Here is a 72,089-nt window from a genome sequence, read left to right as displayed (position 1 = left end):
ATATATATGTCTATCAAAGAAGATATGCTTGAAAGATCCCTTATATGTCGCGAACGGCTGAACTGATTTCGACAGTTCTCATTAATTCAGAATGGCCACTTGGCAGGAAAGAAAAAACGTCTAAAAAAATCGCATAAAAATATCTCTCTAAAGATGAAAATATTGATTTTGTAAAATTGTCTCATATTTTTTCAATTTTGACATATTTTTGGCATATTTTCATTTTGAATTAAACATTTGGTAATATTTCTACAGCTAACAAAACTAAGTAGTTAGGATATCAGGATATCATATACAGATCGCACTTATGGCCCGATCCTTATGAAATTTTGCATAGGGATAACATGAGGGTCAGAATAGAAGCCTACTCTTTTTGGAGATGATCGCTATATATTTAGGGGTTGAAATGGACCAAAAAACTGCAAAATTGTCTGCAGGTCTGAATTATCACCCGATCCTCACGCACATTTGAATGGGGGTTACCGAACATTACAAAAGCCAAGCAGTTTTGGATGGCCATCCAAAAATATTCAATGTGTGAAATAGTTCGCCAACTTTTATAGACAAAATACGAAAATGTCCATTCCAGTGACTTTTTGGAGACTTCACAAATACAGGAAATACGCACTTCTGACTATTTCGTTAACGCTGATTTCGTGGAAGAATATAGTCAAATGTCTGTATCTCATATAGATGCGTTTCAGTCAAAAACCAATAATAAATGTTAATCTTTTGCCACTTCTGAGAGATTATAGGTCTTTGGGAAATATTGGTTCCAGATCTAGGAAGAGCATTTACGTGCAACATCTACCATTAAATTGGAAATTAGCAAATTAGTTTAGGTTGCTATTATTCGAAAATTAGAGAACGAAACCTGATGGTTTTCTTTTATTATTTGTCACAATATCTTGTGGAATTCTTTCGAATATCTCGCCTATATAAACTGTATCGTTTATTATAGTGTTGTAGGGTATTCAACGGTCGGCCCCGCTCGACTGTAGCCTTTGCTTACTTGTTATACCCTACAACACTTTGTGTTGGGGGTATTATAAGTTTGATTGGGCCAAAAATTATGTAACACCTCGAAATATTGATTTCCCACATAGGAAAGTATATATGGATCTTCCTATCTCGCCGAGCTGAGTCGATCTAGCTATGTATGTCCGTCCGTCCGTCTGTCCGTCTGTCCGTCTGTCCATGTTAATTTGTAATCACTCTACAGGTCGCAATTATGGCCCGATCTTCATGAAATTTAGAATGAAGGTGGGGATAAGGTCAGAATAGAACCCTATTTCTTTTGGAGATGATCGCACAATATTTAGGTGTCGAAATGGACCAAAAACTGAAAAATTTCCTGATTTTGCAGTTGCTCTACAGGTCGCAATTATTGACCAATCGACGCGGAAATTAGCATGGGGCTAAAGCTTCGGGCTGGGCAGAATCCTTCCGATTTTGATGGTCATCGGGTAATATTTAGTGGGTGAAAAAGACTATAATATTTGTGTTAAATAAAAGTCAAATTTCCATTATACCGCGAATATTTTTAGTCCCGGCTAAATCATAAATAAACGAACAGGTCAATTCTGACCGTTACGTAGATGCCGATAGTAAATATATCGGATATATATAGCGAAATATATACAATGTGTATAAATAAAGGAAGGGGATGTTAACTAAAATGCTTATATATCAAGAATGGCTGGACCGATTTTGACAAATTTTGTCAATTCAGAATGCCCTCTTGACATAAAAGTATAAAATCTAAAAAAATCGCATAAAAATAAGTCAAAAATGATCCTAATATAGATTTTCTAGCATTTTGTGACATTATTTTATTTTTTCATATTTTTTATCGCATGCGATTTTTTCAATTTGACTTATAATATTAAGGTGCACATTTTGTAATATTTTTCCACCTTACAACACAGGTTTGGGGTATTATATACAGATTGCAATTATCGTCCGATCCTCACGAAATGGGTAGGGATAGGCTCAGAAGGGCTAGGCCTATTGTTTTCAAAGATGTCCGCAATATATTTAGTTGTTGAAATGGACCAACAACTAAAAATGTTCCTGATTTTGCAGCCGTTATAAAGGTCACAAATAGAAACCAAAGGACACGAAACCTCGCATTAAGTTAGAGTTTAGGACAGCGGGTAGAATGGACCACTACTTTTGTCTGAAAAATACCAACATTACTTACAGGCGATAGGCGAAATACACATAATGCGAACTTCTGCCTTTTTTGCTGATTTCGTTGACGAATATAGCCAGTCTAAAGAGTCTAAATTTGGAGATACAGAGGGGCCTCTTGCTTTTGGAGATGATCGCAAAATACGACGGAGTGCGTAAATATTGGGCAAATGTCCCTTGTCAAAATGCTAAGGGTAATATCTGGGCAGTGCTCCGTCACAGAATTTCAAAAGCGAAATCTTCCAAAATAAATTTGGACATAAGGGAGCTTCGAACATATTGTAGTGTTGTAGGGTATCACATGGTCGGCCCCGCACGACTATAGCCTTTGCTTACTTGTTTTTCTTTAAGTTTATATTACCTCACTTGTCTTTTGAAGCCAAAAAAAATATTTCTTTCAATATTTTTATAATTTTTATAATATGTGAATTAAAACCCTAACCTCAACTTGCACCTGAAACTGTTAACACATTGCCATTGTCGCCACATTATGCGGCATTTACAAATCCAACACATGACAAAAACAGCAAAAAATAAATACTCAACTCCCCTTCGAACTGCAAAATAACGTTACTTTTCAAAATTCCTTTTCACCCGCCCAGTTTTTATGTAAAGATGCAATGCAATGAACCCTACAACACTACAAACGAACAAACCAAGCAACAAACAAACCAAAGTATTATAGTCACGCAATAAATGTTAAAATCAATTAGTGTTTTGATTAATTTTCGTTACAACTAAATCTCCTCCCCAATTGTTTTTTGTTTTTCTCTGTCCCGCCAACTGCATGTTTCATTCGACAACATGATACGATAAATTCTTGAAGGGGGAAAAATAAGATTTATTTATTTTCGATTCGAAAAATATATTGGGGAAAGAAGTCGTTATGGCTTTGCGTACTCCAATTATGTCTGCGGTATTTGGGGAAAAAAGGCAACTGAGAAATCATAAATCAAGTCGGCTGTACAATTGAAAATTAATACAATTTGCATTATTAATTGCTCAATATCAACGGAAGCGATACTAAGAGGTGTGTATTTCAACATTGTTGTTGTGTGATTTCTACGATTTATGGCTGACACTTCGTTTTGGTTAACTGTTATTTTTTGTACGTAAAAGTGGGGAAGGATTCTTTGGCAATGAAAATTGAATTGTACTTGCAAAGAAGACATGAGAGGATTAAAATCTGTATAATAATACTGAGAGTGTAATATTTTTTTAAATCTTGAAATGGAGCAAATTGGCCTCGTTGGTATTGAGGTTGTGGTATTAGATGGGGTTTTGGAATTTGCCCTAAATGGTATTAAGTAGCGGACAGATTTTGAAATTTGAAATACCTGTTTTAAGTGAATTTGTAAGGCCAGATTGAAAATGAAAAATGTTGAGCCAATCTTTCTGTCATCTTCCTCAAATAGAAAACCATATCGTTGTTATTGTTGTTGTTATTGTAGCACCTCGAACTGCTGTGTTCGTTCCGATTGTGCTTCGCTAATCTGGCTCTAATTCTTTATCCTTGTTCAAAAATGAAGTGACCAGTATTCTTTGGGTCCATAGCGATATGGGAGTTAGTTGAATAGGTTTGGATAGGCAGTTAAAGAGATGCAGTGTGTCAAGTGGGCATGTGCCACACGCTGAGCAGGTGTTCTGTTCACTACTGTGAATTAGAACCCAATACAATTGAGGCTTTTTCCTGCACCATCCATATCTCACTTGTGGCAAATCTAATCCAGTTTGTCGAGGTAGGTCACGTTCTCCAGTCGCGATGGGACGTGGATGTGCTGGTGTGTAATAAGACTGGGTTTTTGGATATTGGTACAAAAAGGGTGCGAAACGTACTAAAAACTGAATAATTGTATTGGACAAAGGTAATGAGTTAACAATTTTGAATAAGAGTCATTGATGGAGTGCAGGACAGATGCACCAAACGGTTTTTGAAAATTCGAACGTTAAGGTTTTGAATAGTTCTCAAAGGTAATATACTTCTAAAATAGTACCACTTTGAATTATATAAAAGAACAGGGCTAAACACTTGAATTTTATATGAAAATCAAGGTTGGAAGTAAGTTTGGTATGTGAAGCTGGTTTTGGAAATCTGCAATAAGGGTGCGAACTGTACTAAGTTGCACTAAATTTGGAACAGCTGACATTTTTAAATTTAGTATTGAGGTCCCTGTTGATGGTAGGCTTGTGATAATGAGGTGGTTTTGGAAATGTGCGCCACAAGTGCACGAAAAGTACTAAATAGTACTGTCTTTATTACAATTTGGTATTGGGTGAACATATAGTGCTTGTTATCTGAAATTTGGTATTAGTGGGGTTGTTCATGTGTAGCCTGGACATATGAAGGAAGGTGCTTCGGGAATGTGTACTATAATTGTACGAAAAGTACTTAATGGTATAAAATATGGTGCTGGGCAAAGGGACAGAGCTGGAATCCAAAAATTTGATATGGAGGTCTCTGTAAGTATCCGGGATGAAGTTTGTACGTGGATTCGGACATATGTACTATAATCGTACGAAAATACTAAATTGGGTACTGGGTGAAGGGATATAGTTTGAATCCTGAAATTTGATGTTGTGGGTAATGATGTTGTTGTTATCTGGAACCACGTCCATGGTTTTGGAAATGTGTACTATAAATGTACGAGAAGTACAAAATTTGGTATTGGGTAAAAGGATAGAGCAGTAGTCCCGTAATATGATACGTAGGTCTCAGTCTCATCTGAGATTGATGTATGAAGTTGGTTCTGGAAAAGTACTAAATCGTACGAAATTTCGCAGTGGGTAAAGGAATAGAACTAAAATCCCGTAATTTGATATGAATGTTACTGTTGGTGTCTGTGTTACTGTTGAGGGAAGAAGCTGGTTTTGGATATGCGCAAAGTACTTAATAGTACTACATTAGGTAATGGGAGAAATTAGGTTCCTAGAATTCTGAAATTTAATAGTAAGGTCACTGTTGGTATCTGAGGTTGAGATATGGGGGTGGTATTGAAAATGCGTACTATACTTATTCGAAAAGTACTCAATGGTACTAAATTTGATATTGAGTGAATGTATTGAGCTGAAATCCCAAAACTTAATGATAAGGTCTCTGTTGATATCTGCTGGTTGTTTTCCAAAAGCGTACCATAATTTTTCGGAAAGTACTAAATGCTACTAATGTTGGATAACTATTGGGGCCTAGAATGGGGAGATATAGATTGTTTCCGATGTGCGTACCAAATGTTACTAATTTTTGAATTGAGTGACGGGATGTTGCTGAAATTATGAAATTTCATACAGAGGATACTTTTGGTTTCTAGGATTTACATATAGAATCTAAAATTGTAAGGTAAATTTTTTGTTGATGAAGTCGAGGGCAATTCCTAGCTACATCCGTTAGGAAAAACAAATACAAAAGTTTAGACAAATCGGTTAGGAAATGTGACTTAAAACTTCAAAATACCGAATATCCGAATATAATGCCTACCACCAGAGATAGAACCCTTTCAAAATTCTTAATAACAAATTTGTAACAGTTCCGTAAAAAATGTTGCTTAAATTATCAAAATACATAATATTCAAAGGTAACGCTATATGGGGGCTATAACAAAACGTGAACCGATATACTTTATTTTCAATACCAACCATCCTGGACACAATACACATGGTTCTGCCAAATTGTTAAGCTCTACGTCAGATAATGTGGTCTGTATCGTTATTTCCACTGAGAGATGGACATCGTTAAATCGTCTTAGAATTTTAGACTGAATATTTAGAGATTTTTCCCTGACGAATATTTAGAGATTTCCCAAACAAATGATAAATTTAATATAACCTGCTCTCCGAGGTAAAGTTTATTAAAACAGGGTACCTTTTTGAAAAATAATATATTATATGAAGATCCTTGAATCTGGACAATATTGGTTCTTGTGATTTTGTTACTTTGAAACTGACTTTACAAGCAGTCGGCGTTGAAAGCTAAATATCAAAAATAAACAAAATGCATTTTATAGACTAGAGAAGATACGCTTTTTTGCTGAGGGTGCAAACAATATATTCGTCCATTTCTATTGCCAAACTCAATTGTCAGTCCACTTGAGCCCTATGTTATTTATTTCCCGCGTTTGTGTCTTAAGTCTTTCGTTTCGTTAAAACACAATATTTCACAAATTGAAGACACGTAACAATTTGTATGTGTTTATTATACACTTTTGAAACAATTTATCTATCAATCTGTTACGCAGAAAACTAAGACGTTTAAATTAAAACCACAAATCTCTAAACCGCAGACACTGAATTTCAATTTGCCTACCAAAAAAAAACGGACACAGAAACAACCAAAACCCAAAATTCCCTTTGCCATTAAATGAGAGCACACTCAGCCAGATCCCGTGATTAAAATGTGTGAAAACGAAACAACTAACGCGAAACGGATGCGTAACATTTGGTAGCATTAATTTTATAGTACCAATTTGTTTTTACCTTTTTCCCTTGTTGGTAGCAAATCATTTGCCAAAAAATCCATCTTCTTGTATTTTTGCATCTAAAAACCACTAATGACAGCCTTTAAGAGGCCATGAATGAGTGAGTGAATGCCCCGCATCTGATTAGAACGTGTTACTTTTTTCATTCAAATACATTCATCTTTGATCCGAATTTTGACTACGGTTTAAATTTAAGCCAGACCAGATGGACTCAGGGTTTGGCTTAAAAGTGAAAATTTCTATAATTTAGAAAAGCAAATAAAGGGGATGGTCAAATGGCAGTAGCGGCAGCGGTAGCAGCAGCCACAAAAGTGAATTTGTTTATTCTTCCTCTCTCTCTCTCGGCGTACACATAAATGCATGCAAATTATTTATGATCTGTCTGAATGTTGTTTTAAACAACCTAAATAAAACCTAAAATTATCACTGTTCCTGTTAAATTAAAGTATTGTTATACGAGGGCCGGTATTAAATTAATAAGAAATTCATTCTAAATGGAGTACGTGAAATTCAGTAATAAAAATATCTTATATACGATTTTTTCTTATATTTTCCAATTTTCTTTGTTTTCCAAAATATTTTTAGTAACAGTTTTTATGCACTGCAACACTATATGTTGGGGGTATTATAAGTTTGATTGGTCCAAAAATTATGTAACATCTCGAAATATTGGTCCAAGCATAGGAAACTATATACAGGGTGAGATAAAACAAGTTAAAAAGCAGTTAGTTCGGCCGGGCCGAACTTTGAATAAGCTCCACCATTTGCAACGAATTTGGACATTTTCAAAAAATAAAGTCCTTAAAAAATTCTGTTAAAATTTTAAAAATACCAAATATAGCCGTTATATTGGGGTCTATACGACGGGGACCTACATAGGCCTAGTTTGTCATAAGCCAGTACCATATTCAAATTCGAAACTTGAAATAAACGGTGAATAATGTAGCTAAAATCATCAAAATATCGTATATAGGGATGTACCGTTTTATCGGAGCTGTGTGAAGACCTAGCATTCAGACTGTAGACTGTAGTTTCCATTACGAACTCTAAACACGTAATTTGAGATAATTCCGTTAAATAATGACGCTAAAATTATCAAAATACCGAATTTTGGGAGGTACCGTTATATGGGGGCTATACGAAGATGTGGACCTGCACATACAATTTTCTGTCATAGGCTGTAGTATCCATTACGAATCTCAAATACCAAATTTGAAACAATTCCGGTGAATAATGTCGCTAAAATCATCAAAATACCGAATATCGGGAGGTATCGTTGTATGGGGGCTATACGAAGACGTGGACCTGCACAGATAATTTTCTGTCATAGGCTGTAGTGTCCATTTCGAATTTCAAATATCAAAGTTGAAACAATTCTGGTGAATAATGACGCTAAAATCATCAAAATACCGAATATCGGGAGGTACTTATGTATGGGGGCTATATAAAAACGTGAACCTACATGGCCCATTTACGAACTTAACCTGCCTACTGGAAAAATAAACACGTGTGCAAAATCCTTCTATCTCAGTTCGTTCGATAGATAGCGTGATTACAACAGACAGACGGACAGACAGACAGACGGGCAGACAGACAGACGGACATGGCTAAATCGACTTAGAATTTTACGCTGCTCAAGAATATATATACTTTGTTGGGTCTGACATGAGTATTTCGAGGAGTTACAAAGGGTGGAGGGTATAAAAACTGCAACAAAGTCAAACCCCATAATTTTATATATTTTTTTTTTAATTTATTAAATGAAAGCAAGATATGTCGGAATAGCTTTAAATTTTAGAATAAGTTAAGATTTGTTCGAATTGGTCGCCTTTGGCACGAATTATGGCCTTCAAACGGCCAATAAAACCGTCACACGCTGCCCGAATGTTGCTCTACGGTATTTTGGCCCATTCCCGGCGAAGCGCTTGCTTGTGGTGATCAACACTTTGGTATTTTTTAGTGCCAACCCTGCTTTCCAAAATACTCCAGATACAATAGTACAACGGAGTGGTATCCGGAGATTTTGGTGGCTATTGTGCGCTGGAAATGAAGCGAGGAGCCTTATTTTATAACCATTCTTGGGTGGCGCGTGCTAAGTGCGATAGTCCTGAGTCCTGTTGGAATGTCCAATTCTGCGGCTTTAACACACAATGCAGAATATTTTCGCGATAATATTCGACATTTGTTCTGATGTCACGGTCGATTAATAAGAGCGGAGAGGGACCATGGCCCGCGCTTGAGTTGTGGTGGTCAACCGAAGGTACTCATTTTCAGCTGACCTCATCGGAGAAAACCAAATCCGGCAGATCACCACTTTCGGTCAAGCGAAGCAACTCTTTAGCTCTTTTGAAATTTTTTTCTATCTGTTGCGGTGTAAGTTCTTGCACTTTTTGGAATTCTAATGGCTTTACCTCGAGCTCATTTTTCAATATTTGCCGAATGGGCCATTTTTCGTCAACTGTGACTCGGGTTTCGATCAAGTCGCTTCTTTACTTTTCGAACCATTTCTGCTGATGTTGTTGTTTTCTTCCGTCCACTTCCTTGACGTCGGTCTACGCTACTAGTATCAGTGTAACGGCGATGGTACGAGACACAAAAGATTTATTTATATTTAAATGCTGAAGTGCTCTAACGATAGCCACTTGTGGTTTTCCGTTCGAGAGTTATCGTGCGCACCAACCAGCAGGAAGACAGACAGACACACAGAGGACGGACGGAAATGTTCTGCAACCAATTTGGTCTAAAGAGATCTACTGTCTAAAACCGCTTTTTCGATGAGGCAGTATCAAATGATATTTATGAGGGTATAAAAACAGGTAAAAAAGCACCTAACTTCGGCCGAGACGAACTTTTAATACTCTCCACCATTTGGAAGGAACTTGAAAAATTGCAAAAAATTCTGTAAAAAATATTATACGAAGGCGTGGATACACAATTTTTTGCTGTAGACTGTAGTACTCAAATTTTAAATCTAAAATAACGAATAAAGGAAGGTAAGGAGGTATACGGAAACGTGAACCTACATAGTCAACTTTGGCCAAAAAATGAAGGAACCATTACGAACTTCAAATGCGAAATTTGAAAAATTTCGGCCTGTAATATTTCTAAAATCATAAAAATACCGAATAAAGGGATGTACCGTTACATGGGTCCATACTTAGTACGCATCACTAGGTTGTAGTACTCATTACGAACTTCAAATACAAAGTTTGAAACAATTCCGGGAAATAATATCACTGTAATCATGGAAATACCGATAGGTACCATTATTTGAGGGCTATACTAAGACATGGCCCGACATGGCCCTTATACACACATGTGTGCAAAATTTTAGCCTTCTATACCATTTCGTTTCCGTTCAATTAAAACAGATAGACGTCATCGTTAAATCGGCTTAGCATTTTACGCTGATCAAGGAGTTACAAAAGGAATAGTATGTTGGAGGTATAACTAGTCTATATATTTTTCCCTTTCAATAACAATTTCCCAATTCAAGGCAACAACCCAATTCAGCTACACCCACCCTCGTTGATTCTGTTAAACAAATTGGCGCTTACACAAAAGTAAATACCTCACATAATTTTTGTTAAAGAAGGTGAAGTTTTTTTTTTTTTTTGGTTTTTTGTACCGCCCGTCCTTAAAGTACGAACGAAGGCAAAACAATAAAGGATGGTTAGTTATAAAACAAATACTTTAAGCGAGGTAATATTGAATTCCCACTGCTCCGGCATAACAAGGTAGTCGTAGTAACAATTTGCCATTGTGGCGAACTACAAGTTGCATACAGGTCTTAACCGCATTGTGGTGGTAACGACGACGACAATGGCTCTTGCCATGGCCGGTGGGGCTAAGAGCTGTTATTTGTTTTGTTGTTTTTGTTTTTGGTCGGTGAGCTTGAGCACCTTGTTATAGTGTTAATAGTAGCAAGTGTTGTTTTAGCCACTTGTGGCGTCAAGTTTTGCATCTCGTTGCTGTTGCTTGATTATATAGTTTAATATTCATGCGAACGGCCCATAAGCCGCTTATTGTTTGCACGAAGCTCTTCTCCTCTCTCTAGGTAGTATATAGTTAAAGGAACCTGGCAAAAAAAGCCCTTTTAAGTGGGTTGTTACTACCATTTGCAATTGAGCTTGGTCCAAAAACTAGCAGCGCTACCGCTCAGACTGATGATGATGGCCTTAGCCGAACATACATATGTGTGTATGCCTCGCCAGGATCGATGGATGGCTGCATTTAACAGTTCATTAAAATCATCATGTGTGAGTTGGTTTTCGACTGGCTGAATGGTGTCTGTCAGTGGTGTTGCCCGGTCGCCGTGTTAAAACAAACACGTTGTGCATTAACTTTCGCCCTTGTTTGTTTGTTTAACGCGAAAGTTTTGCAACAACAGCCCCGCCCACATGCAGAGGCCGCCAAAAATGTTATTACCGATATAAATCACATTCATTCGGCAGCCAGCATAAAGATTCCGATTCTTGCTTCTGTTGGTTTTTCGTGGTGGTGGTGGTGGTACTGGTAATGGTAGTTCATCATCACCAGCAACAGAAGCAACAGCCACGATCAATCTGTAAATCATCTTAACCTGAACGCCACCGTTAAGGAGTAGTTTTTTGGTAGCAAAATTTACTTATCTCCGGCTGATAAATTCAAAATTTACAACACACATACACGAGCGTGCACACGCACACACATGTAGATATGTGTAATGCCCCCTTTGGCAAATGATCAGCCAGATTCTTTGAATTTGTTAAGATTGCATTATGATATGTTGCATTTATTTAGAGTTGATATTTACCAAGCAACGGCGAAAATCGTGGTGTGACCAACCAACCAGCCAGCCAACCGCCTAACCTTATCGCTTCCGAACAGAAGTTGTTAAATGATAAATTTTGTTTTGTTCATTCACATTTTTGGGGTTTTGCGTGAGGTTATCTTGTTAAAACGTTTCGTTCAATTTACATTGATGGAAGTTTAGATTGTTGCCGTAATTATCTGTAATGGAGGACAAACAAGCTCAAGTAGGATGGCATAAGTGGGTTGTCACTACACTCGAAATAAAAGGGGGGTTATTCGGTTGTAATGGAATGCAGAACGTGAAATATATACGTAAGAAAAGCAGAGATTATTTTGAGATTTTTATGCAGTCTGCAAATTTGGCCAGAAATAGGTCCTGATCGAGACATATCTGATTTTTTTCATCCTTTCGACAAATTCCTTGAAAATGTAAAATATCTACTTTTTAATTATATAGGAAAATATATTGCATAATTTAAGGAGTACGGATTAAACATTCATATTTCAATCGTTGTGGGATACATAGGATACTTTTTTAATTTTAATATTAAAATTCATAACAGCAAATCACACGAACGATATTTCCAAAGACTTTGAACGATATTTCCAATGACGGAAAGAGTGGACCGGCATATCCCATATTTTCATTGAATGTAAGGTTCATAGAAATATTGAGATACACAAAGTTTGAAGAAAATTGCTGACCTGTATCGAATTTAATAAGACATATCATTATTATCAAGTTAAAAAGCAGCTAAGTTCGACCGGACCGAACCTTTTATACCCTCCACTGTTTGGAAGGAACTTGAAAATTTTCACAAAAAAATTTCCGGAAACTACAACTTAAATGAAAACTGTTATATGGAGACTATACAATGACGTGGACCTGATTACGAAATGTCATAGGTTGAAGTACCCATTACGAACTTCAAATACCAAATTTGAAACAATTCCAGTTAATAATGTCTCTAAAATCATAAAAATACCGAATATCGGGAGATTCCGTTTTATGGGGGCTATACGAAGACGTGGACCTGCTCAGACAATTTTCTGTTTTAGGCTGTAGTATCCATTTCGAACTTCAAGTACCCAATTTGAAGCAATTCTGGTGAATAATGTCGCTAAAGTCATCGAAATATCGAATATCGGAAGGTACTGTTATATGAGGGCTATACGAAGACGTGGACCTGCACAGACAATTTTCTGTCTTAGGCTGTAGCATCCATTACGAACATCAAATACGCAATTTTAAACAATTCCGGTGAATACTGTCGCTAAAGTCATCAAAATACCGAATATCGGGAGGATCCGTTATATGGGGGCTATACGAAGACGTGGACCTGCGCAGACAATTTTCTGTCTTAGGCTGTGGTATCCATTACGAACTTCAAATACTAAATTTTAAATAGTTCCGGTGAATAATGTCGCTAAAATTATCAAAATACCGAATATTGGGGGGTACCCTTATATGGGAGCTATACGAAGACGTGGACTTGCGCAGACAATCTCCTGTCATAGGCTGTATCAACAACTACGAACTTCAAATACCAAATTTTAAACAATTCCGGTGAATAATGTAGCTAAAATCATCAAAATACCGAATATTTGGGGGGTACCCTTATATGGGAGCTATACGAAGACGTGGATCTGCACAGACAATTTTCTGTCTTAGGCTGTAATATCCATTACGAACTTCTAATACCAAATTTGAAACAATTCCGGTGAATAAGGTCGCTAAAATCATCAAAATACCGAATATCGGAAAATACCGTTTTATGGGGGCTATACGAAGACGTGAACCTGCACAGACAATTTTCTGTCGTAGGCCCTAGTATCCATTACGAACTTCAAATACCAAATTTGAAACAATTCCGGTGAATAATGTCGCTAAATTCATCAAAATACCGAATATTGGGGTTACCTTTATATGGTGGCTATACGAAGACGTAGACCTGCACAGACAATCTCCTATCATAGGCTGTAAAATCTATTACGAACTTCAAATACCAAATTTGAAAAAAATCCGGTGAAAAATGTCGCTAAAATCATCAAAATACCGAATATCGGGAGGTACCGTTATATGGGGGCTATACGAAGACATGAACCTGCACAGACAATCTCCTTTCATAGGCTGTAGTATCCATTTCGAACTTCAAGTACCCAATTTGAAACAATTCATCACAATACCGAATATCGGGAGGTACCGTTATATGAAGGGCTATACGAAGACGTGGAACTGCGCAGACAATTTCTTATATCCTTGTGAGTGTTTGTAAAAATTTTGTAAAATTTTTGGTTATTCAAAAATTTGACCCTTTTTGGGGAAGGAACCAGAAAAAATGGTCCGATCTCTAACATCTTTATAACATAATTTGTGTTAATAGAGATAGAAGTCTGAATGGAATCGGATGTCAAATTCGCGTTTTATGCACTTCATATATATTAAAAAGTTTGACCATTTGTTGGGGAGGTACCAGAAGGGGCGACCGATATATCCCATCTTCAAAAAAAAAAAAAAAACTGTAATGTGTGTAATTTGAAGAAAATTCGGTTATAATTATTCAAAACGTTGACCCTTTGTGGGGGAGTTACTTGATGGAGTGGACTGATATTGACAATTTTCGCACCTAGTCTATCATTTTTGGAAATATTAGAATTTACAAAGTTGGAGCAAAAATGAATTATCCTTTCTCCTTCTATCCAGTAAAGTATTTTTTTTTTTTTTTTTTTGGGAAATTTCGACCTTTTGTGAGGTAGGTACAATTTTACCCTGTGTAATTCCCTATCTTGCTGATCGCACCAGGTTCATAATCTCTAAATTTTTATTGTGTATCATCTCCCGTTTTTATTTGAGTGTAAAAATTGTTCATTATTTTAAAATATTATTTACAATTTCGACGTCCCTTCATCTACTATTGATGAATGTTGTCCTCATTCATTCTGTACTTCCTTGAGACAATGTGTGACTTTTAACAGCGAACGTGTTGGCAACCAAACGTGTCACAATTATGTGATGAAACTTGTGTTGTTCACTACGTTATCTATACTCGTGGCATCTTCCAAGTGGTGGTTACACACAAGTGGCAGTAGTTGATGAAAAGACATCATTCATGGTCTCTCGCCAAGATGATCGATTTTATCGTCCATCATGTTCTCCTCCAACGGTATATCAGGTTTCTGGCGCATCGACACCCATTACTTTAAATAAATTTCCTTGAAAACTTTCGACATTTCAAAGTCAATAAACGTCTCGCCATATAGTTTTCAATCATTGAAATAAATGTTTATCGTTATTGTTGGCAAAAGCCGTCTCTCATCGTCGCGTAAGATCATTATTTAGATTATCTTTAATCAATTTTGTAATTATTTAGAACATTAAAAGGCGATAAATTTTAAATTTGCGTTCAGTTACTTCCGTGGGTTTTCTTTTCTTTTGTTATGTAGTGTGTGGTTGTATTTAATTTCCTTGTTTTTTGCTCTTATCTGAAATTGGAATATTGAAAATTACATTTTAATTAATGTAAATTGCCTTAAAATATGCTTCATTTGTTAAGATGTTATAAATGAGTTAAGATAGCATCTACATAACGGCATTGCCAGATGTATTGGTGTAGGTTGTAAAAAGGCACTCTTATTGGGTTATTGTTAGCGTCCAATTAGAAACTTCAAAATAATTATGGAAATGTGAAAGACATGTAAAAAAATATATTTAATTTTCGGATTTTTAAGAATAGGTCTAATAATAATCAGTAAAGAAAAATTAAAAGTAGGTGGGGACCGGCTTAGTGATACCTACACCAGTATGGATATTTAGTAGAGCTGCCCGTAAGAAATAGAAAACCAGTAAGGAAATGCCAAAAGTCGGGTGGGGCATACTATGCACCACTATGCGTATTTAGTTGGGCTTCCGTAACAAAACAATTTTATATTAAAACTATATCCAACTCTGAATCGATATTTAAGAAATTTGACGGGGGATTGTGTACCACTAGTACCAAATAACTTGTACCTGTATAGTGGATAATAAGACTTCAATAAGAACTATATTAAAAATACTTATTGGAGCAATAGATATACCGGACCGAGTTTCACCAAATGATAAAACTCTGTTGAATATGAAAAAATCTATTCAATTTGGGCTGATATTACATATATGGTAAGCAATAACCGTAAAATCGGATGAAGATGTATATCAAAGCTATATAAAAAGCCTAAACCGATCTCGACAAAATTTGGCAGAGGTATTTTCGAGCAGTATCTGATGCCCGTTGTCAAATATCATTGTTGTGGAGTTCATATTAAGCATGTGAGGGACTGTAACACCAAATCGAATAAAACATATATATGAGAGCTATAGCTATATCTGAACCGATTTTCACCAAATTTGAAGTACTTGTTACTAATATGAATTCAGTCGGAATTGTTAAAATTCCGTCCATTTGGTCTGATATTAGCCATATGGTGCTATATCCTAATCTGATCCGATCTCGATAAAATCTGACAGAGGTATTTTTGAGCTCCATAAGTTATCTGTTACCAAGTATCATTCTTATGGAGTGCATATTACGCATGTGAGGGACTTAAAACCCCAACAATTGGAAAAAACATATATATGGGAGCTATAGCTATATCTGAACCGATTTACACCAAATTGTATGAACGGGTTTCTAGGATGAATTCAGTCGTAATTGCAAAATTCTATCTGCGCTGATATCAGAGATTTAACCTGATATCGGATACAGATATATATGGGAGCTACATCCTAATCTGAACCAGTCTGGATAAAATTTAAGAGAGGTATTTTCGAGCAGTTTCTGATGTCCGGTACCAAATATCATTCTTTGAGAGTGCATATTACGCATTTGAGGGACTTAAAACCGCAAATCGGATGAATATATATATATATGGGGAATAAAGCTAAATCTGAACCGATTTTCTCCAAATTGCTTGTACATACTTGCTTCAAGACTGAATTCGGTGGAATGTAAAAAAAAATTAAGGTTATTTGGACTTATATTGTTCTGCTAAAAAAATTACTTAAATTTCGGAATAATATAAAAGGAATATTATGAGTTTTCAAAATTGTTCCTATTTATGAAGGAAGTTATATCATAAGCCAACTATGTTTTAGAAGAACTTTTAGAAGTGTATATATATTTTTTTTTTTTGGAAGTCACTAGCGGATTTCACCTTTTATAAATTATTACCACCTGCACCTTAAAATTGAAGATTCTCTCCAACAGTTCGTGTTAGGCCTTTTTATTACACAAAATGCAAAAGTTGTTCAGTTTGAGAAAATCTTATAATCAAAACATCATACATCGGAGTAGATTTTAAGACTTCCAAGATTTTATATATTATTCAAGTTTTTCATATTTCGGAAAGATAATAAAAAAAATGTTTACTTTTAACAACAAAAAGTGTTCGAAATCTTTCATTTTGATTTTTTTCGAAGAGGATATTAGTAAATCTATTGCATAGTGGACGCACATAGAATTTTTCTAAACAAATGATTTCAACTACTCCATATTTAAACCCTAGAAACCAACAGTGATCGCAATATCAAATTTTGGAATTTCAGCTCTCTCCTCTCACCTAATACCAAATATAGTTATATTTAGTTCTTATCGTACAGTTAAAATACGAATTTTCAAAATAATTTCCATTTCACAACTTCAGATACCAACAGTGACCCTATTATCAAATTACAGCTAAATTCCTTCGCCCAATATCAAATTTAGTATAATTTAGTACTTTTCGTACAATTCCAAAACCACCTCCATATCTTAATTCCAAATATTAACAGAGGTCTCATATGTAATTTCTTCATTCCAGCACAATCCCTTCACCCAATACCCAATTTAGTACCACGTATTACTTTTCGAACAATTTTATTACACATTTCCAAAACTACCTCCAAATCTCTTTTCCAGATACCAACAGAGGCCATAATATCAAGTTTGAGGTATCCAGCCCTATCCACTTACTCAATACTAAATTTAGTACCATTTAGTACTTTTCGTATAATTAGCCCGACTAGGTCGGTCTACACAGAAACAGGGATCCTAATGCCAAATTTCGGAGTTAAAGCCCTATATTTTCACCCAATAGAAAATTGTTAATAATATATTCCCATTAAGTACTTTTCGTACAATTATAGTACGCATTTCCGAAATCACCTCTTTATCACAAACTTACCACCAACAGGGACCCCAATACAAATTTTTGAAATTGCAGCTTTATCCGTCATCACATTTCCAAAACCACCTTTATATATCAAACTTATTTTCCCACCTTGATTCTTATTCCAAATTTTAGGAGTTTAGTAGCATTTTAGAACTTTTTATAACCAAAATTTCGAATTTCCACAAACCCTTTAGTACATCTATCCTGCACTTCATCTGTGGCTCTCATTCCCAATTTCAGAATTCTTACTCACCACACTTCCAATTTGTTTCATATTTTAGTATTATAAGCTCAAATTTCCCTAACATCCAATGAAAATCTTATTTCCAAACTTCAGGATGGTTCACAACGGTTAAATTGCACAAAATTTTGTAGAATTTAGTACACACGTATATTAATATTATTATTATTACATTTCAGGATTCCAACTTTACCTGTTCACTCAAAATTTAATTTGTACCAAATTTAGTACCATTTAGTACACATAACTACAAATTTCCAAAACTACGTATATTCCTCAGTCCCAAAATTCAATAGTAATGTTATTTCTAAATTTCAGATTTCAAGCACTATATGTTTACCTAATACAAAATTGAACCAAATTAAGTGCCATTTAGTACTTTTAGTGCACATAAGTTCACATTTCGAAAACTTCCTCCATATCCCAATCCCACACTCCGCCATTAAGGTTAATTTCAAATGTTAGCTTCATCCGTTCCTGCAAATTCAAATTGTACTAAATTTAGTACGGTTTAGTACTTTTCGTATATATGAGTACACAATTCGAAAACTACCTCCTTACATCGACTCTACTCCTCAACCTTGATTCCCATTCCGAATTTCAGCTCCAACCGTTCACGAGATACGAAATGGTACCAAATGTATTACAATTTAGTACTTTTCGTACACTTACACTTATAGTGCGAGTTTCCAAAAACCCTTTGGTGCATCTACACATCATACACTCCATCAGTGACCCTCATTCCAAAGTTAAGACTTCTAGCTCTATTACGTCCTTAAATACAAAGGATACCATTTTCAGTACCTTTTAATACTTATCGTACCGTTCTAGTACGAATTTCCAAAAACCCAGCCTTATCTGACCCCTTCGGACCAAGAGTGACCATCGTGCAAAATTTCAAGATTCCAGCATCAGGCGTTTCTTCTGGGTGTTGACTCTCAACCAATCAGTTCTATCTACATATGTAGATAGTTCTTTGTTTACACAAAATGAGACAAAGACTCGACACATATATTTTTTTAAATTAATATAGAAAAAAATATTTTATTTATAAATTTTTTGTTTATTTAACAGATACATGAGTATTTTTTTGTCATTATAAAATACATATATATAAAATCCAATAATTAAACAAAAAATACAAACATATATGCCAAATAATGATAATGGTCAAATGAAATAAAATAAATGAAAACACGTATCTATGTAAATAATAAAAAAATAATAAATTCAGCACTAAACATTACATACATACAAACATATACAGTTATTGAAAATATGATAATTATATAAATTTGCAATACTTCTTCACGATATGAACCACAATGACAGAATTCTTAATAAAAAAATAAACAAACACAGACACAAGACATTTAGACTAATGATGGGCGGATGTGGAGTGGGGGGGCGGTTGCTGCGGATGACGATCTAGTGATGTTGCTGCCACCAGGGAACGGAACGTGATGTGGCATAACTACCCAGACCTTCACGGGCAGCTGGTGCGGGATGTTGAATCTGTTGGATTTGTGCTATCGCCGGGAATAGATGAGGTCCATTCGCGGCATCATAGGTAAGGGCATTGTGTTGTTGATTGTACAAAAAGGCATTAGGAACATTCGGGCGCTGTGAGCCACTGTAGGGTGGCAAATATGAGGGACGTGATGAGGGAATTGCTACGTAGGATGGCTTGGCTGTGGGATTTAAGTACGTCTTGGGATAGATGGGATGTAGGGGCTTTACAGCGGCAACTGAGTTGTGGGGGCCATACACATTGCTGCGTTGATCGCAGACAGTGCCCTCAATGAGCGTGCTCAGGGGAGCGGTATAGATACGGAAGTTCACATCATTGTAATCCAATTCGGAAAGCAAAAACACCGGCATACGATCTGAGAGTACCCAAACATCTTTGTTTTCATCGATTTTAACATCAGCGGGGAACACCAGACCCACATCATCACGATCCACAATACCATGGAACTGGGGTGAGTAGGGCATGGACGAATGCCAACAACCCACAGAATTTTGATCGATTAAATTGAACAACTCAACACCATCTTCGCTCATAACACGGGCAGTGGTGTGAGAATTGGGTCCACGTTCATCCAAAGCAATAAAGTCATGATAGCTATCCTCAACACGAGTTTCATCACGCAAAATCCGAGTGGATACAGCAAATTGCCTATGACTGGCCAGGGGGCTGAAATACATCGTGCGATAACCATCCGAACGAATGGGCGACAAAGCCATGCCAAAGATGCCCTCCTCACCCCACTGGAAATTGAGACCGGCAATGTTGTAATCACCTCTCAAGGGATCGGGGAAGAAGTACGAATGTCCCGAGAAACGCCATGACTTATTCTGTTCCCATGAATAGGCAATCAAACCATAACCCAACTCATCAGAGAAATAAGCAAAAGCATCATCACAACTCTTGCCAATGTCCACAGCAATGTTGGCAATAAAAGTATTTGCATTCGTGTCCTCCGGCCTCAGCTCATAGCGGCGTATGCGTGTGTGTGTGGCCAAATCGAAAACATTCACGGCATAGGGACAGGGGTTGGTGGTGGTGTTGCCAATACCCAAAGTGCCAGTGTCCAAAACCCACAAACGACCACATTCATCAACCTTAATACGATAAGCTGTGGTAATGCTGTTTGCACAATCTCCAGCTGTATTTGAACGCCAGTCGGGATAGGGTATCAATGCAGGAGAACCGGTAACGCTATGATCCATATTAATGTAAGTCAATGTGGCTGGTATACCTGCAAAGCAAATGAAAAAAAATTGAAAATTATTTAATTAATGTTTCAAAGACAATATATTTGCAGGAGCAAAACTTGTTGTGGTTTGCCAGAATAACACACTGCCAATAAATAATGACTGTTAAAAATTATTAAATGCATATAATTATTTTCGAAAAACTGCATTGTAAATATGGAAAACTGACACTTTGCAGTTTTCACAAACTGTAATTACGGTAATTCATTTTTTCCAATTACAATACTTATCGCATTTGTTGCATAACGCTGCATAAATTCTGAAATGTTCATTTTTGGGTTGAAATGTTAAAGACAGTGGCTCAATTATTCCTTTACAGAGTTGGATTAATGTACATGTTTTAATGTTAATTTAATGTTATGTTATGAGCATCATGGGTCTGTTAACTGCCAAACTACAGAGATATGTTAACATGCTTATGTTAAATTTACATTTATTTTGTCTGTTTTTACAGAGACATCTTGATAAATAGATATAAAAGTAAAGCATACTTTTAGGCATTAATTTCAAAGATATAAGAAAATGTAATAAACCCTGGAAAGAATTTATGGGAAAATGCTTTAAGGTCTGTAAAATGCATAAAAATAGACTAGTCGCTTCCAATTTTTTTTATTCGATTTCCTATTGAAAAGACCAAAAATGAAAAATATTATTTTGGATAGTAATTATTAAAAGCCACGATTTACAAATATATGTACATTTTGTTTTAATATTGGTCATACCATTAAAATGATGTAGTGCTTTTTACTAATTAACCCATAATAATAAGTTAATCTGGATGTGAAGACACATTTCCTACATTGTCGGTATTGATATACGTATTTAATATTGTATATGACTAAAATTTTTATCCAAAATATAAAAAAATGGGAAAATTTGTATAGAAGATGCCATTTAGAGGCATTCACCAAAAAATATGCCTTCTATATTTTGCAATATGCGTTTTAGTTTGTGTTGATAACGTATTTCATATTCACTTAAATTATTATTATTTTTATTAAATTAAGTAATTATTAATATTATTAAGTATTCAATTAATAAAAAAATACGGAAGAGCATATTGGCATATACCGATGTTTATTTATCATAACCGACTTCTTCTCAGACTTAAACTCCATTTTATCAATTGAGACGAAAAATGTTAGCTATAATCCTCAAAACAAAAACCTTGAATATAACAAGGATCTACCACAACCTCAGCTTTATATTTTCTATAATTTTCAATTAAAATAATACATGTTCCCTGTTCATTTTTTTTTCAAAGTTTGTTAAAAGGACACTGGTTTTGATACTATATGTATATGTTCCTTTTGTTTTGGGGTTGTTTTTTTTTCGATTTTTAGTTAGATTGGGCCACAAATTGTGTAACACATCGAAATATTGGTCCTGCACATAGAAATGTATATAAGGATCTTCCTATCTCGCCAAGCTCAATCGATCTTGCCATGCATGTTAGATTGTAATCACTCTACAGGTCCGATACTCACGAAATTTAGTATGGAGGTGGGATTATGATCGGCTGAAATCTAAGATATCGCATATATAGAAAAATATATACAATCTCACATATCGAAGAAGGGCTGGACGGATTTTGACAACTCTCAACAATTCAGAATTGCCTTTTTGCTAAATATCAAGCTAAAAAGTATCAGTCGGTTTTGCCGACAGACGTGTACCCCCACCCAATGTTCGATAATTTAAATACGGTGAGATGAAAAAATAGCAACCAACTTCAGACTCCTGTCATTTCTAAGCCACTCGTCCAACAGCTGTTAGAATTATTCCAGTGATAGCTCATTATAAAGGGTACAAAAGCATTTTGGTGACAGTTTTCCAGAAAAAAAGTTATTCTTCATGGAATTCAAGTGATTTCTTTATATTTAACTGGAAAATCACAAGTGCCTATCGTTAGAGTACTCCAGCATTTAAATGTGAATAAGTTTTATATGTATCCTACCATCGCTCGTTACCGTGATACTGGTAGAGTAACCCGACGTCAAGGAAGTGGACGGAAGGAACAACAATATCAGCAGAAATGGCTCGAAAAGTAAAGAAGCGACTTGATCGAAACCCGCGTTGCAGTGGCCGAAAAATGGCTCGTTAGCTAAACATATCGCAATATTCCATTCGGCAAATATTGAAAAATGAGCTCTGGGAAAAGCCATTGAAACTCGAAAAAGTGTAAGAACTTATACCGCAACAGAAAGAAAATAGACTCTAAAGAGTTGCTTCGCTTGGCCGAAGGTGGTGAACTACCGAATTAGTTATATCCGATGAGAAAACATTCGTTGTCCAGCATTTTGTAAACAAACAATATGATCGAGTTTACTTTACAAAGAGGTCAGCTGAAAATGTGCATCTTCGGTTGGCCATCAGAACTCGAGCGCCGGCCATGGTAATAGTGTGGGCCGCCATAACAGCCGATTGTTGCCCTTCGCTCGTTTTAATCGACCGTGGCATCAGAATAAATGCCGAATATTATAGCAAAAATATTCTGGAGGGTGTATTAAAGTCTTGGGCACGCCGCAGACCTTGTACATTCCAACAGGACTCAGCACCATCCCACTCAGCACGTGCCACCCAAGAGTGCTTTCAAAATGAGGTTCCTCGCTACATTTCCAACGCATTTCCATGGCTACCAAAATCTCTGGATACCAATCCGTTGGACTATTGTGTCTATAGTATTTTGGCAAGTAAGGTTGGCACTAAAATATACCAAAATGTCGATCATCTCAAGCAAGCGCTTCGCCCAAAATACCGCAGAGCAACATTCGGGCAGCGTATGACGGTTTCATTGTCCGTTTTAAGGTCGTAATTCGTGCCAAAGGTCGAACAAATCTAAATTTATTCTAAAATTTGATGCTATTTCCGGCATTTTTTGCATTCATTCAATAAGATTTAAAAAAATTCTAAATTTTTGGCATTTGACTTTTTTGCAGTTTTTTTTTATCTCACCCTGCTTAACGATTCATCAACGCCCAGACGAAGCTGTTGAATCTAGAATCTTGATATTTTAGGTTAGGGCCACTCTTGGTCCGAAATTCGTACTAGAACGGTACGAAATGTATTAAAAAGTACTAAATATTGTACCCTTTGAAGTTGAGGAAGCGGTAGAGCTAGAACTCTTAAAGTTAGAATGAGGGTCACTGATGGAGTGTATGATAGATATAACTAAGGGGTTTTGAAAATCCGCACTTTAAGTGTACGAAAAGCACTAAAATGTACTACATTTGATACAATATCGTATCATGTGAAGGGTTAGGGTTAAAACTTGAAATTTACAATGGGAATGTAGGTTTAGGAGTAGAGTCGATGTAAGGAGGAAGTTCTGGAAATGTGTACTCATGTATACGAAAAGCACTAAACGGTACTAAATTTGGTACAATTTGAATTTGGAGAAATGGTTGGAGCTGGAATCTTAAAATTTGTACTTAAATGGTATTTTAAATAAATGGTACTAAATTTGGTACAATTTTCATTTTGGGTGAACCGATAGAGCTGGAATTATGAAATTTTGAAATAAGATTACTATTGCATTCTGGGACTATAGAATGTAGGTAGTTTTGTAAATTCATTCTTATGTATACTAAATGGGAGAACCAATAGAGTTGGCATATTGAAATTTGAAAATAAAATTTCTGTATGATGTAGTTAGTTATGAAAATTTGTACTAAATGGTACTAAATTTCGTACAATTTGGGTGAAATAATATATATAATATATGGTACTAAATTTGGTACAATTTGTATTTAGGCGAACCGGTGCGGATGGAATGCTGAAATTTTGAATTGAGCTTACTGTGGGAGTGTAGGATTGTGGTATCTAGGAAGCTTTGGAGATTCGTGCTTATGTGTACTACATTTAGAACAATTAGGATTTGGGTGTGTACAAATTGGAAATTGGAATTGTGGTGAACCAATAGAGATGAAACTTTTATAATATACTTTCTAGGGGATTGTATGAATGAGATATGGAGGTAGTTTTAGAAATGTTGAGGGTAAGATTGGATTATGTAGAAGTTTGGAAATTCGTACTCGTGTGTAATAAATTTGGAAAAATTTGGATTTATGCGAACCAATAAGGCTGGAATCCTGACATTTACAATTAGGTTGACTGTTGAAGTGTAGAATCGGGGTATGTACTAAAAAAACACGAGATTTATTGCAATATGTATTTGAGGGTGGAATCTTGAAATTTGGAATTGGGATTACTATTGCCAGTACCTCTCCAACATATATGGTACAATTTTGAAGAGCCATGTATATTATATAAATATAACGATGATTTGTTTAAATTTTGCACAACGCAATGTTAGTAAACCAAGGTCACATCTTTGGATTCTGGTTAAACGGAAATCTTCGATATATAATTTTTGATCATAAAATAACAATGGCAGAATGATCATAAGTGGGGATTTTAAATGTTTTATAAGTTTAATTAATTTAATTTTATTTTTGATACAAATTTTAAAGAAGACCTCTTCCGAACTCCTAAAAACGTCCTCTTCTATGCCATGTTAAAGCATTTTTTGTACAGTTTTTCTTACCAACATTTTTACAAATCTATAAATATAATGATAACAACAACAATTTTGGCGGATTTTTTCCAATATAACTTCACTTTCCTCCTTAATGCAAATTATTGGTGTTAGCTTTTTTTACTAAGACCGAATTTTTTTTCTTCACAAATTTTTATAAGGCAACTATCTCCCAGGACTAATTAAATACCATTTATCTTATGACTTCTTTTTGCCATCACCTGTTGCATAGGATGTCTATAAATTAATAATCCGACATTTTAAACGTGTGAAAATAATAATTGACATATCGCCGTAATAAACATTTCGTTAACAACTTCATTAAATTACAATTAACCAGTTTCGTTGGCAATTAAAAAAACGCATGTTAAACATTATCATCTATTAGCGTTCAAACAACCATTAAAATTTAAAAATTACCACCGAAAAAAATTTACGATACTCCTCAAAAAAGAAAACACCATTGACAGTCATTCCATGTCCATCGTGTGGTGTCGGTGTTGTGTGGCTAAAATGCAAATAAAATTTGATTAAATTACCATATATTAAATGTCATGGTATGGCCACTTCAAATAACCAAAGACAAGTTGTGAAAACCTCTCATCGACTTCAATCTTCACTTCAACAAATGATGTCCAAAACCAGACAGCCAACAAGACAGTAGGAACAACCAACAGCGGCAAACAACTGTCTTGGGAAATTATTTTTACATCAAATGTTTGATTCAATAATCAAGATCACCGAATAAGTGTTTGTTTCGATACGCAGATTACAGCGAATGCTCAGATATCACTTTGTGATGACGATGATGATTGGGCACAAAAAAAGCCTAGTGGCTGTGGTAAAAAAATTCAAATGACAGCAACAGCGCCATTGAAACAACATTCGAAATATGGTGCACAGTGTTTCCTGTCCACACGCTATTTGGATGAGGAATTTCCTACTGGTAGTGCAAAATTGAGTCATTGTGGTTCGTCATGTTTTACATCCATATAGGGATTCAAAATCAAAACTATGCATTAATGATGACTTAATAAATGGAATTTTTTTATTTATTTGATAGACGTATGATATCCTTAAAAGATGGACAATCTTCTAGATATCGTTTATATGCAGGAAGCATTATAAAAACCTTCAATGGATATAATACCTTCAAACATTCGTCTAAAAATGTTTACGATGTTCTAAAAGCATCCTATAACTAAAAAAGAAATAAATCTTTATAAACTTTAAGAAGCCTTTTATAGATAAAATACTATGTGTAGGTCTTTTGTGGATGGAATACCATCTAGAGATATTCGGTAGAACGAAGACTTTTTTAATACCTTCTAGGGATAGGAACGCTTGAAAGATATCTTCTATAGCTAAAATAACTTCTGAGAGGTTTTCTAAAATTTGGGCGGTATCCTAAATTTATTCTAAATGCATTCTATGTATAGAAAACCTACAAAAATTGTTATATAGATAATAGACTATCCGAAATTGGGTAATAATATAATGGAGAACCTTATAAAAGAAAGTTTTCTAATCGTTGTTATACCCTCCATCATAGTATGGAGAGTATATTAAGTTTGTCATTCCATAATCATAAAATTCTATGTCGATTTAGCAATATCCATCCGTCTATCCGTCTGTAGAAATCACTCTAGCTTCCGAACAAAATGAAGTAGGTTGATAAAAAATTACTCAAATGTGTATTATGTCTGCAGGACTTTTGGTATTGAAAATGGGCCATGTAGATTCACATTTTCGTATAGCCCCCATATAACGGTACCTCCCTATATTCGGTTTTTTGATGATATTAGCAACATTATTTACCGGAATTGTTTAAAATTTAGTATTTGAAGTTCGTAATGGATATTACAGCCTGTGACAGAACATTTTCTGTGCAAGACTCGTCTTCGTACAGCCCCCATATAACGGTACCCCGATATACGGTATATCGATGATTTTAACGACATTATTTACCGGAAATGTTACAAATTTCGCATTTGATGTTCGTAATGGATGCTACAGCCTATGACAGAAAATTGTCTGTGCTGGTCCACGTTTTATAACCCCCATTGTACCTCCCTATATTCGGTATTTTGATGATTTGAGCTACATTATAAGCAGATTTTTTTTCTAGTTTCGCATTTGAACGTTGTAATAGCTTATGACAAAAATTGCCTACGCAGGTCCTCGTCGTCGTATAGACCCTGTATAGATCTTTTAAATTGCCAAATTTGTACCAAATGGTGGAGGGTATTCAAAGTTCGGGCCGTCCGAACTTACCGCTTTTTTACATGTTTAAATAAAAACATTTTAGAGAGCTTCAAAGGATAGAATTTCTTCAAAGATGTTTTCTACGGTTAGTTGCAAGACATTTTCAGAGGTCTTCCATGATTAGAATTTCTTTTAAGAGGTATTTTATAGCTTTATATACCTCCTAGAAACCTTATCAAACGCCATCATTTTCCCATATTTTTTAAATTTTATTAATTGAAAGCAAAAAATGTCGGAGCTAGCATCAAATTTTAGAATCAGTTTAGATTTGTTCGAATTGGCCATCTTTGACACGAATTATGGCCTTCAAACGGCCAATGAAACCGTCACACGATGCTCGAATGTTGCTCTGCGGTATTTCATTTCATTCCCAATGAAGCGCTTGTTTGAGGTGATTGACACTTTGGCATTTTTAGTGCCAACCTTGCTTTCCAAAATACTCCAGACACAATAATCCAACGCGTTGGTATTTTGGTGGCCATTTGGTGGTTGGTTGGAGATTTTGGTTGCCATTGTGCGCTGGAAATGAAGCGAGGAACCTCATTTTGTAACCATTCATGGGTGGCGCTGAGTACGATTATGTTGAGTCCTGTCTAAGGTTTGCAGACAAAATGTTAGCGTGCCCAAGGCTTTAATACAACCTCCAGAATATTTTCGAGATAATATTCGGCATTTTTCTGATGCCACAATCGATTAATAGGAGCGGAGAGCGACCATCGGCTGTTATGGCGGCCCACACCATCACCATGGCCGGCGCTTGACTTCTGATGGCCAACCGAAGGTGCACATTTTCAGCTAACCTCTTGGCAAGTAAACACGATCATTTTGTTTGCTTACAAACTGCTGGATAACGAATGTTTTCTCATCGGAGAAAACCAAATTCGGCTGTTCACCACTTTCGGCCGAGCGAAGCAACTCTTTAGCTCTTTTGAGTCTATTTTCTTTTTGTTGCGGTGCGGTGTAAGTTCTTGTATTTTTTGGAATTTACATGACTTTACCCCTAGCTCATTTTTCAATATTTGCCGAATGGAATATTGCGATATATTCAGCTCACGAGCCATTTTTCGGCCACTGCGACGCGGGTTTCGATCAAGTCGCTTCTTTACTTTTCGAACTATTTCTGGTGATGTTGCTGTTTTCTTCCGTCCACTTCCTTGACGTCGGGCTATGCTACTAGTATCACGGTAACGAGCGATGGTACGAGAAACAAAAGATTTATTCACATTTAAATGCTGAGGTGCTCTAACGATAGCCACTTGTGGTTTTCCAGCCGGATATAAAGAAATCACACTATCCCGCTTGAATTCCATCACTAATAACTCTTTTTCTGGAAAATTCTCACCAAAATGCTTTTGTACGCTTTTAAACAATATAATGAGTTGTCACTGGAACAATTGTAACAGCTGTCGGACTAGTGGCTTATAAATGACAACAGTATGAAGTTGATTGCAGTTTTTTCATATCACCTGTGTAGAACTGAAAATATGGGTTCAAGTTTTGATATAGTCCCCATATAACTGTACCTCCAGATATTTATGTCATACTTTGCACTGGAAATATTTTTTAAATTTGGAATTTTAAGCGTCTAATGGTTACTACTGAGACTAAAACTGTTATTTCAATAGGGCACATTTTTGCGGTATTAGATGGTATGTAGCTATATAGCTTAAAATAGTCTTAAAATGTTTATCTTGAGATAGTTGACACATTCTCCTAATATCAGCACAATTGGCCAATTGCGACTTTAGTTCCGCAGGCTTGATTAATGAACAAATATTTTTGTACAGCATCCACAGATGCGTTCACAGTCTCAAACCGGTTTCAAACAGGAACCTGAACAATCTTATCAACTGAATAAATCCACCTTCCTCCATTTAGGATGTGGCGCTCAAACTAAATTTCCAATTGCATAAACACAAACCTCAAACACTGTGTGCTACTGTACGCCAAAGTTGATTTAATCCCCATCAACCAAATAAAGAAACGGGTTGGACAAATAATGTTATCTGTGCAAAGCAAAGACAGTTGGTATGTGGTCTCAAGTGCCCGCGACAGGCTACGTCCATGTAAATTGTGGACACGACACTGAATACCATTTCATGGTGTGATCATCATGCTGTGGCTGCAGCACAGTGATGTTAATCACTTGCCAACGCGGTATGTCCTCCTTGTTTTGTGAAAATTTTGTTTTCCTCATTTCAAACAAGTTCCACGAAATTCACACACAATTTTTTTGCGAGATGTTTGACAAGACGACCTGTTCGATGGCAATTGTTCGATGAATGGACATTATTTTCTATTCGGCCTAAAGAGAAAAACTAAAAAAGGAGGGAACGGAAATTGAAAACCAAAAACAGAAAACAAAACACCATAACAGCGATTCATGTTAAGTTTGTTCGACAACATTGGAAACAGGAGTTGGTTGTGTTGCATTGGTTGGTTGTGTCCATCCATTGGTCTGAGCCTCCTTTTGTTTTTTCTTGTTGACATTAAGTTGTCGGCCTATTAAGCCTGGATTTATTTATTTATTTGTGAATGCATTTAACGGCATCATTAAATTGCAAAAATAAGCTCTACTTATATTTTAAAGCCGCAAACAATTGATTTATGGATTTAGCAAATGGGCCCCCATTGGGTACGGCGGAGCGTGTAGCATTTAAGATTACTGCATGGCTTGGAGAAAGACATAATTTCTCTGAGCCAATTTTTGTTGTTGTATTTATTTATTTATTTATTTTTTTTTTTTTTTGCATAATTGGCATTATGTGGTTTTAATTGGTGCCTGGCTGGATGGATGTTTTCTATTCCGTTTTTTTTTCCTGAGACTTATTGCAACTGGCGGACAATTGTTTAACTTCATTTAGTGATAAGAAATATTACCAGTTTATATTTCGTCGTTCGATGTTAGCCAACATTTCGGAGTCTTGTTTAATTGCCGCTATTGCACAAAACTGGAATAAGGTGATGAAATTTTTGTAGCTGGACGCCAATATGAAAATGGTGCCGAGTTTGAGTTAATAAAATCTATTAGCTCAGCTCGTAAAACGTTTAACTGAGGATTGCCTGATTTTTTCGGTGAGGCTTGCCACACACAGATGAGTTTTTTTGTTACCAGTTTTACTTACTTCCTTTGGCGTGTGGTATCTTGAGACACTTGGACGCCTGTTATTTTAGCGACAGTGGCAACATGAAGACCGTGATCTATGATATGTGTCATGTAATAAATGTCAGCGCAGGAAGTAGATGTAATAGATTTAAGAAATTGGTATTTAAATATTCATTTGCGGAGCTGCTGTTCGTGCTTAAGTAAGTGGATGTTATATTTGGGGGAACTTTATAGAAATTCGCAATTATATAAAAAAAATATTTTTTTTTACAATCGGAATATTTTTATGTAGAAGTATACCACGAGAAACCCATAACATTGCGAAATATTTATATATAATATTTTGTAATTTCCTTTTATATAAGAAGGCGGCAGGAAATACATAATTTGACATTTCTTTTGTAATTCAGAGTGAAAATGACGTTAGTAATATCTCAACCTTGTAAAGGGCTCTCGAAAACATTATGCAAGATATATGGGATTGAAAAAAGGATATACAGGGTTGCCCATATTAGACGGACCCATGTTTTTTTTTTTTTTTAAATCAAAGAAAAAAATAAAAATTTGGCGGTTGGCAATGTTAATCATTTAATTTGTACCAAGTAGATTTGTTTACATCAATTTTTGAATATGATATATCTCAAATGGCCGCCTCTGGCGTTGATGACGTATTGTGCCCTTTTTGCTGCATTTTCCATCGTTTTTGCCAACATTTCGGCCGGAATAGCGGCTATTTCTTCACGAATGTTGTCCATGAGCTCTTCTACGGTCCTTGGCTTGTTAATGTAAACCTTTGGCTTCAAATATCCCCACAAGAAGAAGTCGGGCGGCGTCAAATCGGGCGAACGCGGTGGCCAGTCCAAATCACCACTTTTCGACATCGAACGGCGCGGAAACAAATTCTTCAGAAAATCGATTGTTATGCGACTTGTGTGCGGTGGAGCGCCGTCTTGTTAAAACCAGAACTGCCTCATACGCTTTCGACGAATAAATGGCATCACAAAATTGGTCATCATGTCGCGATAAAGCTCCTTATTAATGGTAACAGCATGGCCATTTTCATTTTGAAAGAAAAACGGCCCAATGACCGTTTTCGCACTAACGCCGCACCAAACTGTGACTTTTTCGTCATGAAGAGGCACTTCTAGAATCTTCTTTTCAGTGGCGTAAAAACGGCAATTTTGCTTATTTACGGTCCCATTCAATGTGAAATGGGCTTCATCGGACATGATAATTTTGTTCCAAAATTGCTCGTCATCTTCGGCCATTTCGATGACTCTTTGGGCCCATTCCAATCGACGAGGCTTGTCCGCAGAGAACATTCTTTGCGTCAATTGAATTTTGTACGGGAACAAATGCAAATCAATGCGAATAATCCGTTGTAAAGTGGACCGAGCCATGCCCAACTGCTGAGAACGGCGTTTTTGGGATGTTCTTGGGGACCACTCAACACTGGCTCGTACGGCAGCGATATTCTCGGCCGATCGCCTTGGTCGACTTTTATATGGCCTCTTCGGATTAGAAAGAGCCTTACCAGTCGAAAATGTTTCGTATAAACGCTTAATGGTGTTCTTAGAAGGCGCACTTCTCACATTTTTTAATGTTTTAAAAGCACGTTGAGTTTTCACAATCGACTTCTTCTGTTGAATGTAAATTTCAACTATTTCAGAGCTCTTGCGTGGCGTGTATTGGTTCATGCTAAAAATCTGCTTGGACTGACGCTCCAAAAGCGGTATGTCATTAAGCGATGTGACATCTCTGTCAAAAGTTATGGCGTTGCCAGATGGGTCCGTCGAATATGGGCAACCCTGTATAAATACGGATATATATGGATCTTCCTATCCAGACGAGCTGAGTCGATCTAATTATGTATGTCCATCCGTCTGTCTGTCCATTTTAATTTGTAATTACGGTACAGGTCAATCATCACCAAATTTTTCATGTAGGTGGGGATTTTGTCAGAATAGAAACCTATTGCTTTTAGAGATGATCGCATAATATTTAGAGGTTGCAATGGACCAAATAATTGTCTCATTTTGCAGTTGCCCACAAGATATTTACAGGTTCAAATGATCCAAAAACAGAAAAATGTTCCTGATCACACAATTGAAACCAATCGACACTGAATTTCGTATGACCATTGATTTATATTTTGCTGTAAAAAGGGCCGCAACAACTAACAGCACGACGGAGTGCGTAAATAATGGTCAAGTTCCCCTGGTCGAAAAGCTTAGAGTAATATCTGGACAGTACTCTATGCCATAATTTCAAAAGCGGAATCTTGCAAAATGGATTTGGACACACACATTTTTACTTGAAATAAATATATTTTTATACCCTCAGCCATATGGCTACAGAGGGCATATATCATTTGAAATGGACTTCTAGTACCTCCCCCTTAAAAGGTCGAAATTTTCAAAAAATATTTCACTGCACAGAATTTTTCACAAAAATTTTCACTGTAAGTGCTAGGACAGGTGCGGAAATGGACAACATCGGACCATTACTACTGGTATCTCCCCCACAAAGGGTCAAAGTTTTGAATAACAAAACGTTTATAAAGTCCGAAATGAGCATCCGGTCCCCTCTTCGAATTTCACACATACAAATATTTTTTCTAACAAAAGGTCTGTTGTGAAGATAATATATATATGCGAACCCATTCTGGAACAATTTTCATTTTCGATTTTCTTGTAATTTTGTCCATAAAATATTTATATCTGTATTAAATGAAGTATGGACATAGAATACTTCAATAGTTTCTAAAGATTATCACATTTCTGAAGTGAAGGAAGTAACCAATATAGTCCATACCTGGCACGTCATAATATTTATATCATATTTATTTAGATCCTATACGAAATGGACAATATTGGCCCGTTTCTTCGGAACCCACTCCAAAAAGGTTCAAATTTTAAATAGAAAGCTCGCCAATTTTTATTTAAGAAAAGATCTGAAATCTACATTTGTTTTCGACTGCATCGCTCTAGCCGAGCTACTGACGATGTTTTGGTCATCAGGGACTACATGCTACGAAGTAGCATGCTGTCGATTTGTATGCAATCGAGGATTCCCCATATTCGTACTGTTCTTGGCATGAAAACATTCAAAACTCCGATACTAGCAAAATCTGCGGAATTTTTCCTGTGCTTACGGAAATAATATGAATTTTGTGGCACAGTGTAACGTAATATTCTATATAGTTTATTAAAGAATTTCTTTATTAAAAATTGTTTAAATTTTTGAATATAACACCGCTGTATTTAATGTCCTACTTCCTTTATACATGGTATATTTTTCACAGAGCACTATTTTTAGAAAGCACTAACATTGTACTAAAAATTTAAAGATCCAAAAAAAAAAAAAAAAAATTAATGCCAATGGTAATTACATACTTTTTTTTAATTATATTAAAACCTCAGCATTAGTATACCTAAAGTTGGCCAAAAATACTAAAGCTAAGCATATTTTTTCTCACACATCGATAAAATGCATGATTTTCATAATTTCTGGAATATCTGGTATTAATTCCAAATTGTTCGATATTTCCCCAAAACTAGCTCAATATTTTGTCTCAATCATTTAACAGGCCAATAAGGCCGTTTACTTTCATTGTTCCTCTTTTTATGGTACAACCATAAAGAAAAATTAACATTTTACAGCTAATTTTACACAAAAAGTGTTTGTGTCTTAGGTCTTTTGTTTTGCCACCTTGTCATTTGTAAGTAAATTGTGTTTCTTTCTTTTTTTTAGTTTTAAAAAAATGATTGTTTCCCATGCCTGAGTAAAAAAAATGTATTAAAATACATTAAAGTCATAAAAATATCATATCGTAAAAATATCGAGATTGAAACAATTGCAGACAAAAAAAATATGAACAAAGTCCCTGACATAATATGTTCATGTCATGTCATTGAATGTTCAATGTTTTTTTTTTTTTTTTTGGTATTTCACAAATTTGCCTTTCAGTTGTGTACGATTTTAAATAGTATGCGCTATTTCAAAATTATGATTTGTTAAGAAGGTATTGAAAACAAAATTGCCATTGAATATTTTAATTGTATGAAAACAAAAAATAGGAAGTGAATGTAAAATATGCCATAACCCCTAAAGCAGAAGAAGAAATCAAAACTCCCACAAGCTTCATTTTAATACGAAAACAAAATCGTATCAGATATTGTTTGAACGGCTTAAATGAAAGTGTAACACAAAAAGTGAGCAATACACAAATAGACCGCCGGACGCCCAAAAGAGCAATTTGTTTTGCGAAAGGGAGTGACCGACCAACCTACCAGACAGCCAACATAGCAACCAACCAAGTATTAAACAAATCGTTTTAATGACCTTTTTCCACCTCTATAAATAATTAATTTAACAGTTCGTATTGCGATAATTGATTTGTTTTAAAGTGAACCAAAAAAAGGCTTCAATGAAAAAAAATGAAAAATTACACTTCACTACATTACTCTGACCTGAATAGTGGTTGAAGCATAAACAGTGGTTCTTAAGGGATAATTTTCTAATATCAAATTTCAGCGGTTTTCTATAAAGAGTTCTACAGATCTCCTATGAGAAAATCTACAAATCTGCGGTGAGAAGCGGTCTACAGTTCTTCTATGGGAAGAGAGACCGATCTTCTATGGGACGATCCACCGATCTTCTGATCTGAGATCGACCGAATTTCTATTGAACGATCGACCAATCTTCTATGGGAAGACAGACCAACCTTCTATGGGAAGATACACAGATCTCCTATGAGAAAATCTACAAATCTGCGGTCTACAGTTCTTCTATGGGAAGAGAGACCGATCTTCTATGGGACGATCCACCGATCTTCTGATCTGAGATCGACCGAATTTCTATGGAAAGATCGACCGATCTTCTATGGGAAGACAGACCAACCTTCTATGGGAAGATATTCTATGAAAAAATCTACAGTTTTTCTATAAAAGATCTATAGATCTTCTGTTAGAAGTTCTACAATTTTCTATGAGAAGTTCTACAAATCGTCTATGAGAAGATCTACAGATCTTCTATAAAGAAGATCTACAGATCTTCTATAAAGTTCTACAGATCTTCTATGGGAAGACCTACAGATCTTCTATGAGAAGATGTACAGATTTTCTATGAGAAGATGTACAGATCTTCTATGTTACGCCTGTCTGAACCTTTTAGATCTACAGATCTTCTATAAAGTTCTACAGATCTTCTATGGGAAGACCTACAGATCTTCTATGAGAAGATGTACAGATTTTCTATGAGAAGATGTACAGATCTTCTATGAGAAGATGTACAGATCTTCTATGAGAAGATGTACAGATCTTCTATGAGAAGATGTACAGATCTTCTATGAGAAGATCTACAGATCTTCTATATGAAGATCTGCATATCTTCTATGAGAAGATCTGTAGATCTTCTATGAGAAGACCTACAGATCTTCTATGAGAAGATCTACAGATCTTCTATGAGAAGATCTACAGATCTTCTATGAGAAGATCTACAGATCTTCTATGAGAAGATCTACAGATCTTCTATGAGAAGATCTACAGATCTTCTATGAGAAGATGTACAGAACTTCTATGAGAAGATGAACAGATCTTCTATGAGAAGATGTACAGATCTTCTATGTGAAGATCTATAGATCTTCTATGTGAAGATCTACAGATCTTCTATGTGAAGATCTACAGATCTTCTATGAGAAGATCTACAGATCTTCTATGAGAAGACCTACAGATCTCCTATGAGAAGATCTACAGATCTTCTATGAGAAGATCTACAGATCTTCTATGAGAAAATATACAGATCTTCTATGAGAAGATCTACAGATCTTCTATGAGAAGATCTACAGATCTTCTATGAGAAGATCTACAGATCTTCTATGAGAAGATCTACAGATCGTCTATGAGAAGATCTACAGATCTTCTATGAGAAGATCTACAGATCTTCTATGAGAAGATCTACAGATCTTCTGTGAGGAAGATCTTCAGATCTTCTGTGAAGAAGATCTCCAGTTCTTCTGTGAAGAAGATCTCCAGATATTCTGTGAAGAAGATCTCCAGGTCTTCTGTGAAGAAGATCTCCAGGTCTTCTGTGAAGAAGATCTCCAGATCTTCTGTGAAGAAGATCTCCAGAACTTCTATGAAGAAGATCTCCAGATCTTCTATGAAGAAGATATCCAGATCTTTTATTAAGAAGATCTACAGAGGTCTTCTATGATAATACCTCTCCTAGAAGATCTGTAGATTCTCTCCTGGATGTTATATAGACCTTCGACTAGAACATCTATGAATCTTCTCATAGAATATCTACAGACCGTCTATGGGAAGATCTTCAGATCTTCTTCTACAGGAAGATCATCTACAAGAAGATCTTCAAAACTTTTACGAGAAGATCTACAGATCTTCTTTGATCCCAGATCCAATATTTTATAATAAAATCTACAAACTCCCACCCAGAACGGTTGGTGTTTTTTTTTTTTTTTTTTTATGTTTAATATTTTTTTTTTATAGAACACCATTCACATTGGAAACCCCATGGCCTCATTCAACGAATTATTCATTTACGGATTTTCCGTTACCGTTTTTAATCTACAATATTAATTCTAAGTTTGCAACCTTAACTGCTACCATTCATTAGTGTTTCGAATTCAATCAAGCGAAACGCGAATCTTAAGTGAAGTGCGAAAACATTGATTTCGCTTTAGAAAATGAAAAAAAGCCTAAACCGCATTTCGTGCTGCGAAATAAATTCCTCCAAAAAACGTTTCACTTAATGTTTTAGAATGAATAATAATCGGTTCAAGGCTTTCATAGGTCGTGGCAAATTTTTTAATGCCTATGAATTTTATTTTTATGACGTAAAGTTGGCTATTTCAGTTGAGTCATTGTAGCGTTTAAGCCAAAAGAAACCCATATCATTGCAGTCCAATGGATTTGTGGCAAGAAAAAATCAATTGGCCATAACATAACTTGGCTTGTCGTCCAACATTTAACTGTCATGACATCAATGATACGTTTTTAGCCAAAGTTAAGTTTTGTTGGTCATTTTTTTCCAACGGCAATTGAACCTTACAAATTTGCATTTGCCAAAGCTGGAAAGTAATGCATGAAACGGATCTATAAGTCAGTCAACCTACACTTAGTTTCTTGTAGCAAATTCAAATTTCATTTAATGCAAATTTGTTTTTGATTGATCGATGCGAAGTAATGTTTGCGTTCTTGACATATTTATCATTCTCATTTAGGTAAGGGTATATTTCAGAGATTTAATTGAATAATTATTGTCAGAAACTAATAACTATCGTTACAGGATAATTTTTTGAAATACCTAAAAAACTTAATCGGAGCATAATTTTATTCAGTATCATTTGTATTTAGTGAAGAATAACTGAAAAGCTATTATGGCTCCGCTTTGGATATAGTGGCATTAATTTTTTTTTGGGTGGATGCTGGAAATATCTTGTATTTTAGGCAGGAAAAAATGATGTTACGCCTGTCTGAACTGAACCTTTTATACTCTCCACAATATTAAAACTGTATTTATGACCTCGTCGACTTCACAATCTCTAAATTCCGTTAAATGGGTGTGTACATGTTTTTTTTTTTTTTTTTTTTTGAAGATTCTAAATTATGAGAGTGTCAACACCTTCGAAATACCGAAAATCAAGAGCTATTGTTATATGGAGGCTACACCAACATTTGATCTGATATAGCTCATCATCAAAAGTATACATCTATGCAAAATTCCAGGAATTTATATAGAGCTTACAACTATTTGTGTTTCAAGGAACGAACGTACATCATTAAATCGACTTGCAATTTTATGCTAATGACGAATATATGTACATTACGGGGTCGAGGTATTGGACACGGAATGACAAAATTAATATAATACTATATAAGTTGTTGGAGGATATAAAAATAATAAGATATACAATTTTGGACGTGGGTATGATAAGCAGACGCCTACGCAACAAGATTGATTGGAAATTTGTACAAAAAGTACTAAAAATTTAATACTTTGTATTGAGCTAGTATTCTAAAAATTTTGAAATTTTTCAGCATAGATGCACAAAAGGATTTTTGAAAATTCGAACTTTAAATTTGGTATAATCGTCAAGGTTTGAATGTGAGTTTGATATATGAAGGTGATTTTGGAAATTTGTACTAAGTTTCCGAACTGTACTAAATTTGGAAGAGTGAACGGATGAAACATAAATTTTCAAGTTTTCTATTGAGGTCCCTCTTGGGGGAAGGTTTGTGAGGTGGGTGTGGAAATGTGTACTAAAAGTACTACATTTGTTACACTTTGGTATTGGCTGGACAAATAGTGCTTAAAATATGAAATTTTGTATTAATTGTACGAAAAGTACTGACTGGTACCATATTTGATATTGGGTGAAAGGATAAAGATACAATTTTGAAATTTTGATTACGGATCAGATACCATCCGTCATTCAAAATATCAAATCTCAAAATTTTATCTTTATCCCTTTGAAAATTGACTCTTGTCTTTTACTTGTACGAAAAGTACTAAATGATAATGATTTCGTATTGATTGAATGTAAAGAGCCGGAATCCCGAAATTTGATATTGAGGTCCCTGTTAGTATCTGGCGCTGGTTTTATCAATGCGTACAATAATTGTTCGTTGATTTCAGATATACAATGTATTCGGCGATATTGAAAACAAAATCACGAGGATTATTTTGGTCGAAATCTTTATCCCTCAAGTGGGGTCTTTTTGGTCGTTTTATGAAAATAGGATTTAAAACTCCCTTTATACGGGATCGTAGCATGTCAAAATATTCTACAAAATTATTTATCATAGAATTCTACGACATACAGCGTAGAAGACATCAATAGCCCAAATTTTACCTTAATTTTTTGTACATCTTCAAACACAGTGGACTTTAATTCTGATTCTGATTCCCTCGATTTTCCTAGATTTTCCTATTTTATCCTTTTCTGGCAAGAGACCATTCCGAATTGATGGGAATTGTAAGAATCGGTTGTTGACTTGAAAATTTTTCTGTTTTCATTTCATATAAATTCATATAAATTCGGGGTACCTTTACAAAAAGTGATTTAAACATTTATGAATTCATGGCGTTGAGGTAAGAGTAAGGCTTTTGGTGAATTCTAGTTCCATAGTAGAATTTTCTGCCAAAAAAATCAGAATCCGGGTTAAACAGAATTTTTTACCATATTTTGAAAAAAGGAGCAGAATCCCTTGCATAAAACTTTTCAATAAAAATAATCATCGTATTGAACGGTTTCCTATGTTTAAGAGTAACCTGCCCCTTTTTTGGTTATATAGACAGGTGTCTTCTATTTTTATACCCTCCACTATGGAGAATATATAACCTTTGAGATTGAATACTTACATTTTGCACAAATGTTTATTTTGCCTGTAGGCAGGCAAAGTTCGAAAATGCCGGTCCAGGTTTCTGGCCCCCCACATAACGGTACCTCCCGATATTCTGTATTTTGATGATTTTAGAGACATTATAGAACAATTTTTTTTTTAAATTTGGTGTTTGAAGTTTGTAGTGGATACTTCAACCTAAGAACAGAAAATTGTCTATGTAGCCCACATATAACCGTATCTCCCTGTACTCGGCATTTTAATCATATAAGCGAGATTATTCGCCAAAATGGTTTTGTTTTTTATTTTGTCGTATTTGAACTTCGAAATCAGTACTACAGCCTATTTCAAAAAATTACTTATCCAGGTCTTTGTATAGCCTCCATATAACAGTTTTCATTTAAATGGTATTTTTCCACTATTTTTTTTTTTAATTTTTTAAAATTTCTTCCAAATGATGGAGGATATTTAAAGGTCGTTCTGGCTGAACTTATGGGCTTTCTTAAATATTAAATTGCGGGGATTTCTTCTGGTAAGTTTGGTCAGGACTTTGAAAGCACATAAAATCTGTCCTTTCCACAAAATGTTAAGGTACAAGGATATAGCATTTTTTAAATTTGAAATTTTATAAAATAAGAACCCATTAAGGCAAATTCTGTATACAATTTGAGCCGCAACAAGCGAAATATTTTTTGTCAGGAAATCTACCAGCTTAAAGTGGTCTATACATGAACACATGAAGTTAAGCAACTTACTTAGGCATTCAACAGCTTTTTTGTTTGAAAAATATGACAAAAAATCGAAACACATTTGCAATAACAGCACATTTCCCAACCGACAGCAATTCGACTCGGTTTCAAATTGGATCTGAACTCTGTTTTAAATTTTTATATTACTTTTCATATTTTTGAGGGTGGATGGTACCAAAAGTGTGTTTTTGCGAAACCTGTTTACCCCTAGTTTAACAACAATCACAGATTTGAAGTATTTCGTTGTTTATTGAATTTTTAGGATGCTGTCTTGACAATGCCGTCTTTAACAATGAATATTCAATTAAATTTTTCCACATTACATATTTTCAGATTAAAATAAGTATATATAATTTATTATCTCTAAAAATATAGTTTAATCTCCTATATTCTAATATAATTCTCCGGAATTAAAATATTAAAATTCGCAGATTAAAACAAGTATTTAAATGTTATTTCCTCCAGAAATGCTAAAAAAATTCTCCGACTTTTATTTCGAAACTCAATAGCCATATTAATTACATAAAATCGTCTTAAAAGCTTAAATTTTTCACTTCACACCTAAATGTTATGGGAAGCTGCATTGGAGTTCGTTTCTTAAGTCTTTTATCAATAGCAATATTCAAAATTAATTCGCTCATACTAGTCAATTAATTTTGAATATTGTTATTGATGAAAGACTTAAGACAACAGTAAAATTAACTAAATTCATATTTTGTAATAATTTATTTCGCAGAATTATCGGATATTAACAATTGTTATAGATTTGTTAATGATTCACATCCCATTGTGTTAAAACGCCATTCTGCTCTACTACAAAGGTGAACAAGAGATTTTCGTTTTTATTTTCTTGTTTTCAAATGCATCTAGTTAATTCTACGAAATATAATGGGCTCAATGTAAAATATGAGTTTCGATATTTTTCGAAATGCTGCGTGCATTCTTTACATCATAGATGTGATGTGATTTAGTCGCAATACAACTTCAGACGAACTTCCCTCCATCCATCCATCTATCGAACTGCATCAAACCAATTCAAACTCGTCTTTGTAATGAATGAATGGTACGAGAAATATTAACTCCATTAAATCATATGTCAGTCATTAAGCGTTTTATTGTTGTTGTTGTTATTTTTCTTTCGATTTGATTCGACAGACAATCGTCACGGGCCATTGTTTTGGTTCATTTCAGTTCAGTTCACTTCACTTTAGTTTGACTGCCAGTCTGTTTGTCTGTCTCTCTAGTGGTTAGTTGCCAGACAACGATATGTTGTTATTGGTGTCCAACAACACACGTCTTTACACTTGGCTTTAATGTTCAGCTGTCGGCTAGTTAACTCTGTTGGTAGTCGAACTTTTTGGACTGGCTTTGACTTGAGCGGCAGCCAAAATGTTGTTGTTCACGGTTTATTGTTTTATGTTTCATAGAGCAGTGCAGTTTTTTGTTTTGTGGCTTTCAAAATTTTGTTGCTGATTTTTTTTTTTGTGGATTATTTAAAGTAAAATGTTGTTGTTATTTGCACAGCGACACCTTAGACGTGTTGCATTCAATTTGACTCAATTTGATTTAGTGTTTTTCGCATTGCATTTAAATGTTATATTTCTATTTTTTGGTGTAAAGTTTTTTTTTTTTGGTTTAATTCAATAAATTATAGATCAAATTAACAAATTGTTAACTAAATTTGGATGCTAATATATTAGGGTGTATATGTGCTGTAAACTGTATAGTTGCTGTAAAAAAATTGAAAAGTATTGGAAAGATATATTTTTTATACCATATACCACACATAGTATGGAAATCGAAATAATAATTTTAGACATAACAAAGTATATATATTCTTGCTCAGCGAAAAATTCTAAGACGATTTAGCCCTATCCGTCGGTCCTGTTGTCCGTCTGTTGTAAAAATGCTAGAGTGAAAAAGAATAAATATAGGAAGCTAAATTTTTGCACAGCTCAGTCAATTTTGAAAATGGACTATCTCGGTCCACGATGTCATGTAGCCCCCTTAGAACGGTACCCTTCCGATATTCGGTATTTTGATGATTGTAGCCAAATTTTTCAATGAAATTGTCTAAAAACCCACAAAAGAAGTTCCTCAGAGTATTTTATCCCCTGGAAGTGAGTTGCCTCCACGATAGGATAGGTCCACGATATCGTATATTCTCATATGACGGTACCTCCCTTTATTCGATATTTTGATGATTTTAGATACATTATTATCCGGCTTATGACAAAGGTTGCCTATGCAGGTCCACGTCTTCGTATAGACCCCAATATGATGGCTATATTCGGTATTTTGAGGATTATAAGACAATTTGTAACGGATTTTATTTTATTTTTTAATTTCCAAATTCGTTCCAAATATTGATTCAGCTTGGTTTTATTTTTTTTTTTTTTTTTGTTTTATTGCCATCTACCATACTATAGATAAAACATATACAGAGTGAGATGAAAAAACCGCAACCAACTTCAGACTGCTGTCATTTCTAAGCCACTCGTCCGATAGCAGTTAAAATTATTCCTGTGTTTTTCCAGAAAAAAAGTTATTCGTGATGAAATTCAAGCGTGATAATGTGATTTCTTTATATTTGACTGGAAAACCACAAGTGGCTATCGTTAGAACACTCCAGCATTTAAATGTGAGTAAATCTTTTGTGTCTGGTACCATCGCTCGTTAACGTGATAATTCTAGCGTAGCCCGACGTGAAGGAAGTGGACGGAAGAAAACAGCAACATCAACAGAAATGGTTCGAAAAGTAAGGAAGCGACTTGATCGAAAACTGCGTCGCAGTGGCCGAAAAATTGCTCGTGAGCTAAACACATATCACAATATTCCATTCGACAAATATTGAAAAATGAGCTCGGGGCTTTAAATGGCTTTGAAATTCCAAAAAGTGCAAGAACTTACCCCACAAAAGAAAGAAAATAGACCCAAAAGAGCTAAAGAGTTGCATCGCTTGGCCGAAAGTGGTGAACTGCCGAATTTGGTTTTCTCCGATGAGAAAACATTCGTTGTCCAGCAGTTTGTAAACCAACAAAATTATCGTTTTTACATGCCAAAGAGGTCAGCTGAAAATTTACACCTTCGGTTGGCCACCAGAACTCAAGCGTCGGCAATGGTGATGGTGTGGGCCTACGTAACAACCGATGGTCGCTCTCCGTTGGTACTAATCGACCGTGAAATCCGAATATTATCGCGAAAATATTCAGGAGGGTGTATTAAAACCTTGAGCACGCAAACATTTTGGCCGGAGACCTTGAACATTCAAACAGGACTCAGCACGCGCTACTTAGGAATGGTTACAAAATACGGTTCCTCGCTTCATTTCCCGCGCATAATGGTCACCAAAATCTCCGGATACCAATCCGTTGGACTATTGTGTCTGGAGTATTTTGGAAAGCAAGGTTGGCATTAAAAAATACCAAAGTGTCGATCACTTCAAGCAAGCGCTTCGCCGGGAATGGGTCAAAATACCGTACAGCAACATTCGGGCAGCGTGTGACTGATTGGCCATTTGAAGGCCATAATTCGTGCCCAAGGTGACCAATTCGAACAAATCTTAACTTATTATTCAATACTATTTCCGAAATTTTTTGCTTTCATTCAATAAAATTTAAAAATTATTGCTTTTGACTTTGTTGCAGTTTTTTTATCTCACCCTGTATATTCAAATCTGAACCGATTTCAATACAATTTTACAACTTTTTTTCTGATCAAATCCCATCACTCTTTCCAAATGTCATTAAAATAGAACATACACATCGTGTTTGGTGCATCAAATAAACTAAATTCGTCGAAAATATCTTTAAGGCCTATATCCGTTATTATTATTCAAAATGTTGACCCTTTGTGGGAGAGGTACTTGATGGAGTGGATATTGTCATTGATCACCTGACCTAGCACAAATGAAATTCTGTGCAGTAAATTATTTTCTTTGAAAATGTGAGGAAGGTACCAGAAGATGTGGACCGATATTGCCCATTTCCGAACTCGATCTAAGTCTGACAATAATATTACGATTTACCAAGTTTGAATCAAATCGGATACTCCCTTCGAGGATTTGGCCCAAAGAGACCTAAAACTGTTATTTCCATGAGGCACGTATTCAAAATTATATGCAAGAAATTGTTTTCATTATTTAAATAATTTCCCTCATTTTAAAAAATGAATTGAATATCGCAAAAAAAGAAAAAAAAGGCCTGGATTTTCTCTCGAAAATATGATCCAAACTCAATTCAACTTTTCAATTTCATGTACGTGTCTTTCAATCATTAGTTTTGAAAATATTTTTTTTTTATTTTCCAAACAATAAATAAATACGCAAAATTGGCAGAGATCGGGCACACTTAGAAAAAAATTGTAATCAGCTTGTAGCTCTACCATACCTTTTCATTGTACCATGGTAAGACCTACAGATTGATACCAATGTTATCAACTTTTTTATGTCAAGATTTTGAATTTCAAAGTAAACGATTTTTGGTTTGTAGTTCAAAAATGATTTAATGAATTCCACTACGGTTCCCAAAAAAAATGACAAAAAAATTATAGTTTTTTTTAAATCTTGTAGTTTTTATCGTTCATTTTTTTTATTTTATAAACAGTTGCTATTTTAGACATGGGTTGTTATTTTCTGTAAAACCGAATCACTTATTTGGGAGGGAGCCATTTTAGAAAAAAAAACATTGCTTAAATTCTCGGTCCCTTATATTTGATGCAATCTATTCCCATTGTTTTTTTAGTACAGATCGACGCAATAATAATCATCGCAAATCGAATAAATAAAATCATATCCAGCAATAAGTCACCCTAACTGAATAACTGAAATATATTTGATTTCAAATAAAGATTAATTATCCCTAAAATTATAGTTAAGGTTATCCTAATATAAAATGTTTTTGTTAATATTTATTGATTTTGCTTTGATTTCTAACTGTAGACATGTACGTGTTTATTTAGCTCTTGTTTTATTTCGTTCAAATGGTTTTTATGTTTCGATACAAATTCTTGCTGTCCATTAAACGACCACTTATGGTGTCTAGACCACTATTATTTTTTTAAATAACTCGTTACCAATTTTAAGACAATGTCTGTTAGACAAATAAATTTGACAGTTCGGCAGCAGCTCATAGCCATATAAATCACTTTAATTTGTTTGGCAAGCATTCCGCAATGGGGCAGTAAATTATCCAACAATTTTAACAGGTGCTTTTGGGGATGGCAACATCATACCAAACAAAAAAAAAATACTAAAATAACAAAAAATATTCAAATAACTTACAAATTGAGGAAATTGATGGATAAACTCATCAGCATCATCGTCATCATCGACGACGACTTCGACGACGATTGTAACAAGAGAAGCTATTGTTTATATTTTCCTCATACACACAGGTGATTTATCAAATTAAGGAAGTCTGTTGGCAGAGTTTTTGCTTTTTTCTCTGTTTACTTCTACACTAAAATTAAGGCAATTGCCTTGTACTTTCACTATAACCGGCCGAAAGTCTGTAATCCAGAGAGTACAAGGAATGCTTTTGGACCATTAAGATGCTGTAATGAAATCCTTGATGTGGGGTTTCGTGTTGTTGTTGATTTTTTCTATCTTTTTTCATTGTTGTTTATTGCATAGGTTAATCTTGGTTTTTCATTTTTCAATTGCGAAAAATGTTTTGTGCAAGAAAAAAACAGATTGTTGTTATTTTCTTTTTGGTTACATAAAAATGAAATCAATAATGTTTTTAAGTTTGTGTTTTTTTGTTTTTGTTTTGTACCAATGACAGACGATGTTAGATAAAATTATGAAAACATTTAGGGAAGGTAGATGTGTAAATATTTTGAGAGAAAGAAAGAAACGAAGATTTATTTATTTAATTATTTCTTTGGAAAGAGAAGATTTGACAGGTCTTCTATCGTTAGAAGACTTTCTACAGATCTTCTATGAATTGAAGACCTTCTACAGGTCTTCTAAGGAATGAAAACCTTCTACAGGTCTTCTGTGGACAGAAGACCTTCTAAGGATAGAAGACCATCTGCAGGTCTTCTATAGATAGAGGACCTTCTACAGGTCCTCTATGAAGAGAAGAGTTTCCAAAGGTCCTTTATGGAGATAAGACCTTCTACAGGTCCTCTATGGAGATAAGACCTTCTACAGGTCTTTTATGGAGTGAAGATCTTCTACAGGTCTTCTATGAATAGGAGACCGTCTACAGGTCTTCTATGGATATGAGACCGTCTACAGGTCTTCTATGGATAGAAGACCGTCTACAGGTCTTCTATTGATAGAAGACCGTCTACAGGTCTTCTATGGATAGAAGACCGTCTACAGGTCTTCTATAGATAGAAGATCTTCTACAGGTCTTCTATGGATAGAAGATCTTCTACAGGTCTTCTATGGATAGAAGACCTACTACGGGTCTTCTATGGATAGAAGACCTTCTACAGGCCTTCTATGGATAGAAGACTTTGTACAGGTCTTCTACGGATAGAAGACCTTCTACAGGTCTTCTATGGATAGAAGACCTTCTACAGGTCTTCTATGGATAGAAGACCTTCTAAAGGTCTTCTATGGATTGAAGACCTTCTACAGGTCTTCTATGGATATGAGACCTTCAACAGGTCTTCTGTAGACAGAAGACCTTCTACAGGTCTTCCAAGGATAGAAAACCTTCTACAGGTCTTCCGTGTACAGAAGACTTTCTACGGACCTCTTAAGGATAGAAGATCATCTGTAGGCCTTCTATGGATAGAGGACCTTCTCCAGGTCACTGGAAAGAAGAGGTCCTATTTGTAGAGAAGACCTTTTACAGGCCCTCAATGTGTAGAGCACCTTCCACAGATCTTCTAAGGATAGAAGACCTTCTACAGGCCTTCAATGGATATAATACCTTCTAAGGATATAAAACCTTCTACAGGTCATCAATGGATATAAGTCCTTCTAAGGATATAAAACCTTCTATAAGTCTTCTATGGATATAAGACGGTCTACTTGGATAGAAGACTTTCCACATGGATAGAAGACCTTCTACAGAATAGACGACTTCCAGGTCCTCTATTGAGAATAGACGACCTCCAGGTCCTCTATTGAGAATAGACGACCTCCAGATCCTCTATTGAGAATATACGACCTCCAGATCCTCTATTGAGAATAGACGACTTCCAGGTCCTCTATTGAGAATAGACGACCTCCAGGTCTTCTATTGAGAATAGACGACCTCCTGGTCTTCTATTGAGAATAGACGACCTCCTGGTCTTCTATTGAGAATAGACGACCTCCAGGTCTTCTATTGAGAAAAGATGACCTCCAGGTCCTCTATTGAGAATAGATGACCTCCAGGTCTTCTATTGAGAAAAGATGACCTCCAGGTCCTCTATTGAGAATAGATGACCTCCAGGTCATCTATAGAGAATAGACGACCTCCAGGTCATCTATAGAGAATAGATGACCTCCAGCTCCTCTATAGAGAATAGATGACCTCCAGCTCCTCTATAGAGAATAGATGACCTCCAGCTCCTCTATAGAGAATAGACGACCTCCAGGTCCTCTATTGAGAATAGACGACCTCCAGATCCTCTATTGAGAATAGACGACTTCCAGGTCCTCTATTGAGAATAGACGACCTCCAGCTCCTCTATAGAGAATAGATGACCTCCAGCTCCTCTATAGAGAATAGACGACCTCCAGGTCCTCTATTGAGAATAGACGACCTCCAGGTCCTCTATTGAGAATAGACGACCTCCAGGTCCTCTATTGAGAATAGACGACCTCCAGGTCGTCTATTGAGAATAGACGACCTCCAGGTTCTCTATTGAGAATAGACGACCTCCAAGTCCTCTATTGAGAACAGACGACCTCCAGGTCCTCTATTGAGAATAGACGACCTCCAGGTCCTCTATTGAGAATAGACGACCTCCAGGTTCTCTATTGAGAATAGACGACCTCCAAGTCCTCTATTGAGAATAGACGACCTCCAGGTCCTCTATTGAGAATAGACGACCTCCAGGTCCTCTATTGAGAATAGACGACCTCCAGGTCCTCTATTGAGAATAGACGACCTCCAGGTCCTCTATTGAGAATAGACGATCCCAGGTCCTCTATTGACAATAGACGACTTCCAGGTCCCCTATTGAGAATAGACGACCTCCAGGTCCTCTATTGAGAATAGACGACCTCCAGGTCCTCTATTGAGAATAGACGACCTTCAGGTCCTCTATTGAGAATAGACGACCTTCAGGTCCTCCATTGAGAATAGACGACCTTCAGGTCCTCTATTGAGAATAGACGACCTTCAGGTCCTCTATTGAGAATAGACGACCTTCAGGTCCTCTATTGAGAATAGACGATCCCAGGTCCTCTATTGACAATAGACGACTTCCAGGTCCCCTATTGAGAATAGACGACCTCCATGTCCTCTATTGGGAATAGAGGGCTTCCAGGTCCTCTTTGTAGAATAGACGACCTCCAGGTCATCTATTGACAATAGAAAACCTTCAGATCTTATAATTAAATAGTAAATTAAATCATTCCTGAACATCATTTGTACATGTCCCATAAAAACAGATGGACCTCTAACCACCAATAAATCTCCTTTAAAAAAATTGTTAACAATTTTTTTGTTCGAAGACAGTTTCCATGTTTTCAATGATTGACCTGACAAGACAACATCTGTCACTAGAGGCTAAACAAATACTAAATCATTCCATGATCATTATTTATTTATTTTCATTTCTTTGAAATTTGTCCGAAACATTTTTTCTGTTGTTGCATTCGTTTTTGTTGTCCACTCCAGCGTTCATAAATCCAAAGACCACATCCACCACTAGTCCAAATCAGTTGAATCTACACCAAATTTTAATAGGTACAACCAGTTACCCGGTAGCCAATTAATATCAATTAAAATATCTGCGAAAAAATTAATGGAATATCATATCGGCATATCATGTCTTTATTAATTTCCTCTGGAGACACCCCAATGAGCGATATTTCGTTATATGTGATTTATTTTGTTTACTCATAGCGTAAAACGTGTGCTTGCGCAAAAATCATTAATTTTATGTAGTGTCGTGGCAGGATTAATGACTACAAATGATGAAAGATTTGATGCAATTGTGGGGACATGCAAAAATTCAAAAAAAAAAAAAAAAAAATAAGTGGAATGAAAAGAATGAAATGGAATGAAATGAAAATTAATCGACTGCATGAAGTAAATTTAAAGGTTCAGTATGAATTGAATTGGTAGATTCAGTAACTACAAGCTTATACAATTTACATTCCTTTAATTCACTTCCATCCATATTCTCTAGAGTGCCCCAAGCTCTTTATTTTCGCTTTTTATGCTAATTTGCCGACGCTGATATTCGATCAAGAGACCTGTGGACCTGAGGAATTCGAACTTGTATCGTCATTATTTATTATTGATAAAACAAAAGAAAGATATTATGGACCTCGAAATATTTGTACTACACGTAGAGAATTATATAGGGTGAGGTGAAAAAACTGCAACGAACTTCAGACTACTGTCATTTCTAATCCACTCGTCCGAAAGATGAAAAAACTGCAACCAACTTCAGACTGTTGACATTTCTAAGCCACTCGTCCGACAGCTGTTAAAATTATTCCAGTGACAGCTCATTATATTGTTTACAAGAGTACAAAAGCATTTTGGTGAGAATTTTCCAGAAAAAATTAATCGTGATGGAATTTAAGATTGATAGTGTGATTTCTTTATATTTGGCTGGAAATCCACAAGTTGCATTTAAATGTGAATATATCTTTTGTGTCTCGTACCATCGCTCCTTTCCGTGATACTGGTAGCGTAGCCCAACGTCAAGGAAGTGGACAGAAGTAAACAGCAACATCTGCCGAAATGGTTCGAAAAGTTAAAAAGCGACTTGATCAAAATTCCCGTCGCAGTGGCCGAAAAATGGCTCGTGAGCTGAACATATCGCAACATCCCATTCGGCAAATATTGAAAAATGAGCTCGGGGTAAATCCATTGAAATTCCAAAAAGTGCAAGAACTTACACCGCGACAGAAAGAAAATAGACTCAAAAGAGCTAAAGTGTTGCTCCGCTTGACCGAAAGTGGTGAACTGCTGAATTTGGTTTTCTCCGTCTCCGATGAGAAAACATTCGTTGTCCAGCAGTTTGTAAACAAACAAAATGATCGTGTTTACTTGCCAAAGAAGTCAGCTGAAAATGTGCACCTTCGGTTGGCCACCAGAACTCAAGCGCCAGCCATGGTGATGGTGTGGGCCCCCATAACATCCGATGGTCGTTCTCCGATGACGAATATTATCGCGAAAACAAACACGCAAACATTTTGACCGCAGACCTTGGACATTCCAACAGGACAGCACCATCGCACTCAGCACGCGCCACCCAAGAATGGTTACAAAATGAGGTTCGTCGCTTCATTTCCAGCGCACAATGGCCACTAAAATCTCCGGATACCAATTCGTTGGACAATTGTGTCTGGAGTATTTTGGAAAGCAAGGTTGGCACTAAAAATATTGAAGTGTCGATCACCTCATACAAGCGCTTTGCCGGGAATGGGCCAAAATACCGCAGATCAACATACGGGCAGCGCATGACGGTTTCATTGGCCGTTTGAAGTCCATAATTTATGCCAAAGGTGACCAATTCACACAAGTCTAAACTTAATCTAAAATTTGATTTTGTTATTTCCGACATTTTTCCTTTCATTCAAAAAAATTAAAAAAAAAAAACAAGTAAAAAAGCTGTAAGTTCGGCCGGGTCGAACTTTTAATACCCTCCACCTTTTGGTACCAATTTGGCAATTTCCAAAAAAAAAAAAAAAATAATATCCGTTGAAAATTCTGTTAAAATACCGAATGCTTATACGACGACGTAGATCTGCATAGGCAACTTTTGTCATAAGTTATTACAATATTTAAATGCGAAACTTATATGGGGGCTATACGAAGACGTGGACCTGCACAGACAATTATCTGGCATGGGCTGAAGTATCCATTACGAACTTCACATGTGAAATTTGAAACAATCCCGGTAAATAATGTCACTAAAATCATCAAAATACCGAATATCGGGGGGTACGGTATATGGGGGCTATACGAAGACGTGGACCTACATGACCCATTTTCTGTATTATACTGCAGTATTTATTAAGAACTTCAAATACCAAATTTGGAACGATTCCGTTAAATAATGTCGTTAAAGTCATCAAAATACCGAATATCGGGGGGTACCGTTATATGGGGGCTATATGAAGACGTGGACCTGCACAGATAATTTTCTGTCTTTGGCTGTAGTATCTATTACGAACTTCAAATGCCAAATTTGAAATAATTCCGTTAAATAATGTCGTTAAATTAACCAAAATTTAAAGGTTTCGGGGGCTATATGATAACTTGGACCAACATGGCCCATTTACGAACATAACCTGCCTACTGGCAAAATATACATGTGTGCATAATTTTAGCCTTCTATCTCAATTTGTTCGAAAGATAGCGTGATTACAACAGACAGACAGACAGAGAGACAAACAGACAGACGGACATGGCTAAATCGTCTTAGAATTTTACGCCGATCAAGAATATATATACTTTGTTGGGTCTGACATGAGTATTTCGAGGCGTTTGACTTTGTTGCAGTTTAATTATCTCACCCTGTATACACAGGGTTGCCCATATTCGACGGACCCATGACTCAGCAATAAATGCTTAAAATTTTGGCAAGATCGGTTCAGATTTCGATGTAGCTCTCATATATATCTTTTTCCGATTTCAGGTTTTTGGTGCACCAACTGGCTAATAGCAGCCCAAATGGACTGAATGTTGGCAATTCCAACTTAATTTATCCTAAAATCTAGTGCTCCAAATTTTGGTTAAAATCGGTTCAGATAAAGCTATATCTCTTATAAATATGTTTCATCCGATTTGGTGTAAAAGTGCCTCCCATATGCACTCCTCGATACTCGTAGTTTTAGATGTAACTGATGTAATGGACAAGTAGTGCTGAATGTAATTGAGGGAAAAAATATACTCAATAAACCTATTATTCGGAGGTGAGATTTTTGGTGGGTGAGCGAATTTCACGGGATAGGACATTGAAGAAATAGAGTAATAGTTACAAATGTTCTTCAAAAAGGTTATTCAATCTCAAAAATAAACTGTGATAGCGGAAAAGGACAAATTAAGTCATTCTACAATGCTATAAAAGGATTTACAGTCAAAGGACAAAATACAAACTTTTCCATACGTAATGTGCCAAATATTTCTAAAACTTTACTCTTTTCTGGCATTTGGAAAATCAATCGATTTTCAAAAATTTTATTGTTAACTTTGGTGCAATATCTAATACAGCTCGATACTATTTTAGTCATTTTGTAATTTGGTATATCAAACAATATTTCCCGGGGTTCAATATCGAAAATATAGTGTTTCGTACTTTTCGTAAAAATTTATTTCCTTTCGCAAACAGGCACTTAATAGATTTGTTTTCGTTTCTTTCAGCACACTAAAATGGCATGGCTTAAGGTAAGTTATGTTTATTACCTCCATTCATTATTAAATTGGCGTATACTACTTTATAACTCACATTTGATTCATAGTATGTATATGTGTCCACTGAAGTGATTACAACTTTTATTGGTTCATAAACAAATCCGCCAACATTCTCTTTTCCATTATACCAATTTTTTTACATTCCATTTACGATATCAAATATTTCCAGAACACTTAAGAATAATGTCATTCAGAAACTAATTAAATCAATCATTTTGCATAATTATTTGATATGACGTATTTCTTTTTTATTATGACTTTAACATATGACAAGGCTTATATTTATACCGTCACTACTGGCATGCCATAAAGAAACTGGTATTTTGTAGTTCATTTAAAGCCTAATCATTCATCATTGTACTATGGCAATAAGAACTTTACTGCTTCTTTTACTCACTGGCCTTCACAGCCGTATCGATTATGAAAGTCATTATAGAATATTTTAGAATTATTAATTAAACGCAGAAAACAATATTGATTTTTTTACCTTCAACAATTACATGTGAAATATTTCAATTCACACGTGTAATTATAATGACGTCATCAATAATTGTACATTTTTAAACATCTTCTAATTTTTCAGATTAGTTGATCTTAAAAAAACCCCAATTCCCGACTCAGAATTGCGCATATTTTGTTTGAAATATGCATATTCATTGGGTCAATGATCTAGCACATTGTATTAGACATTATTCTAATTAGCACATGTCAATGTGGTAACAAAAATCTAAGTAGCAATTGTTAAAAAAAAAAAAAAAAACAACAGGGTAAAAAACATTCGCTCCACAGTCTGGCAATTTTATTTGAAAAGAAAAAAATAAATCATTGATAAATTTTAGAAATCCGAAAATGACTCAAAACGGACAGCAAAATGCAATGGGTACTGGATATTATTAAAAACTCTTGGTTTTTTGTTTTTATTTCCAGGGGACGGTATTTTTCCAGGAATGTATTTTTTCTTGGGGAACTTACACGAATAGCTTGATATATGACCCGAATGTCCGTATCCTAGACCCGGACCTACTGAACCGATATGGACAATACCTACCCAGCAAGTTGTCACAAGATAGGGTTATTTAAAAAACGAGTTGAAAAAAAATTGTATAGACCCGGATTATTTAAAAATCCCCCAAAATTCGAAAAGGCCCCATTTTCGGAATCTACAAAATTTTTGACACTATTATCGATCCAAAATGCTACAATATGTATTATTGTCTTTCTTGGATTCCGAGGTACGGGACTTTGAACCGAACAACCCGATTCTGATCAGTTTTTCTAAGTTGGTTTTGTGTAGGTCCGGATCTAACTCGGGTCTTGGATCCGGACTTGTGGGTCAAATCTCCGGATTTCCTGGTCTGTCCCACAAAAAAAAAAAACTTTCCTTTCTCTAGAAAAAAATTCATAAACAGAAACCCGAGAGTTTTTGCTAAACTAAAATTGTTTAGTTTTTTTTTCCTATGTAACTATACAGTTAAATTTCAAGCGTCAAATATGCAGTAATACTAACATCCAAATAATGTTTTTAGGAACAATGATATATTATATGCCTTAAAAATAAAACATGTTAAAAGCAGCTAATTTCGTCCGGGTAGAATTTTTAATACCCTCCACCATCAGAAGGAACTGGCAAAATTTCATACGAAAAGAAGTAAGCAAAGGCTATAGTCGTGCGGGACCGACTATGTGATATCCTACAACACTACAATATGTTAGAAGCCCCCTTATGTCCATTCCGATCCATTTTGGAACATTTCGCTTTTGAAATTATGTCACGGAGCACTGCCCAGATATTACCCTTAACATTTTGACAAGGGACATTTGCCCAATATTCACCCACTCCGTCAATACTGTTAGTTGTTGTGGTCCATTTTACAGCTAAATATAATCCAATGGTCATCCGAAATGATAGAATTCTTCCCTGTCCTTAACTCTGTTCTCAGGCGTGTCGATTGGCTTCAATTGTGTGATCAGGAAATGTTTTCTGTTTTTGGTTCATATTTAGCGATCATCTCTAAAAGCAAGAGGCCCCTCTGTATCTTCAAATTTAGAATCATCTATATGATTTGCTTGTCTACAATATTTGGCTATATTCGTAGAAGAAATCAGCACAAAAAAGCCCAAAGTCCGCCTCTTGTGTGTTTCGGATATCGCCTGTAAGTAATGTTGGTATTTTTTCACACAAAAGTAGTGGTCCATTCTACCCGCTGTCCTAAACTCTAACTTCATGCGAGATTTCGTGTCATTTGGTTTCTATTTATGACCTTTATAACAGCTGCAAAATCAGGAACATTTTTAGTTGTTGGTCCATTTCAACCCCTAAATATATTGCGGACATCTTTGAAAACAATATGCCTAGCCCTTCTGAGCCTAATCATATCCTTGTGAAATTTTCGTGAGTATCGAACGATAATTGCAATCTGTATATGGTGACCCTAACCTGTGTTGTAAATAAAAAAATATACACTTCAATATTTTAAGTCAAATTTAAAAAATCGCATGCGATAAAAAATATTAAAATGTCACAAAATCTATATTAACATCATTATGGGCATCTTTTTATGTGATTTTTTTAGATTTTATCCTTTTATGCCAAGAGGGCATTCTGAATTGACAAAATTTGTCAAAATCGGTCCAGCCATTCTTGAGATATAAGCATTATAGCTGACATCCGCTCCCTTTGTATATAAGCATTGTATATATTTCGCTATATATATCCGATATATTTACTATCGGCATCTACGTAACGGTCAGAATTGACCTGTTCGTCTATTTGTGATTTCGCGGGATTAAAAATATTCGCGGTTTAATGGGAAATTTGATTTTTATTTAACAAAAATGTTATGGTCTATTTCACCCACTAAATATAACCCGATGATAATCAAAATTGGAAGGCTTCTGCCCAGCCCCAAGCTCTAGCCCCATGTGACCTGTAGAGCAACTGCAAAATCAGGAAATTTTTCAGTTTTTGGTCCATTTCAACCCCTTAAATATTATGCGATCATCTTGAAAAGAAATGAGGTTCTATTGTGACCTTAACCCCACCTCCATTTTCAATTTCGTGGGGATCGGGAAATAATTTCGACCTGTAGAGTGATTACAAATTAACATGGACAGACGGACATACGGACGGACGGACATACATAGCTAGATCGACTCAGCTCGGCGAGATAGGAAGATCCATATATACTTTCCTATGGAAACCAATATTTCGAGGTGGTACATAATTTTTGGGCCAATCAAACTTATAATACCCCCAATACATAGTGTTGTAGGGTATAAATAGTATCGATTACGAACTTTAAATACCAAATTTGAAACAATTCCGGTTATTTATGTCGCTAAAATCATCAAAATACCGAGCATCGGGAGGTGCCGGTACATGGGGACTATACCAAAACGCGGAGCTGTACAGACAATTTTCTGTCTTAGGCTGTAGTATCCATTGCGCACTTCAAATACCAAATTTCGAACAATTCCAGTTATTACTGTCGCTAAAATCATCAAAATACCGAATATCAGGAGTTACCGCTATATGGGTGCTATACAAAGACATGCACCTGCACAAAAAATGTTCTGTCTGGAATTGTTTCAATTACCAAATTTGAAACAATTCCGGTTACTAATGTCACTAAAATCATAAAAATATCGAATACCGTTATTGCTAATTTTCTGAATTTTTGAAACATTTCCGGTGAATAATTTCGCTTAAATCACAAAAATACTGAAAATAGGGAGGTACCATTATATGGCGACTATACCAACCTATGGACCTATGTGGCCCATTTTCAATACCAAAAGTCCTGCAGACATAATATACATATGACTAAAATTTCATCAATCTACTTCATTCCATTCGGAAGCTAGTGTAATTTCCACACGGACGGACACAGAATTTTATGATGATCCCGAATATACACACTTTTTGGAGTTTCAAATGTATATTGTTACAAAAATGTATTGGTGTTACAAACGGAAAACATAATATACCCTCCATGGAAATATAAAAATAGTATTAATTCCATAGTTTTGCGACTAACTGAATTTCGGTATTTTCCCCTATTCTTACAAACATTTGTATGTGACTTTTATCTTCTCTCAGAAAGTCGCTATTTGACATTGGGAAAAAATATTATGCATAGGAAATAGTTCTCCATACCCATCCTATTTCATATTTGTGCAATCCTTTTTTTTTTCATTTGTGTCATTTCTTTCTTTGAAGAACTTTAGTACATTTTTATTATTTTGGATATATTGCTCATTTTGAAATGGGATTCTTGTCTTCACCAATAGGTTAACTTTTATTTTCTTTACTAATTTTTGATTTTAATCGCGAATTTCACAATAATTTGATTTTTTTTAATTGAAGATTTTTTAAAACTTTCTAATTCTCTTTGTTAGCGAATCCGTTTAATTTTTATTTAAATCAGAGCCTTTTTTTCCTAAGTTTACTTAATATATATATATATTTGACAATTTGTGTAGAAATAATTCACTAATTCACTTTTATGTAATTAAAAAAAATAAATCATTGCATCCATATTTTATTTTTATTTATTTGTTTATTTTTTTTGTAAGTCTTGGTTTTAATTGATGCACAGTTTTTTATATACTTATTTTCAAAATTTTTACTGATTGTCCTTTTTGATTTCTGTTCATCTTCTCACACACTCTCATTCACATCCACACCGTAAGCTCCCAAACTTACCATCTCTCCAACGGGGTATGGTAACAAATAGTGGATGGATTCTGCCAATGTTCAACACCTACGGGCAAAGCATTCTGTGGAATATAATCTCCACTGGCCAAAGCCTGTTGTTTTAGATTTTCATTGGGAAAAGCAAAATCCAATTGTTTCCAATTGAAACGTTCTTGCAATTTGTAGGCAGCATTGCCGAATTGGATGCACAACACAAATGTCAATAGGCCAACTAGAAGACACTTCATTTTGCAGCACTTTTTCACTTTCACTCTTTTTTCAAATTTAATATTTTATTTTAATATCCTTTTCTATTCGACACTCTATAATCCAAATATCCTTTGAGGTTAGAAACTATATATGATTTTAATCCAATTTCCTTCTTCTTCTTCTAGTGGCGAAAAACCATTAACGATTTTTATACCCTACACCACATAGTGGTAAGGGTATTATGTCTTTGTGCATTTGTTTGTAACATGGAGAAGGAGACGAGATAGACCCATAGTTACTTTTGAGAACCTTCATAGAATCACTTTCTGAGTCGATTTATGCATGTCCGTCCGTCTGTCCGTCCGTCCGTCCGTCCGTCCGTCCGTCCGTCCGTCCGTCCGTCCGTCCGTCCGTCCGTCCGTCTGTCCATGTATTCTTGTGAACAAAATGCAGGTCGCATTTATTATCCGATTGAGATGAAATTTTCCAAACAATATTTTTTTGGCCCAAGGACGAACCCTATTGAAATTGGTGAGAATCGGATCAAATTTAGATATAGCTCCCATATATATCTTCATCCGATTTCGGGTTAAATGAGCACCAAATGTCCACTATCAGTCCAAATTGCCTGAATTTTGGCACACCCAACCGAGTTCGGCCTAGAAGCAAGTATATCAAATTTGGAGAAAATCGGTTCAGATATAGCTATAGCTCCCATATATATCTTTCATCCGATTTGATCTTTAAGTCCCTCACAGTCCTACTATGCTCTCCACAACCGTGATATTTGGTACCAGGTATTAGATGGAGCACAGAAATAGCTGTTTTAAATTTTATCGAAATCGGTTCAGATTTGGATATAGCTCCCATATATATCTTCATCCGATTTTGGGTTAATTGACCACCAAATGGCCAATATCAGCCCAAATGGCCCGAATTTTGGCACATGTGACCGAGATTAGCCTTAAAGCAAATACCACAAATTTGGAGAAAATCGGTTCAGAAACAGCTATAGCTCCCATATATATGTTTTATCCGATTTGGTGTTTAAGCCTCTCACATTCGTAATATGCACTCCACAAGAATGATATTTGGTACCTGATATAAGATACAACCCAGAAATAGCTGTTTGTAATTTTATCGAAATCGGTTCAGATTTGGATATAGCTCCCATATATATCTTCATCCGATTTCGGGTTAATTGTGCACCAAATGGCCGATATAAGTCCAAATGGACTGAATTTTAGTACATCGGACCAAATTCAGCCTAGAAGCAAGTATATCAATTTTAGTGAAAATCGGTTCAGATATAGATATAGCAACCATATATATGTTTCATCCGATTTAGTGTTTTAGTCCCATACATTCGAAATATTCACTCCACAACCGTGATATTTGGTACCAGGTTTTTTGGAGCACAGGAATAGCTGTTTTAAATTTTATCAAAATCGGTTCAGATTTGGATATAGCTCCCATATATATCTTCATCCGATTTAGGGTTAAATGTGCACTAAATGGTCAATATCAGCCCAAATCACCTGAATTTTCGTACATAAGACCGAATTCAGTCTAGAAGCTAATACGTAAAATTTGGAGAAACCCGGCTCAGAGATAGCTATAGTTCGTAAAATGCACGATAGAATTAGATAGATTTTGATTTTGTACCAAATATCTCATAGAGCTCTGAAATGCCCTGTATAAACCTTTTTACGAGAGCTCTACTAAATATGCATAGTGGTGTAGGGTATCATATAGTCGGCCCCGCCCGACTTTTGAGCTTTCCTTACTGGTTTTTTTTGGATTTGGTTGTAGGTTTTTGAATGTAAGTAACGAACGTTTAGCGCGCAACTGTTTTGTTTACCATTCGAAGTCTGATTTATATAAACTTTTTGTTGCTACAACTTGGCTGTGTGATGTGGTGTGATTGTTGTCGTTGTTCCTTTTTTGAACATTTCGTCTTAAAGAAATCTGTTTTTTGTCTAGGGAAACACAAAAAAAAAATGCTTTCAATGCTCATGTGCGCCTTGTGCTGGGCTGTTCGTTGAAATTGTCGTGCTCTATGCGACTGTGCGTTCGTTTCTCTGTCTCACTTCGGCCGGCTGTTGTGGTTTACATTGCTGAAGACTGTTATGGAGCTTAGCTCTGTTAACTGTGGCTAACTCTGTTAAGTAAGTGGCTTAGCAAGTCTCGTTTGCGGTTTATGCTAATACTTTGCCACCTTTTTTTCCTCACAAATTTTTGTTGTTGTTCAATTTTTTTTTGAAGATAAGAATCATTACGTCGTCTGGTGGGCGATTGTGTGCGTAACAAAATTTGTTGTTGTTTTACTAGGGATTTCCAAGCAGAGGATTTCCCCGTTTTATGTGTGTATTTTTAGACCATGCTGTACTATGAAAGAGATTCTGTGAAATGTGTCTGGCAGAAGATTTTAACTGGTTTTTGATGACCTAAAGCATCAATGAAACAAAGCATTAAATTTCTTTGTCACCTATTAATTTGTTTTGAATGTATAATTTCGTTGGCTAAATTTTGTTTGGAATTGTTCTTGGCAAATCAGGTCAGGTTCCGAAAATATTTGCCTGTATGCTTAGACCTGGGTTGCAGAGTCGGAATTTAAAATTGGACTTGGCCGATTTTGTTTGTTTGGAAGAGGTAGAAATTTACTTTAAATACGGATATATTTACTATTTTCATACCATGAGTCTCATGGCTACAGAGGGAGTATATAATTTGATACAGCCAAAAATGTGCCCCATCGAAATAACGGTTAACCTACCAGGTCACTTTGGACGAAATCCATTTGAAGACAGTTCGTGTGACTTGTTGGCTAGTCCAAACTAGGTATGAAGTAATATTTTTACAAAACATAGATCAAATGCGTATAAGGGTGATATTTGTCCACCTTCTCTGGAACCCCACCACCAAAAATGCACAACTTTATAAATAAACAAGTAAGAAAAACCTATGGTCATGCGAGGCGGACCATGTGATACCGAGGCGGACCATGTGATACCCTCAACACTACAATATATTGGAAAACCTCCTTAGGTCCAAACCCATTTTAATCGATTTTTTTTAAATAACGCTATACAGTTCTGCCCAAAATGTTACCTTTGGTTTTCGACCGGGGCAGGGTGGGATAAAAAAACTGCAAACTCAAGCCCTATAATTTTTACATTTTTTTTTAATTATATTGAATAAAAGCAAAAATGTCGGAAAAAAACATCAAATTTTAGAATAAATTTACATTTGTTCGAATTGGTCACCTTTGGCACGAATTAAGGACTTCAAACGGCCAATGAAACCGTTACACGCTACACACGAATGTTGCTCTGCGGTATTTTGACCCATTCCCGGCGAAGCGCTTGCTTGAAGTGATCGACACTTTGGTATTTTTTAGTACCAACCTTGCTTTCCAAAATACTCTAGACATAATAGTCCAATGGGTTGGTAGACGGAGATTTTGGTTGCCATTGTGCGCTGGAAATGAAGCGAGGACCTCATTTTGTAACTATTTTTGTGTGGCGCGTGCTGAGTCCTGTTGGAATGTCCAAGGACTTCGGCTAAAATGTTTTGCGAAATGTTGTTGCGTGCCCAAGGCTTTTATACACCCTCAAGAATATTATTCGGCATTTATTCTGATGCCACGGTCGATTAATACGAGCGGAGAGCGACCATCGGCTGTTATGCGGCCCACATAATCACCATGGCCGGCGCTTGAGTTCATTTTGTTTGTTTGCAAAGTGCTGGACAACGAATGTTTTCTCATCGAAGAAAACCAAATTCGGCAGTTCACCGCTTTCGGCCAAGCGAAGCAACTCTTTAGCTCTTTTGAGTCTTTTGGTTCTTTCTGTTGCGGTGTAAGTTCTTGCACTTTTTGGAACTTCAATGGCTTTACCCCGAGCACATTTTTCAATATTTGCCGAATGGAATATTGCGATATGTTCAGCTCAAGAGCCATTTTTTGGCTACTGCGACGCGGGTTTCGATCAAGTCGCTTCGTTACTTTTCGAACCATTTCCGCTGATGTTGTTGTTTTCCTCCGTACACTTCTTTGACGTCAGGCTACGCTACCAGTACCAGGTAACGAGCGATGGTACAATACGCAAAACATTTGTTCACATTTAAATGCTGGAGTGCCAAATAAAAAGAAATCATGCTTCAATTCCATCACGAATAACTTTTTTCTGGAAAATTCTCACTGTCACTGGAATAATTTTAACAGATGTCGAACGAGTGACTTAGAAATGACAGCAGTCTGAAGTTGGTTGCAGTATATTCCATATCGTGGCTATTAGCATCACAAGTGACCTTTTAATGTGTTTATGATTTGGCCGGGTTAAAAATATGCGTGATTTAGGAAATTTTCGTAGTTTTTACATAAAATTTGAACCATAACTTTTCCCCACTAAATATGAATTTTTAGGCTTCTACCCAGCCCTTAAGTCTAACTCCATGCAAAATTCTGGGTCGATTTATATATATAATAGTGATCTGTAGAGCAGCTGCAAAATCAGGAAATTATTATACCCTCAGCCATATGGCTACAGAGGGTATATATCATTTGATACGGTCAAAACGTGCCTAGTCGAAATAACGGTTTTAGACCTTAGGTCTCTTTGGACCAAATCCGTTTCAGGACATTCGGAGTCGATCTAGCTATGTCCGTCCGTCCGTCTGTCTGTCTGTCTGGCTGGTACGCACGATAACTCTCGAAGGAAGTACCCGATTTGGTCCAAACTTTGTACATCGTAATATTTTTGTCAAACTTAGATCGAGTTCGGAGATGGGCAATATCGGTCCACTCCTTCTGGTACCTCCCCCACAAAAGGCCGAAATTTTCCAAAAAAAATATATATTTTCTGCACAGAAAGAGAAAGAATTATCCGATTTTGCCCCATCTTTGCAAAACCTAATATTTGCAACAGCGCAAGGTCAGGTGCAAAAATGGCCAATATCGGTTCACTCCATCAAGTACCTCCCCCACAAAAGGTCGAAGTTTGCAAAAAATATATTTTCTGCACAGAAAGAGAAAGGATGATCCGATTTTGCTCGAACTTTGCGAATCGTAATATTTGCTTAAGTGCTAGGTCAGGTGCGAAAATGGACAATATCGGTCCACTCTATCAAGTACCACCACTAAGGGTCAAAATTTTGAATAATTATAACTCTTATCAAAAGTGATGTGGGGATCCAAACTTCTTAAAATTTCACACATCCCAATATTTCTATAAACCCAAGATCTGGTGTTAAGATGGAATACATCGGTCCACTCCTTCTGGTACCTCCCCCACAAAATGTCGAAATTTTGAATGCCCATGTGGCTCATAAAACGCCAAATTAACATCCGATTCCATTTAGACTTGGCACATCTGAATATTTCTATCAACACAAGATCTGTTATAAAGATGGTATAGATCGAACCATTTCTTCTGGTACCTCCCCCATACATAGGGTTCAAGATTTTGAAAAACAAAACGCTCAAATAAAGCGAAAAAAGCGTCCAACTCTCTGCAAATTTCAAATATACAAAAATGTTTGCCAACACAAGATTTGCCGTGAAGTTTATATATATCTTCGAACAGGCACTTCACCCACATAGTGTAACAAATATCAATAATTTTATCTGTCATAACTTTCGAAACAATTTAGCAATTCTTTACTAATTGCTATGCCCAAATATTTCTCTCAATAAGAAGCCTGATATGAATATGAAATTTATCGGAATAAAATTGGATATAAATATCCTTTCTTGTAATTTTGCCCAATATAAAAATGGAATATTTCAGTAGACTATATCTGGTACATCGCGCACTTTTTAACAATTTCTACAATCATTACATTTTTTATATAAGGTGAAGGTGTAAGTCGATATAATCCATACCAGGAACGTCACAATATTCATATCATATTTTTGGGTACGATACGAAATGGACAATATTGACCCATTCATTCGGAATCTGCTGCATAGATGGTCAAACCTTTGAATAATCGTAACACTAGCCAAAATATATTTAAATAATCTAACGTAGGCTGAGGGTATATATCTGTCGGCAATACCGACTGATACTTTTTAACTTGTTCTGTTTTTGGTCCATTTCAACCCCTAAATATTTTGCGATCATCCCCTAAATCAATAGGGTTCTATTCTGAACCTAACCCATGCCATTTTTAATTTGTTAAGTATTGGGGATTTGACGGACCGAGAAAATTGAGAAAATCTTTGCACCAACTTTCGAATTTATGGTGTATATTCGGTTTTATCTCTTATAATACCATTTTCTATATCTTGACGAATTCAGTATTTGTACTTCGTAAATATTCTACTATCTACATCAGACTTCTTTAGTTAACGGTGCAGGTTCTTAAGATTCTAACTTCAATCGATTAGTATGCTACAAATTAAGATTTTTTCTCTTCAGAATAACTCCACGGTATTTAAATAATAATATTAATTCTCATAACTTTTTTTATGAATATTTATATGGTTGAAAGTGTTAGCATAAAAAATTAGGTAATCCATGGCATGAGACAAACGAAACCCCCGGCTATGACGTTGTAAATTTATTAAGATATTCACTTAATGTGTGCGCATGCGATGATGCGAATAATGTGCCAAGTTATTTTCACATTATAGCGATGCAGGTCTTCACATAGAAAGAAAGTACCAGCACCATCGCCAGTCATGCAATGGTCTAGACACTTCAGCATTTCTTACTGCATAGCCTGGTTGTCACTAATGTTTTGATGCCTGGTGTTGCTTACGTCACTTGCTCATCATAAATCATAATGTTGTGTGCACATGAGGTGGTGTCTAAAGAAGATGTAATAATACATTTTGAGGGGGTTTTACTTTTTACCATTAAGGCCATGTGAGTGTGGGTAATTACTCAATGAATTGTTGTTAAATAATCTATTAATAAGTAATAAGGGAGATGAAATGCTGATTATTGTATACTACACTTTAAGATGATTATATATTAACGCTTCGTTCCAGAACTTTTTCCATTAAGGCAACTCCCTACTAGAAGTATGCTTCAGTGCCAAAAAAAAGGAAAGGTCAAAAGTCAGGCGGGGTACACTATATGATACCCTACACCACTATGCCTATTTATTAGAGCTCCAGAAGTTTAATTGAGAATTTATGTGCTAAAGTACATAATATGACTTCGATAAGAAATAAATTAAAACATATTTATTAAAGCAATAGATATACCGGACCGAGTTTCAGCAAATGGTAAAATTATGTTTTTGACCTAATCACCTACACGGTCATATTCTTTCGCAAATCGATTGGCAACATCAAAAGAACAGTTCTTCAATTTTTCCTCTCAATTTTTCTCCTCCCCCATCAGATTGATATTTCTCTATAGTTGAGTGATATTTGTTAAATTTTTAAAATAGTTTCGATTCACTTTCAATTTCCACTATCACTTTGATCCGCAGACTCTTACGACTTCTCCATACCCCTTGCTTTAAGTAACGGTTAATTAGCATTCGTTTTAATACAACCCTAATTGATATTGCGAAATATCTTAACTAGTACCAGTGGGCAATGTTAAGATATGTATTTCAGTTCAATATCTTTGCATTTTTGTCGAAAACTTTTTGAAGCGATCTAACGACGAAGCTAATGGTGGTAATGTCGCATTTGTGCATAAAACTGGATTTATGTTCAATAAAAAATTTGTTTTGCTCACTATTTTTCTTTTTCCACCAATACACACGTATTGAAGCGTAGACCAGACATTCTAATTACAGTTACGCAAGACGCACCAGACACTCAAGGCGCGCTGTTGGGTAGCCAAAGATTTTCGGCATTTTTAAGCTACGCAGATAAACAAATTTTAACCTTATTTTTTTGGTGTTTTTTAATATTTTGTTGGCGCATTGATACTAAGCCGCGATGCCAACAACAAAAACAACATTAGCGTATATGCATATGAGTTGGTTAAATTGCGAACTAGTAGGCCAAAAGTTTATGAATTGAGACTAGTACAGATAGAGTATGTTTTTTTTTTCATTTCATGAAAAATTATGTTTTTCTTGAAAATGTTGATTTTCCACATCTCTGGTTGCAGAAAGAAGTGTTTCATATGTTGGGGAGAGCAAAAAAAAATAAATGGCACAGGCTTAACGATGTTTAAGCATAGCCTAGGAACTTTGCATGTTCATATTTCTGTGGTCTACATATTTTTTTTCGTGTCAGTGGTGGGTAAACTGAAAAATAACTGGAGAGTGGGCGAACATGACTGTGTCGAAATTTAATTGTGCCCGATGTCGTACAACCACAATTAGGTGTTGTGAGTTGGACGTGGTCTGCAACAGTGGCAACACATTTTGTCATCTTGAACAAAGAACGCTGATAGTAACAGCGACTGTTGTGTCTTACAGCTAAGGTCATATTAATCATAAACGGAAATAATCGTTTGCTTACAACACTTTCATATTTCAATTCTTTGTTTCTGGGAAATTATTAGTACCTCTACCAATGTCAGCAAAGAGAAGGCAATGTTTTTTTTTTTTTTTTTTTTTTTTTTGAATATGACAATCATATTTTTTGAGGGGAATTTTGTCTCAGACAAATAATTACATATTTGTAATGTATTTAATTAGTACTTGTCCATACACGACAATTTCAGGTCTATTTTTGAATTTAGTCTCGGCTAACAAAATTTATTTATTTAATTATAATTTTTGTAAAAAGAAGTGGATGTGAAAAAATGAAAATGTCTCACTTTGGACTTAACTATGTAGTTTTGTGGGTATATGAGGAGTAATTACATAGGAAATCAAGCATATTATGAAAGTAGAGCTAAAAATCGAAGACACGTGTATCGGCGTTTTGAAAGTTTAAATTGAGCGGACAGATTCTCCACTCTTCCCTATTTTTTGAAATTTTCGAATTAAGATTCCTCCGCATACTTGTATATTAGGTATATAATATCTTCGGCAATGTTGCAGAGAAAAATACGAGGAATATTTTGGTAGGAAACGTTAACCCTCAAGCAAGTCAATAAAGGGGTCTATTTAGTTCTTATTTTAAAATATTGTTAAAAATGTCTTTTAAACGTCACATATTCTACAAAATTATTTGACATAATATTTTACTATTTGTTCTAACAGATGTCAAAAGTCTAAATATTACTCAAACTTCATGAATTTATATATTAAAGCCGTACTTTGTGCGAGCTTATGCACCAATCTACATTACAGATTTTTATACCCTACAACACTATGTGTTGGGGTATTATAAATTTGATTGGGCCAAAAATTATGTGACACCTCGAAATATTGGTTTCCCACATAGGAAAGTATATATGGATCTTCCTATCTCGCCAAGCTTAGTCGATCTAGCTATGTATGTCCGTCCGTCTGTCCATGTTAATTTGTAATCACTCTTCAGCTCGAAATTATGGCCCGATCTTCACGAAACTTAGAATGGAGGTGGGGCTAGAGCCAGAATAGAACCCTATTGCTTTTGAGCTTAGGGCTGGACAGAAGCCTTCCAATTTTGATGGTCATCGGGTAATATTTAGTGGGTGAAATAAACCATAACATTTGTGTTAAACAGCGAATATTTTTAGTCCCGGAGAAATCATAAATAGATGAACAGGTCAATTCTGACCATTACGTAGATAGATAGTAAACATGGCGGATATATATAGCGAAATATATACATTGAATATATACAAAGGAAAGGGATGTTAGATTCAAGAATGGCTGAATCGATTTTGACAAATTTTGTCAATTCAGAATTCCCTCTTGGCATAAAAGAATAAAATCTAAAAAAATCGCATAAGAAGATATCAATATAATTTTTTTAGTATTTTGAGACATTTTTTTTATTTTTTCATATATTTTTATCGCATGCGATTTTTTCAATTTGACTTCTAATATCGAATTGTACATTTTGTAATATTTTTTCATTTTACAACACAGGTTGGGGTTATTATATACAGATTGCAATTATCCTCACGAAAAAGGGTAGGGTTAGGCTCGGAATGGCTAGACCTATTGTTTTCAAAGATGTCCGCAATATATTTAGGAGTGAAATGGACCAACCACTAAAAATTGTCCTTATTTTGCACCCGTTATAAAGGTCACAAATAGAAACCAAAGGACACGAAATATGGCATGAAGTTAGAGTATAGGACAGCGGGTAGAATGGACCACTACTTTTGTGTGTAAAAATACCAAAATTTCTAACATGCGATATCCGAAATACACAAAAGGCGAACTTCTGGCTTTTTTATGCTGATGTCGTTGATGAATAAAGCCAAATATCGTAGACAAGCAAATCATATAGATGAGTTTAAATTTGGTGATACAGAGGGGCCTCTTGCTTTTGGAGTTGATCGCAAAATATTTAGGGGTTCAAATGAACCAAAAACAGAAGAAATTTCCTTTTAAGAGAGTTAAGAACAGGGAACAATTCTAGCATATTGCATAACCATTGGTATATGTAGCTGTAAAATGGACCACAACAACTAACAGCACGATGGAGTGCGTAAATATTGGGCAAATGTCCCTGGTCAAAACGCTAAGGGTAATATCTGGGCAGTGCTCCATGACATACTTTCAAAAGCGAAATATTCCAAAATGGTTTCGGACATAAAGGAGCTTCTAACATATTGTAGTGTTGTAGGGTATCACAGGGTCGGCCCACACGACTATAGCCTTTGCTTACTTGTTTGGAATTTGTTGTGTTGCTGTTTTCTTCCGTCCACTTCCTTGGCGTCGGGCTACGCTACCAGTATCACGGTAACGAGCGATGGTACGAAACACATTAAATACTGGAGTGCTCTAACGATAGCCACTTGTGGTTTTCCAGCCAAATATAAAGAAATTCCATAACTTTTTTCTGGAAAATCTCACCAAAATGTTTTTGTACGCTTGTAAACAATGTAATATGCTGTCTCTGGAATAATTTTAACAGATGTCGGACGAGTGGCTTAGAAATGACAGCAGTCTGAGGTTGATTGCAGTTGTTTTATCTCATCTGATCTGTTCTCGATAAAATTGGGCAGAGGTATTTTCGACCTGTATATGATATCAAATATAATTCTTGTGGAGTGCATATTACGCATGTGAGGGACTTTAACACCAAATCGTATGAAGTATGTATATGGGAGCTATTGCTATATCTGAACCGATGTTCTCGAACTTTGATGTACTTCCTTCTAGGCTGAATTAGGTCGGAAGTGCTACAATTTACTCCTTTTGGGCTGATATTAGCCATTTTGTGCCCAATAAACCTGAAATCGGATAATGATATATATGGGAGTTTTATCCAAATCTGAATCGATCTTGACAAAATTTTAGGCATTTTTGAGCTGTATCTGATATCTGGTACCAAAGATCATTGTTGTGTTGAGCAATAAACGTAAAATCGGATGAACATGTATATCGAAGCTATATAAAAATCTGAACTGATCTTGATAAAATTTGGCAGAGGTATTTTCGAGCAGTATCTGATGTCCGGTATCAAATATCATTGTAATGGAGTGCATATTACTCATATGAGGGACATAAAATTCAAATCGGATGATGTACTTGCTTCTAGACTGAATTCGGTCGGATGTACCAAAATTCATATAATTTGGACTAATATTGGCCACTTGGTGCGCAATTAACCTCAAATCGATTGAAGATATATATGGAAGCTGTATCTGAATTTGAACCGATTCTCACCAATTTTAATAGGGTTCGTCCTTGGGCCAAACAAATATTGTTTGGAAAATATTAATCGGTTAATGATTCTATGTGGTGTAGGTTGTGGTGTATTAGGATCAATGTTCACACACCCAAAAACTCTAAATTTTGGTTTTGAACAATTTTTTCGGTCTTTTTCCTAGTTGACGTCTCAAAGTAACAAATAATTTCAATTTGTGCATATAGTGTCAAAAGAAAATAATTTCAAAATAAACCATATATCTAAGTACAATAGTAGTTTAGTTACATTCGAAATATATGGAAATAGTGTGTTTGCTTTCTATACCTTCTGACATATGGCTACAGAGAGTATATATAATTTTATTCAAGACGTGTCTCATCAAAGAAACGGTTTTAGACCCCAGGTCTCTCTTAAGTTTCACAGGGGTTTTGTGTTAGAAAAAAAATGCATGTCTGAAATTTGAAGAAACATAGATGCTTATTTCGCTTTGTTTGAGCTTTCTGTGTGTCCGAATCTGGAATCGGCTATTATTGTCGGGTTTTATGAGCTTCATGGTTATTTTTACCCGTTGTGGGGTAGGTACATTGCTGATCTTGGTTTAATCATAGCAGGTCTTGCTTTAATAAATATATTGTGGTGTGTTTAATTTGAAGACAATTGGACTCTTACTTAATTAATTTTCACGTTTTGTGGGGGAGGTACTTGATATAGTTTTCCGATATTGTCCTTTTTCGCGCCTGACCTAGCACTGATCCAAATATTAGGATGTGGAAAGTTAGGATGTGGAAAGTTGTCCTTCCTCTTTCTGTGCAGGAAAAAAAAAAAACTATATATATATATATATATATATATATATATATATATATATTTTTTTTTTTTTTTTTTTTTTTTTTTTTTTTTTTGAAAATTCCGACCTTTTGTGAGGAAAATTATCAAAATACCTAATATCGGTGGGTACCGTTATTAGTATCAGATATTCCATATTCTGCCACGGATATTGAACCCATTATGACCTGCAAATACAAAGTTTTTGACAAATTCGTGTAAAAAGTGATGAAAATCATCAGTGCCGAATATCGGGATAATTTCGACATGAATTAAATTTTGAAAATTCAAAATAACTAAAAATATAGAAAGAGTAGTGGGAAAATCAAAATTATAATCTCATGAGACCCTGTTTGATATCTAATCAATATGATCATAACACACTTGAAACAATAAACTATATTGAAATGTGTTGACTTATTTAAGTGATTTTATGTCCGAACAACAATTCTAATGCTAATTGAAAACACACATTTCCTGTATCCACAATCTGTCGAAGATTGAATTATTTTTCCACTCTTGGAAAGCATATCTTTGCCAATAGCGAAACAGAAAATCCCATAAACTTTGATTTTTATCGATGCAGGCAGCTAAGGTGCAATACTAATTCATTTCTATTTGAAATTCCAAAGGCAAATTATTTACTGCGACACTATATCACCATTTATTTCTTTACATTTCAATTAAACATTTAAATTGCCAATTTTAATGAGAGTGCCGAGCAATTGAGGTCCGTATTGATGTTTAATAAACATTTCTTTAAGTGCATTATGTGCGACCAGTTAATATAATATTTAAAATATATGTTGACAGTTAAATGAAGACATTTATTCACACACACACACATGAAGGTGCTGGAAATCATACAAATCGATATTCAAACTGGGTTACCCAGGCTTGTCACACAACAAACAGCTTTGAAATCAAATCAAAATCAAATGGCTTTCAGAATCACTTTATCCAACAAGAAAATCAAATATTCAGATATTTTTGTGAAAAACAAAAATAGTTTTTTTTTTGTTTTTGATATTCTTGACCAATCTGTAAGTAATGTAAACATAAAAGCCTCGTGCCAAAATTCACACTGCAACTGGAACAAGTTACAAGTTGCAGTTGGTTGACTTGCATGGCGGCTGGCTGATATTGGCGTTGGTTATTTGAAATTGTGAATAAGAAAAAAATCGCACATAGTTACATGACAAGAAAATTGCAATATTTTTTTGAAATCAAGTTTGATAGGAAAATTTACAAGCAAAGTACAAACAAGCGGCAATCAATATGAAAGAATTTTGCAATAGTTATGAGAGGTGGTGGCAGGAAGGTAGATAGGTAGGCCACTTACTCGATCACATATATATCTACACATTATGAATAGCATGCGGCGTATGCAAAAACAACGACAGGCATATAAGATCACATTAACGCGATTATGAAAAAATATCAGTGGTCTTAC

At 35.5% G+C, this 72,089-nt stretch overlaps 1 protein-coding gene across 1 annotated transcript; it reads right to left on the bottom strand.

Moving 5' to 3' along the window:
* Positions 1–18,899: 18,899 nt before the first annotated feature.
* On the bottom strand, positions 18,900–58,323 carry LOC101891798 (protein yellow). Its single transcript, XM_011292650.3, is given in 3 exon segments — positions 18,900–20,645; positions 57,934–57,970; positions 57,972–58,323. Coding segments are annotated over 3 exon segments (1,572 nt in total). The 5' UTR covers positions 58,173–58,323; the 3' UTR covers positions 18,900–19,311.
* Between the last annotated feature and the right edge of the window lie 13,766 nt (positions 58,324–72,089).

The sequence above is a fragment of the Musca domestica genome, unplaced genomic scaffold, assembly GCF_030504385.1.
Source record: "Musca domestica strain aabys unplaced genomic scaffold, Musca_domestica.polishedcontigs.V.1.1 2, whole genome shotgun sequence".
NCBI lineage: Eukaryota > Metazoa > Arthropoda > Insecta > Diptera > Muscidae > Musca > Musca domestica.
Note: the sequence above shows the minus strand (reverse complement) of the source record. Positions and strands in the feature narration are given on the sequence as shown.